Source organism: Argopecten irradians, chromosome 7 (assembly GCF_041381155.1).
Source record: "Argopecten irradians isolate NY chromosome 7, Ai_NY, whole genome shotgun sequence".
Taxonomy (NCBI): domain Eukaryota; kingdom Metazoa; phylum Mollusca; class Bivalvia; order Pectinida; family Pectinidae; genus Argopecten; species Argopecten irradians.
In genome coordinates, this window is record NC_091140.1 from 22,030,432 (window position 1) to 22,102,520 (window position 72,089).

Here is a 72,089-nt window from a genome sequence, read left to right on the forward strand (position 1 = left end):
GTATTCACTATTACCAGAAACATATCAAAATTATGTTAATCATGTTTCTGAAAATACCCTCGGCTAGCAAAGTTGATCAGTTATGTGGAGAATTCACACTTAGAAGATAAAAGGGTATAAATTCATTATTTTTTCCTTCTTTCTTTTTTCAAGTTTACTTTTTCTTTTCTTTTTTATCATACACAGCATCATCGTCAGCACAATTAAGCAGTTTTAAGACAATATTAGTTCTGAAATTCGACATCATCACTGAAGCAATTATTTTGTACTTGAATATTTATCTGAAACCAGGGATTTAGATATCTAAATATCTGCTGATTACAATTAACTGATTACAATACCCACGCCAGGTATGTGACATGAAATTATATATATATATATAAGTGCCATATGTGCTAGAGTATATATCTATAATTCGAAATTTCTTAAATAACTTTTAAAAATTAACGAAAAAATAAAAATAAAATGAAAATCATTTTAAAGGATTTCTATCTGCGCCGAGTAAGCTTCGAACCAGTGTAGGTTCAATATCTAAACGCCATCTAAACGACTCATAGGTTTACGCACTTCACTCTGCAAACTACGAGCTTGTTATTCAGGGTTGTTTTCCCAAATTGAAAGTAGAAGGCAGCCAGAGACAGGAGGCGGCGTTTGTAAGTATTTTTATTACGCTGTACAAATGGGGTAAGACATGGTGACAATGGTCGTGTCCACGTGTATACAGTAATATGAGTGATATATATCACAAAAACTGATGTAGGCCTATCCGATCTTTGTAATTACATTTTTTAACAAAAAAGAATTGTCCAATTTTTTTTTGCAAACTTCCTATAGGCTTACAGTATTTCTCGGAAAAGGAAAGCGTTTTAGACTGTTAGACGTCGCGTAACAATGTGAAAGGTACACTGTAGATCTTTATTATACACATTAGATTATGCAAATGTAATATTGTATTTATATGAACATACTTGTGCTTAATAAACACTTAGAATAGTGAATATTTTATGTTGTTGGCAATACTAAGCAGTATCATAACTTCCTGTTAAGCCAAGATAGATGAGCTCACATGATAAGCTAATCTCATTTGCATTTTTATATTGTCCTTAGCCTGTTAGAGGATAGAATATCCGGGATCATATAACACATTCATTTTATTGACTGGTTGTTTGATAGTACATGTATATAGGTAAATGTAGAAGCTTCATAGATATAGATCAAACAATACTGATCAATATTACCGCCAGTAAATGTAAAAAAAAAAAACAACAACTTTTATATTGACTTTCTTTAAACATGCTCCACCACCTACAGAGCATAAATAATACTCATCATTTGAACAATAATTGGAATTTAATTGTGTATATATATGTCTAATTAACACAAAAAATAATATGAAATAATTTATTTTGCTTTTGGTGCATGCTCAATCAGTACTTCATTCCATATAGGACATAGTGCCACGGATTTTTTTCGGGATACAATTAATCATTTTTAGCTCACCAGGCCTGAAGGGCCAGTGAGCTTATGTCATGGCGCGGCGTCCGTCCGTCCTTCTGTCCGTCCGTCCGTCCGTCTGTCCGTCAACATTTCCTTAAAATCTCTATCATAGAGTTCTGCATGGATTGTAACCAAATTTGGCCACAAACATCCTTGGGGGAAGAGGAAAAGAACTTGTATAAATTTTGGCTCTGAGCTCCCGGGCGCAGGAGGGGAGGGGTCCAATAGGGGAAATAGAGGTAAATCCTATAAAACGCTACTTGTCCTAGAGTTCTGCATGAATTGTGACCAAATTTGGCCACAAACATCCTTGGGAGAAGGGGAACAGAACTTGTATAACTTTTGGCTCTGAGCCCCCAGGGGCAGGAGGGGCAGGGCCGATTAGGGGAAATAGCGTTAAATCCTTTAAATCGCTACTTGTCATAGAGTTCTGCATGGATTGTAACCAAATTTGGCCAGAAACATCCTTGGGGGAAGGGGAACAGAACTTGTATAAATTTTGGCTCTGACCCCCCTAGGGGCAGGAGGGGTGGGGCCCAATAGGGGAATTAAAGGTAAATTCTATAAATCGCTTCTTATCCTAGAGTTCTGCATGGATTGTGACCAAATTGGGCCACAAACATCCTTTGGAGAAGGGGAACAGAACTGAATAGGGAAATTACAGGTAAATATTCAAATTCCTTCAGAAAAGAAACAATGAACCTGTATCCAGAACATTACTTGGCATAACAAACCAGGTGAGCGATACAGGCCCTCTGGGCCTCTTGTTAGTAATTTATCTAGATATAAAATTAGAAGCTCAAACTTTTCAATGGTGGAAATTGTGAAAAGTAAGTAACATTTGTAACTGAAAAAAATACTTATTCGTCTGCTCCTGTTTTTTTATAGAGAAAAACACCATTTGTTATTTCAAAGACACCGACTATGTGTTCTTGATGTGTGCCTTCGTCCATTAATTATCTATATACCTATGTCCCACTATTCCAGTATTGTTTTAATGACACAAATAGTATCATGATACAAAAAATAACAGCTGAGAAAATCTTAAATGCTTATCAAAAACTTGGTCTGGTGACAAAAGTGTTATATATTAATTAATTTATGTTGTATTTTTTGGTAGTTTGGCAATCAATCCAGTAAATCAATCATATGGTAGAAATGTATTATAAAACTGTCTTAATGTGAGTACTCACTACTCAAACATTACTCAACCAAAAACATAATCTGATACATTTGGTATTGATAGTAATTACATTTTCATTGGTAAATACAAATTTTGCAATGCAATGATGCACACAAAAAACTTTCTTCATTTAAGTGTTTTTTTTGTCTACTAAGATTTGATGATGCCAAAATTACAACCTGAGACAACAGGAATTTTTGTTTTACGCTTTGATGCCTGTGATTGTTTATGGACATGGTTCCTTGATAAGTAGGCCAGGAAATGATTTTGTATATGAATAATGTATGAGCTTCCTTATGAGTTTGGTTAGTGTTCTAGAAATGGGCTCACTTTGTATAATTAGAATGGACTTCTATTTTCTGTGTTTAAAAAGGATATAGAGATGGTGTAAACACAAATCTAGGGTATAAGGTGCATTGTAATACAGGGGTTTACAGACCACAAAAGGATGTGGAAAAAGTACAATTTACCGTTTATTACTCCCACCTCCCGGTCATTATGATCATTGATGTCACAAAACTCATGTCAAACAATGACATTACAATCACCAGATGGTTGAGCTAATCAACGTTAAATTGTACTTTAAATTACCCATGTTGTTTTGGGATCTCAAAAACCTGTATTGTATGTTTGGTTTGTTTGATATGGTGTTGGTGTAAACACAAACCCAGTGTATAAGGTACTGTTAGATATGGTGTTGATGTAAACACAAACCCAGTGTATAAGGCACTGTTTGATATGGTGTTGATGTAAACACAAACCCAGTGTATAAGGTACTGTTTGATATGGGGTTGGTGTAAACACAAACCCAGTGTATAAGGTACTGTTTGATATGGGGTTGGTGTAAACACAAACCCAGTGTATAAGGTACTGTTTGATATGGGGTTGGTGTAAACACAAACCCAGTGTATAAGGTAATGTTTGATATGGGGTTGATGTAAACACAAACCCAGTGTATAAGGTACTGTTTGATATGGTGTTGGTGTAAACACAAACCCAGTGTATAAGGTACTGTTTGATATGGGGTTGGTGTAAACACAAACCCAGTGTATAAGGTACTGTTTGATATGGGGTTGGTGTAAACACAAACCCAGTGTATAAGGTACTGTTTGATATGGTGTTGGTGTAAACACAAACCCAGTGTATAAGGTAATGTTTGATATGGTGTTGATGTAAACACAAACCCAGTGTATAAGGTACTGTTTGATATGGGGTTGGTGTAAACACAAACCCAGTGTATAGGTACTGTTTGATATGGGGTTGGTGTAAACACAAACCCAGTGTATAGGTACTGTTTGATATGGTGTTGATGTAAACACAAACCCAGTGTATAAGGTACTGTTTGATATGGGGTTGGTGTAAACAAAAACCCAGTGTATAAGGTACTGTTTGATATGGGGTTGATGTAAACACAAACCCAGTGTATAAGGTACTGTTTGATATGGGGTTGGTGTAAACAAAAACCCAGTGTATAAGGTACTGTTTGATATGGGGTTGGTGTAAACACAAACCCAGTGTATAAGGTACTGTTTGATATGGGGTTGATGTAAACACAAACCCAGTGTATAAGGTACTGTTTGATATGGTGTTGATGTAAACACAAACCCAGTGTATAAGGTACTGTTTGATATGGGGTTGGTGTAAACAAAAACCCAGTGTATAAGGTACTGTTTGATATGGGGTTGATGTAAACACAAACCAAGTGTATAAGGTACTGTTTGATATGGGGTTGGTGTAAACACAAACCCAGTGTATAAGGTACTGTTTGATATGGTGTTGATGTAAACACAAACCCAGTGTATAAGGTACTGTTTGATATGGTGTTGGTGTAAACACAAACCCAGTGTATAAGGTACTGTTTGATATGGGGTTGGTGTAAACACAAACCCAGTGTATAAGGTACTGTTTGATATGGTGTTGGTGTAAACACAAACCCAGTGTATAAGGTACTGTTTGATATGGGGTTGGTGTAAACACAAACCCAGTGTATAAGGTACTGTTTGATATGGGGTTGATGTAAACACAAACCCAGTGTATAAGGTACTGTTTGATATGGTGTTGGTGTAAACACAAACCCAGTGTATAAGGTACTGTTTGATATGGGGTTGGTGTAAACACAAACCCAGTGTATAAGGTACTGTTTGATATGGTGTTGATGTAAACACAAACCCAGTGTATAAGGTACTGTTTGATATGGGGTTGGTGTAAACACAAACCCAGTGTATAAGGTACTGTTTGATATGGGGTTGGTGTAAACACAAACCCAGTGTATAGGTACTGTTTGATATGGTGTTGATGTAAACACAAACCCAGTGTATAAGGTACTGTTTGATATGGGGTTGGTGTAAACAAAAACCCAGTGTATAAGGTACTGTTTGATATGGGGTTGATGTAAACACAAACCAAGTGTATAAGGTACTGTTTGATATGGGGTTGGTGTAAACACAAACCCAGTGTATAAGGTACTGTTTGATATGGGGTTGATGTAAAACACAAACCCAGTGTATAAGGTACTGTTTGATAGGTGTTGTAACAAACCCGTGTATAAGGTACTGTTTGATATGGGGTTGGTGTAAACACAAACCCAGTGTATAAGGTACTGTTTGATATGGGGTTGATGTAAACACAAACCAGTGTATAAGGTACTGTTTGATATGGGTTGGTGTAAACACAAACCCAGTGTATAAGGTACTGTTTGATATGGGGTGGTGTAAACACAAACCCAGTGTATAGGTACTGTTTGATATGGTGTTGATGTAAACAAAAACCCAGTGTATAAGGTACTGTTTGATATGGGGTTGATGTAAACACAAACCAAGTGTATAAGGTACTGTTTGATATGGGGTTGGTGTAAACACAAACCCAGTGTATAAGGTACTGTTTGATATGGGGTTGGTGTAAACACAAACCCAGTGTATAAGGTACTGTTTGAACTGCTGGTGTTGGGCCTACAGATGTATGATCCAGTGAGGTGTATTTGGTTGATATTAGGTAATACACTGTAACTTGTCTTCTGAACCAGTGTACCTTGACGGATATAGGCAGGTTTCTAGATGATAAAGGTTTTAATAACTCCAATTAAGACGGAAAATACCATACAATTAAGCTAGTGTGGGCAGGGATCTAGATTAGACAAGGACCAGTTTTAACAGGTTCCACAGACTGTATCTGGAGTATAATAGAAATATTTCATGTCCCTGCATGAATCATCATGCAATATGTCTGTGTATTGAGACTTTTAACAAATATGTTGTTGATGATATACATGTATTTACATTCAGAACATCCACTGTATATTGCTAGATGCAATCAGTGTTACCTGTATGTATATATCATCAAGGACACCTTACAATTTCCCATTAGTTTATATTTACTGCATGCTCTACTGATTGACATTCCGCTCCTGCATTGTTGACATTCCGCTCCTGCATTGTTGACTTATATTTCATTCTTCCTTGTAGAATCATGAAAATGGGAAGAGCTCTAATACTGATTGGAGTTTGTCTGGTGGTGTTATCCCCATCAGAATCGGGTAGGTTTTTTGTGGTTACATGTAGAAATATATAAATTCTTCAGAAGTTTCTGTTAAAAGTTTCCTTTTTCTGAATAAAAAATACTTCCCTATTTCTCAAGAAGTCCTGAAAGGATCTTTCGGAATATAAATGAATGTTTCCCTTTGTCCTTAGTTAAGCATTCTGTATTATCGAACCAAAGTAATTAATTACATGAATAACATGGATGACAGCCATCCTGGTTTGATATTGATGGTTGTCCATGGTATTTGGTGTAAGGTCCCCTTATAACAACAAGTGGGATCTTTCATGCAAAATCCCATATTTACTAAGTACATGTACAAAAATATATTAAAGCGAAAAAATCTGTACCAGTATTATAGTAAAAGTCTGGGGGTATAAAATTTCCCGATTTGCTGTTTGGAACTTGTTCAGGAAATGTGGGTGGGGGGGTGCATTTTTTTCGTCAATTACCCTTTAAAGCTTCTTATGACAGGCTATGATATGTGAAATCATGATTTTGATAATTTTTGTGAGGTATTCAATTTCATGAATTTGGATGTTTCCGTAAATTTAGCGAAATTAAAGCCCCCTCATATTAGCAATTATACAGTATACATCATTTTCTATATTTTTGTGTTGCCAGTGTTTTTGGACATCTGTGGAGGACAGTATAACACTACTGATGCCACACCAATCTCTGTGAACTTCTCTGACTACACCAATCAGACATGTGTGTGGTACATACAGAGAGATAACAGCACCAAAAATATTAACCTCAAACTTAGCTTTGGCCTGCTGACCGCCAACAGTTCCCTCACAGTCTACTCCGGCCACTACAAGGTCAATAGTACAGAGGCTACGGTCATCATGACTTACCAGGCAGGGGACACAGGTATACACTGTTACACAGCCAGTGTACTCTCTTATGAATTTTATATGGAAAAAGCATTCACATGAATTTTCATGTAAATTTTACATGAATTTCTAATTTCAGAATAACATTTTTGCTAAAAAAGGTAAAATGATTTACAGTAAGCAAAGTCTGATTTTCACTTGACAGTACAGTAAGACATGGCAATAACAAACTTCTGGACCAACAAATTCATGATCTTACATGAGTGGCTATGTGATATGAAATTCATCTAATTATTGGAACGAGTTTATATATAAGTAATTTTAATCACATAGTCAGTAGTGTAAGATTCTATTTATCACATAACTGTTATTACTAGAAATGTAAGTAAAACATTTAATTTCCTCTCTATACAAAACAGAAGAAATCCCGCTAGGATGTGATGTTTCCGTCTACAGAGACAATCAAGCGACGTCATCTATAGATTATGACATCAAAACTACCATATGATGTCAAAATTGTGTTATTATACGTCTATCTTACGATATTTATGACATGGTCATATGACATGGCCGGATGAGCCAGTAAAATTGCTTTGTTATAAGCAGCGTGTTTGCTACAAGCCATTTTCATATAATTCTCTATATTCTCTCAATATTTATCTTATCTCTACAGTTTCAGATCAACTGGTGATCTCTGCAGACAATGTCACCTCTGTGGTCTTAAACAACAAAAACACAACCCTTGGCTCACTATATATCACCTACGATGCTGATGGTAAGTGATTTGAATACAAAACAGTTTCTTCTCATATATTTCATGTTAATGTTTTGGTGTCTGTTGACCAAAAAGCATTTTATAATTCTTGTATGGCTTGATAGGGTGTGGTAATCTTGACCCTGATTTAAGTTGGAATCAAATTTTTGGTTAATTTTCATACTTGCTTCTTATAATTTTTAAGTCGCCTCTCTGAGAGAAGGGGCTTATGGAATAACCATGGCATTTAATTAAAATCACTAGGTTAAAGTTTTGGTGCAAACATTGAAATTTTTTTATCCCTAACAAATGACCCTGATTTCGGTATTAATATACATTTGTATATCAAGTGTGTTGTGATGGGTACAAACAATCATTTAAAGAAAGAACATGCTGGGTTTTATGAATTTCAGGAGGCCCGATGGGCGGAAATTACCAGGTTAAGGTTTTGGTGAAAGTGTTGAAATAGTGTTGTGTTTATACAATCAGTTTAAGGGAAGAAACACTGTTTTGAGATTTCAACATACCAAATGGCCGAAATTGCCAGTCTAAGGTTTGCAAGTTATTAAATGCTGTACTTTTCTAACAAATTTTATTGATTTCTGCATAAGTATTGGATTATAAGTCATAATAAGTTTTTATTATGGACAAATATTTTAAGAATGAAAAACTAAAAATTTTGATTTCAAGATGCCCAAGGGGCCAGTTTGTATTTTAATTTTCCTCTGCAATTGACATCCTATTAGGGATAAAACACAGGAATTTGAATATTTCAAGAGGCCTATTGTGCGAATGGGCTCAATGTGCAAAAATGTAATCTGGTGATTAAGGCCTTATCTTATCTTTTATTCATGTCGGCGCAACACTCATCGTTTCATCAACATTGTGTATGAATTTTCTCTTGTGTTTTAGCCAAAACTATTTTATCCTATGCAACTCCTTTCATTAAATCAACATTTACAATTTTGTTTTAGTTTTTACTTGCCTTTTTCTTATCCTGATCTTTTAGATACAGTCCTTGTTTATATCCTATTACTAATGCCTGCCTAGCTTGTAGTTTGGCCCTAAATGATCTTAGTTGTCGATGGGCCGTAAAACTCAAACAAACAAACAAAACAAACAAATCTTAGGGCTTTAAAGGCTGCCGGAGGTGAGCTTTACTGTTCTCAAACAGCTCTTGTTATACAATTCCTTTTTTTGTAAATCAGAAAAATTAAAAGGAACCTCTCTTTTGTTCGATTTAGTTTGATTACTTAAACGTATGAATAGTAAGCTAGAGGTCCTGAGTTTAATACCTTGCAAAGACAGTGACTGCTGGTATATTTCTGTAAAATTCTGCGCTCTGTACATATAAATCATATAGGTTTTATACATTACAGAATGTTCTAATGAGGTAGAATGGAACAGCCCGATCATCTCCCCTGTGTATCTCCCGGGGACTGGCCCAGTGACATGTGTATACAACATCGCCTTGCCAACAGACGACCAGACTCCAGTAATGTCTTTTACAGACTTCAGTATCGTAAAAGGTTCCCTCATTGTCAAGAATGGGAACACCAGTCACACCATTACAGGTAGTCACCGATGGAATAGTAAATACTGTTAACATGGAAAACACAGGGGGAAATTTTACGCTAATTACACAAATATCTCTTGATTGATAAATTTCCCCACTGGGCGTAATATTTTGTAGGTGTATGCACTTTGTTGTTAAAAGTCTTAAAGTATATCTTTTGCAAAAATAACAATACTGCGGAAAGGAGAAAGTACGTTAAAGCTGACAGTGCAAGTTAAAATTATTAAAATGATTTTTTTAAAAATAAGTATACTCGTTGTTCAAGAATCGTTTATGAGACGTTCCCCGGTTGAGGACAGCCATTTTTGTTTTACATTCCGACGACTCGCTGACCCCTATATAAAGCGCGTGAATCGACACACGTGCGCTCATTCATGTACCTATACACCTAGCATTCCACAGTATATATCACCTACAAATAGGTAAACAAAACCCTCACCTGTAAAACTATATGGGACCTTTTTTTAGCGATTAACATGTCAACTCCTCTAAGTTGTCATTTAGATGTTTCTCAAAATAAAATTTCAACGCAAGTGAATAGAAATCCAAACAATAATCCGTCCACATATCTCCACGTATGTCATCGTACCCGATGCACTCAACTGACCGTATACACGTGACTACGTACCTGACCCAAACGAGCGACAACTATCAAGGACACACACGTGTCGATGTACATGTACGTGTAAAACTTGGTGTATATTGAAGTGTTTTATTAGTTCGTATTGGACATATGTTGGGATATAGCTGACAACACATTCATCTATTACTTCAATGAAATATTGGCAGGTTAGTGCAATGTTTATTTTCAATTTGACATTGTTATTTCCAATATCGGGGCATGTGTATCTGAGACAAGACATGTTTAGAATGACACACACGTGTGTCAAGTGTCCCGTGCTTTATATAGGGGTTTGGCCAGTGAAGGTTACTAAGCAGAGCAAAAGAAAAATGGCTGCCACTTCCTTAGATACCACACTGTCATAACTAGGGGATGTCTCAGAAACAATTTTTGAAAAAAAAATATTTCGTTAATAATTTTTTTTTAAATTTCAAATGCATGTTTTTAACTTGCATTGTCAGCTTTAAGACTCGAATATGGCTGCAAAATTAATTCTCCAGTAAAGAACAACATATTTTGCCATATAGCATTTGAATACATTTGCTAACACATTACATCCTGAAAATATCCTGCATGTGCCAATTATGTTCACTATGACATCATCAACATGCAGTTTCCCGCCTTTTTTCACAAAAAATCCTTGATAAATCATACTTTTTAAGTGGTTTTCTCTAAAAATGAATGTGGCGCCTCGGTGGAGCAGAAAGAGATTTTCACACGTTGTGTATCGTGTATTTACGCATATCCATGCAAAATATAAAGTTGCTCCAAGGTGGCAGCCCAATCCATTTCAAGCCTTTTTTAACTTAAGATGATGAATTTCTAGCAAAATTTGGCGAGAAGAGGAAAATCATCATTTTGATGATATCATAGTTGGAGCACATCGTATACATGGTTATAAAAAGTTATGTTTTTATGAATGGCAAGTATGAGAGTATTTATTGATGTAAAATTGATGTGGATCAGAGTTAAAGGCCCACTACCTTTCCGAAACGGCTTATAATTATTAAAATGGGAATGTAAAACGAGACTGATAATTTTGAAGAGTCACAAAAGTTATTAACTTACCGTTAATACTGCACATTGCATCACCTTCTTAATAATTTTATTAAAATAAATGAAATGTTAATATTCATAATGCGGGTTGTTTCATGTTTCCCGTCGTCGTCCTAAATACTGCGCGGTAGTTGACTATCACTGGCCAGACGGCAAAACAACGAAATGACTCTCCTCTGTTTTCATATATTACGGGAGAAATCATGCATATGTTTGGTGTTGTTACCTCATCTTATGCCATCGATATATATTTTTTGATGTTATAAATGTTTTAACGAAACCTTATGTTTTACTGCGGAAAGGTAGTGGGCCTTTAATATTTTTTCGGCCTGAAAAATTAAGGCCAATTACTAGTCATATCATATTTACTCCTTTAATGCATCCAAATCGGTAAATTAAGCACTTTAGAATATCCACTAGTACCCTACCCCTAGTATGAAAAATTGACATAAGTTTTCTTCATATAAAGATATAAATTTGACGCTATATGCTATTTCATGTCATTTTTTAATGTACACTTCTTAAAACAGGTGACACTTTTTTTTTAATTTTTCAGAATAAAAAGAAATTATTTCAGATGTTACAGAAAGAATTCTAGTTCAGTTCAGTAACAGTTAAAAAAATTAGCTTTAGTTTTAGTTTGGGGAAGATTTTCTTTGGCATTACTTTTTCATAAAACAAAATTAATACATGTATACAGTTACAACTTTGTTAAAAAAAATTAATTCAGGGATATAGAAATTGGGAAATGACGTTTAAATTTCATATCAATGATGTGAAATATTGGAGGTAACTTGAACACACACACTAAGTTGTGATGGTGACATGTGCCTTTACTTTTCCAGGTACTTCTGTACCAGATGACCTGCTACTGGGGACCACTGGGAACCTTTCTGTTACTATAGCTCTGAACAACATCACAGCGCTCCAGCACTTCAAGGCTTTTCTGATGGAAGCAGATTCTGGTATGTAGCTACCTCTCTATACATGTACGGTATTAAACTATTGGATCTATGCTGTCTTCTTAACACAGTGCAATGACCCCTAGTTAGGGCAAGTGAGCTTATGCTATGGTGCAGCATGCGTCGTCCGGCTCTCCGGCGTCAACCTTTTCTTTAAAACTTGGAGACCTAGAGTCCTGAAATTTGACTTAAAGCATGCTGGGATGAAGGGCTACAAAGTTTGTTCAAATGAATTACCTTGACCTTCATTCAAGGTAACAGGAGTCAAATAGGGGAAAATCTTTACCAGACTTCTTCTAAATAACCAAGAGGCCTAGAGACCTGATATTGGGCCTGTGGCATGCTGGGATCAAGGGCTACCAAGTTTTTTCAAATGAATGACCTTGACCTTCATTCAATGTCACAGGGTCAAAGAGGCTAAAATCTTTAAACGACTTCTTCTTAATAACCAAGAGGCCTAGGGATCTGATATTGGGCCTTTGACATGTTGGGGTCAAGGGCTACCAAGTTTGTTCAAGTGCATGACCTTGACCTTCATTCAAGGTCACAGGGGTCAAATAGCCCAAGGGTCAGGATGACCTATAGTCGTCATGTTTCTTCTGTCTTTAAAACACATTTTGAACTTCTTCTCAAGTTCTACTGGTGCGATCTGGCTGAAACGTGCATGAAATGATCCTGTCATGGTCTGGACAAATTGTTGTTATTTTTCAGGTTGATCCGAAATCCAAGATGGCTGCAACAGCAGCCATCTTACAAAACACATTTTGAACTTCTTCTCAAGTTCTACTGGTGCGATTTTGCTGAAACTTGCATGAAATGATCCTGACATGGTCCCGACAAAGTGTTGCATCTCTGGTTGATCCCAAATCGAAGATGGCTACCATGACACTATATCTAATTAATTTCCTATATGATAATTGCCAAGATAGTTAGATGACCGTTAAGGCCCTTGGGCCTCTTGTTTGACTCCTCGTGCATTTTTACTATTCCGTCTTTGCATATTACAGAGTTAGCCCCCTTGTAGGTATTGATTGTTATGTCATTATTTTGTGAGCACAATTCAGGTTGATTTCAATGAAACGTATGAAGGTACGCTCACAAACTCATGACGTCACAATCAATACCTACAAGCAAATACGGAATAAAATGACACTATATATAACAACCACCCATCTAATGTGGTCAACGACCAGGTATTTTAACCCTGTAAAAGTTGTTTAATGACCGATCACTGAGATAGACTTTTTGTGAAGCAACACTATGACCCTGGTTCTTCCTGCAATTAACTTCCTTTAGTAAGCAATGGCAGCCATTTTTGAAACCTATGAATGACTCAACCTGTTTATAAAGGCAACCTGTCTATATTGACAGTTTTACTGCCTCCCCTTCAGTGGTCATTATAGGCAGGTTTGACTGTATAATCAGTCTGTGACAGTACTTTATTTTGCTGCTAGTCATTTGGACACTAGTCCAAATTAAACATACAGCTGTTTTGGCGTCTTTTGCTTCAGCCATGATAAGTTTAGGATTTTTGACCCAAATTACAGTCTTGATACATTTGTGAATACAAATTCTAATAAAATGATGCATCCGGACTGATATAATCGCATACAGAACACACTCAAAATATATTGCAATTGATCACCGCTCTTGTAAATAAAGTATTTACTGATTTTAATTGGGTGTGGAGCCACTAGTCCAATCGGACTAGTTCATTACAATTGGCATTAGTCCAGCTGTAAAATTACTAGTCGTGGGCATCAGACTAGTGCTTAAAGTCGCACACTGTTATTATGATGTATATTGTAATTATGCAAATTCAATTGTCATATCTATAAAAATACTGTCTTTGATTTTGCACAGTAATGGCATCAGACACTTAGTTTTAAAATGACAAAAGAAAAAATTAAGTTCAAGTTTATATTATCTTGTATACTAGAAAGTAGAATCAGCTGTAATGTTTATAGTTAATATTGTAACCACTAATTAAATTATAAGGCAATGCCTTGTTTATGATTGTGATATTCTAGAGATTGGTGACCAGTCTATAATAAGTACCATTTATTTATACATCATTGAATTATGTTTAATGAAAATATTATAGATGCCTGCTATTCTGAATATTATGCATGTTCATAACTTTCTCTGTTGTTCACATTAATCTTGTTGATATTTACAGCTTGTACTAGAAAGATAACCGTCAATGGCAGCCAAGCTGTCCTGTTCTCCATGCCGTCCAGTCCAAGCCTTCCTTTAGACTGCCTGGCCATTGTTACAGCACCAGCCAACACAACACTTGTGGCCATGGTGAAGGATCTCGTACTGCCAGGGGGAAGTAACTCTGTCATACTACGAGATGGTGGTAGCCAGTCCTCTACTGAAATAGCTACACTCCTGTCCAGTGACCAAAGTGGTGAGATACATATATAAATGATAAGAAAGAAATATGTTTATATGTAACCATACAAATCTCATTTCAGATTTTATAAAATTTGAAAATATATTCAGTTCAATATGTTTCAATTTTATCAATTTAATGTAAAATGAAAATAGCTTTCGGTCAGATATTATCTGTTGATGTTTAGGTACCCCCATACATTTTTCCATTCCATTTTTAGGTCATCTGACCCGAAGGGTCAGGATGACCTATAGTCATCATGTTTCGTCCGTCGTCGTGCGCCGTCCGCCGTCCACCATGCGTTAACTTTTCACATTTTGAACTTCTTCTCAAGTTTGACCAGTGGGATTGAGCTGAAACTTACCTGAAATGATCCTGAGATGGTCCCGACAAAGTGTTGTTATTTTTCGGGTCGATTCGAAATCCAAGATGGCCGCCACAGCCGCCATCTTGAAAACACATTTTGAACTTCTTCTCAAGTTCTACAGGTGCAATTTGGCTGAAACTTGCATGAAATGATCCTGAGATGGTCCCGACAAAGTGTTGTTATTTTTCATGTCAATCCAAAATCCTAGATGGCCGCCACAGCCGCCATCTTGAAAACACATTTTGAACTTCTTCTCAAGTTCTACAGGTGCAATTTGGCTGAAACTTGCATGAAATGATCCTGACATGGTCCCGATAAAGTATTGTTACATCTCTGGTTGATCCCAAATCGAAGATGACTACCATGACACTATGTCTAATTAATTTCCTATATTTAAAGGCCCTTGGGCCTCTTGTTTGAAATAAAATTTGTTGAAAGAAATTGAAAATGATCCTGACATGATCCTGACAAAGTGACACCATATATAATTAATTTTACTATTGTCAAGGTAGTCAGATGACCGTTAAGGCCCTTTGGGCCTCTTGTTCACTTGTAAGATCTGTGTATCTTCGAAAACAACCAGTTTGACCGTTTGTTAAAGTTACTATTTCAAGTATAAATCCTGATGGCCCTGCATTTTTAGGTCATCTGACCCGAAGGGTCCGGATGACCTATAGTCATCATGCTTCGTCTGTCGTCGTGCGCCGTGCGCCGTGCGCCGTGCGCCGTCCGTAAACTTTTCACATTTTGAACTTCTTCTGAAGTTCTACAGGTGCGATTTGGCTGAAACTTGCATGAAATGATCCTGACATGGTCCTGACAAAGTGTTGTTATTTTTCGGGTCGATCCGAAATCCAAGATGGCCACCACAGCCGCCATCTTGAAAACACATTTTGAACTTCTTCTCAAGTTCTACTGGTGCGATTTGACTGAGACTTGCATGAAATGATCCTGACATGGTCCCGACAAAGTGTTGTTATTTTTCGGGTTGATCCGAAATCCAAGATGGCCGCCACAGCCGCCATCATGAAAACACATTTTGAACTTCTTCTCAAGTTCTACCAGTGCGATTTGGCTGACACTTGCATGAAATGATCCTGACATGGTCCTGACAAAGTGTTGTTATTTTTCGGGTCGATCAGAAATCCAAGATGGCCGCCACAGCCGCCATCTTGAAAACACATTTTGAACTTCTTCTCAAGTTCTACTGGTGCGATTTGGCTGAGACTTGCATGAAATGATCCTGACATGGTCCCGACAAAGTGTTGTTATTTTTCGGGTTGATTCGAAATCCAAGATGGCCGCCACAGCCGCCATCTTGAAAACACATTTTGAACTTCTTCTCAAGTTCTACCGGTTCGATTTGGCTGAAACTTGCATGAAAGGAGCCTGACATGGTCCCAACAAAGTGTTGTTACATCTCTCGTTGATCCCCAATCGAAGATGGCAACCATGACACTATATCTAATTAATTTCCTATATGATTATTGCCAAGGTACTCAGATGACCGTTAAGACCCATGGGCCTCTTGTTTGATACAGGCCTATGAGGGCTTTGTCAAGGTTTGTCTGAAAACAGCATCGAATCACCAGATCCGCCTTTAATTCATAAATGAATAACTAGGTCCAACCAGTCAAACCATATAAGCATTACATGTACTTCACTTTGTAGCTAGTTTGTTGCTGATGTACCTACTTCATGATTCCAATTTTGGATATGTTTTACATCTTAATATGTCATGGTTTAATTGGCAATCAATAGAGTAGAAATTAGTGCTGTGTAACGTGAGGTATGTAATGATTTGATACGTATCACAATACAGGGTTCATCATATGATACGTATCGCGATATTTTGATAGATACTTCGAGTGTCGTGGAGTGTTATCAGGTTGGTTGTATTGCCAGAAAATTTTAGCTTTTGCTTGCACTCATTACAAAAGATGCGAGTTTCATTCATTCCGCATGTTCTGTTACTAGATTTAGTTGACAGAAAATTTGAAATAGCAGTAATCGGCCTGATAGGCAACAGGCGCTGACACAAGTTTAGTGTTTTGCTTCTCCTGTGATTCCACCATTTTTTTACTAACAAACGTTCGTCTGACGTTGACCAAGGGAGATAACCCAATAATCAAGCTTAGTGTTTTGCTTCTTTTGTGATTCAACCATTTTTTTACTAACAAACGTTCGTCTGACGTTGACCAAGGGAGATAACCCAATAATCAAGTTTAGTGTTTTGCTTCTCCTGTGATTCCACCATTTTTTTACTAACAAACGTTCGTCTGACGTTGACCAAGGGAGATAACCCAATAAGCAAGTTTAGTGTTTTGCTTCTCCTGTGATTCCACCATTTTTTTTACTAACAAACGTTCGTCTGACGTTGACCAAGGGAGATAACCCAATAATCAAGTTTAGTGTTTTGCTTCTCCTGTGATTCCACCATTTTTTTTACTAACAAACGTTCGTCTGACCTTGACCAAGGGAGATAACCCAATAATCAAGTTTAGTGTTTTGCTTCTCCTGTGATTCCACCATTTTTTTTACTAACAAACGTTCGTCTGACGTTGACCAAGGGAGATAACCCAATAAGCAAGTTTAGTGTTTTGCTTCTCCTGTGATTCCACCATTTTTTTTACTAACAAACGTTCGTCTGACGTTGACCAAGGGAGATTACCCAATAATCAATTTTATTTTTAGGTATCATGATACTAATAAATTGCACACGATACATCAATGCACCACCAAGCGATGCAATGTATCGATGCATCGGTGAATCGTTACACCTCTAGTAGAAATGTATTAAAGAATGGTTCTTAAGATACTATCATGATAATTTTTCTGATTAAATCTTGTTCAGGTCAGCTGGTTGTCTCCAGTGGAAACAAGCTGTTTATACAGATAAGATTGGAGAAAAGCCTGGATATGAGTGTTGTGAGTCTGGAGTTTAAACAACAGGGTAAGGGGAGATAATTTTGTATATTGAGTTAAAGGATATGTTCAGAGGTCAGCAGGTAAAAGGAGATAACTTTTGTATATCAATTTATAGGATATGTCAGAGGTTAGCAAGGTAAGGGGAGAAAACCTTTTGTATTGATTTAAAGGATGTGGTCAGAGGTCAGCAGGGTAAGGGGAGATAACTTTCTACATGTATATCAATGTACAGGATATGGTCAGAGGACAGCAGGGTAAGTGGAGATAACTTTGTATATCAAACAGGATATGGTCAAATGTCAACCATGACATCCAAAGCTCACATAACTAGATTTCCCCTCTGTCTTATTAAAGATGCTCCACCGCTGACAACTGGTATTTTTTCACTTTCAAAAACAGGAGCAGACGATTTCGTATCTTTCTTCAGTTACAAAAGTTACTTACTTCACACCATTACCACCACTGAAAAGTTTGAGCTTCTTTTTTTACTTCAAGTTAAAAATATGAAAAATAATTAATTGCATCCCGAAAAAATTCCGTGTCACTATATCATATATGGAAGGAAGTACTGATTGCGCACGCACCAAAGGCGAAATAGATTATTTTATATTATTTTTTGTGTTAATTAGACATATATATACATGATCAAACACCAATTTTTGTTCAACTGATGAATATCATTTATGCTTTGTCGGCGGTGGAGCATCTTTAAGAAAATGAAAATATTTTGACCAATTTGGAAAAAAAAATCAGTTGTTATTTAGCATTGACTAACTAGACTTTGTGTAGTTTTTGTTATTATTTATAAATTCAGTTATTTCCCCTTGATTTGAGCTTCATCGCCAAAATTATTTTATCAGTATTTATATTTGCCTTCAATATCACTACTAGAACTATTGATCACAGAATCTGTCAAATGTAGGTTTTAATGGATGTTTTTGTACTGTAAATATTCTTACTGATGGTCATGATTTGATAGTAGTACTCAGATGTGTCTATTAACAGTTAAGTTACGTGTATGTACCATATGAATAAATTAAGTAAGGGGAGATATTTCTAAATTTTAATGTGATAAGAGGTGAGAGTATCAAAAGGAAGTGGAGATAATGTATTAGATGAACAATGAAGCAAATAAGAGGGTGCTTAATAGAAACAAATTATGGACTAGTCTCTCTAAATTATTCTACAAAGTAAACCATAAATCATTTTGCAAAAGAAATCTATAAGGAAACCAACACAATTTTCATATTTTCAGTCTGCATTTAATTTTAAAAAGTTAGTGATTTTGAATCCTAAAAATGGGGGCGGGGCTCTTATAGGGATGGGGATGCTTATTGGGTTAAATACGGTAATTAAGATAAATTCAAGTAAATCAGGAGCCTCATAGCAATGACAAATTACTCATTTTTGAAGGAAAATCAGCATATGATGAGTATGATTCTTCTAGGTATGTTTTTATTCCATTTTTATTTTACATAACAGTTGGAAAAGTCTTGTCTTATTTAGGATTAGGTACAAATGAGTGATGTCAAAAGAGATTTTGTTTTAATATCTTTTTTATCCTTAGTCATATAATGTATTAAATACTACAAAAAAAGTTAACGTTTATTAGTCATATAATGTATTATATACTACAAAAAAAGTTAAATAAACGTTACCATATAAATAATTTGAATTCCCTGTTGATTAGGAGGAGGTGCAGGACTTTACCGGGGTAATGGTAAACTTAATCTGGACGCTGGACACTTCACTGGCAGTAACACTGTGTACTTTTTGGTTACAGTCCCAGATGGTAGGGTAAGTACTTAGGTCAATAGCTGTGGCATATCTTCATTTATGTATACTTATATGTGCCGTAATTTACATATACTCACAAACCAAGGACAGCTTGCAATGTTATTCATCACCAAAAAGTTACCAACATTTTGAGAATTACAATACTTGAAATCCATGTTTTTAATTTCACAAGTACAAATGAGAGGTGAAAATGAATTTTGTCAGTACAAGCATGATATCAAACCTTATGGATTTCAATAGATTTATTAAGGAAAAAGCCAGCATGTCAAAATGTTTACCCAGTTATGGCACATATAGCTTTAACATTTTCAGCCCTGTGTATAAAGATCACCTGGCTATAAAGACCAATTACCTAAGTCCCTTGACTGGTCTTTAGAGACAGATTTCACTGTTTTCTGCACCAACTCAGTTTTGTGATGACCAAATTTTGTATTCCCATGTCTCTGATTTTTACATCATTTAAATTTACAACCCAGACTTAATGCCTCTACACTTAACACATATTTTGTTTCTTGTCAATCATGAAATTTCGCAAAATTGAATTGTACACAAAAATAAGTTGGTTTATTGTAGATTTATGGAAAGGAAACATACAAACAATAATGTTATCTGAATTCATGGCTATATAATATATTTACATACTACAGAATTATCTGCCCTTATCTAAATATTGATTGTGACGCCATGTGCTTGCAAGCTTATTGTCATGTTTTTCAGAAGAAAAAAAAATTGCTTAAAAAATAATGACATCACAATAATATTGATATTGTAGGGCAGATAACTCTGTATTTTGAAATGATGGAATAACAAAGAATAAAATATAACACATTTGATAAAATAGTACTGATAATTTATTAGAAAAGCAGACAAAGCACTAAAACAAAATGTAGTCATCATAAACATGTTGAGAAGTTACAGTTATATTCATGGTAAAGTTAAGCGATTCACAAATTACGCACCAAGTACATTACACAAATTGTATTTGTACATTTATCCAGCACTAGTTATTTCATTAGTCAATCACCAATCATAAGTTAAACTATATATTACAAACATCTGAAAAGTATTAATTTAACACATTAAAAGATTCTTTTAGAATTGAAAATTACAATATTGAAAACATGAAGAAGATTATATGTCCTGCAGACACAGCTGGTGTTCTTTACACTTCAGTAAATATGTGACAGGGACATCATTCTATTTCAACCATATCATTATTATTAAAAGATTTTCCACATGTTTAAAACAGCATTGATATAAGTACAAATCGTCTGTAAATGTTAGTGTTGGGATGTTTGTGATAAATATCCTTGGAGTAGTAAAAGTCCTTATTTACGCTTGAGATCACTGTTGTCATCAAGTTTCAATACCTGCTACCAAACGAAATTTATAGTTTGTTACAAAATCATATGCACACCGAATCAACTAAGAAATGTCTTTACCACCACTCTGACACAATTATTGCACTAGAATAACCAACTGCCTGTCTATGAACTAGAATTGTCATGATTCTAATAAAGTCATAATGATGCACTAAAATTCCTGAGGTTAATTTTGACACATTCAAGATAAAATTCCTATGAATTGTTTAAAAATCACACAAATCTATCGCCCTGGAATGATACAAAGGAACTGTCCATAGATGGCAGCACTTCCATATCCTCATCTTCACTGTCATCGTCGCTATCCAACTCCATGCTGTCATTGGCTGTACCACTGTAGAGATGGTGCGTTGCTATGGAGATGATACTGTTGATGGTGGAGGGGACATAGTACCCATTAAACATGGTGAATATGACCTGCTGGATGGTGACCCACTTTACATGACGGTATTCCTCATAAGCATCACGAATCCACTCGTAGATACCGATACGCTCCTCCAGGCGCTTACGAAGATGAGAGGATACGGGAGAGGGAGTGATGCAGCGATGTCGCCGGACACTTTCTCTGATGCGTCCATCTGGAAAAAAAACATCATCGGTTAACTAGTCAAACAGATATTCATCAAATTATTATTGCAAAGTAAGAAGATCATATGTATTTATAGCCAAAAAATACACCTGTTCAGCAAATAAGAAGAGCAAAAAGATATAAGTTCAGAGTGGCTGGTATCAGACAAAAAAAATATTTCTAATTGAGCTATCATGGATTAATTTCATTTTTAGCTCACATGGCCACAAACATCCAAACAGAACTTGTATAGATTTTGGCTCTGACTCCCTTTGGGCAGGAGGGGCAGGGCCCAATAGGGGAATTTGAGGTAAATCCTATAAATCGCTACTAGTCATAGAGTTCTGCTTGGATTGTAACCAAATTTGGCCACAAACATCCTTGGGGGAAGGGGAACAGAACTTGTATAAATTTGGCCACAAACATCCTTTGGAGAAGGGGAACAGAACTTGTATAAATTTTGGCTCTGACCCCCTTGGGGCAGGAGGGATGGGGCCCAATAAAGGAATTAGAGGTAAATATTCAAATTCCTTCTGAAAAGAAACAATGAACCTGTATCCAGAACATTACTTGGCCTTACAAACCAGGTGAGCGATACAGGCCCTCTGGGCCTCTTGTTTTTAGTTCACCGGACCCTATTGTCTTTTGTCTGTTGTCGTGTGTCGCCGTCATGCGACGTTCATTAACATTTCCTTGTGAAAGCAATAACTTGAGTAAATATGAACTGAAGTTAATAAAACTTTGTACGCAGATTAATATAGGAAAGATCTCGCACGGATTTGAAAATCAGCTTGATTTCACAGCAATTAATAGAGTTATTTCCCTTTGCACTAGTAAATATTGTTGGACCTTGTGATTGTGATAACTTAAAAAAAGTCTTTAGTAAATATTAACTGAGCTTATCAAAACTTTACGTGTAGACTAACATTGGAAAGATCTCGGACGAGTTCGAAAATCAGGATGATTCAACAGTAACTTAAGGAGTTATTGCCCTTTGCGATAATATTTATTATTGAACCTTGTTAACGCAATAACTTGATATTAACCAAGCTTTATGAAACTTTGTTTGTAGTTTAACATTGAAAAGATCTTGGACAAGTTTAAAAATCAGGTTGATTCAACGGGAATTTAGGGGGTTATTGCCCATTGCACTAATAATTATTTTATGACCTTTGTGAATTCCATAGCTTGCATAAATATCCACTCAGCTTCAAGAAACTTTGTATGTAGACTAACATTGGAAAGATTTCAGACAAGCTTGAAATTCAACCTGATTTTATTGTAGCTTACAGAGTTATTTCCCTTCGCAATTATAAATATTGAATCTTGTTAATGTGATTACTTGAGTATAGGCATTGTCTAATTCTTTTAACAATACTTTGTAATTTTCTTTATATTTGTATTGTTTATAATAATATCTCTGAAATGAAATTACGGGTACTTGAGTAAATATGATCCAAGCTTAATGAAACTTTGCATATAGACTATAGCTAGGTATATAACTAACATTGGAAATATCTTTGTTTGAAAATAAGCTTGATTCGCCTGTAACTTATTTTTGGAGTTATTGCCCTTTCAATGATAATTATTGAACCTTGTGAACACGGTAATGTGAGTAAATATGCACGTTAGCTGAATGAAACTTGGTATGTAGACCTATAAGATGTATGCTCCTATTTTGTGAACAAATTACATCAGTTGGCTAGTGACTTTACATAACAATATTGTATCAAATATCATGTGACTGTTATGGCCTATAGGCCTCTTGTTTGGAGATAGAACAAAAACAGCAATTTGTTAAAACATATACGGAAAACATTGACCTCAGAAACAATTACCCAGTAATTTACTGTACAAAACATTGTGCTTCCCAAACCTGAGTTGGCTAAATCAAACTATTAAATTGAATGAATTTACTAGATCACAAATTAGATTATGAAATTACAAAATACAAAAACATATTAAAGAAATTACCATACCTACCCATCTAAAATATATAGATCCCCAAACCTAAAATATTTAGATCCCCAATTTGACCCAAAACCTATAACTATGAAATATCTAGATCACAAAACCTAAAATATATACTGTAGATCCCCAAACCTATAACTAATATATCTAGATCCCTTAATGTATAAATAAAATATATAGATCCCAAAACCTAAAATATCTAGATCCCAAAACCTAAATTATATACTGTAGAATCCCCAAACCTATAAACTAATATATCTAGATCCCTTAATGTATAACTATAATATATAGATCCCAAAACCTAAAATATCTGGATCCCCAAACCCATATACACTAAAATATCTAGATCCCCCAAACCCATAACTAAAATATCTAGATCCCCCAAACCTTCAAAATAATAATATTTAGAATCCCAAAAATTTAACATGATATAAATAGTTATAAATATCTTGATACCCAAACCTAAAACATCTAGATCTATAGATTATTAAATTAACTATCAAACTTATCTGTTGATAAAAAATAGTTCTTTATTTCAACGAGAAAAATTTTATTGCACATGAATACACATATTAAAATTGTTTGGAGCATCTTAAAAAAAAATATTAGAGAATATTATAAAATATTTATAGGCTTTCAGAGTTTCTTACTATAAAGATTAGGATGGATTGGGTAAAAACTTTTACAATTTACAGGCTTCAGTTTTGTGTAAAAATCATATATAGTGGTGGGTATGACTATTATTTCTATTTAAAAAGGTATGAAACAGGAAAAAAAGATATATATTACACCTTAATAATTTCCATTTAGGGTGGGTGGGTAAGGTGGAGACAACTTACCCAGAAGAACAATCTGATTTGTTGCTTTGTCATGACAGGACATCAACTCTCTCAGTCTCTGGGCGATAGCATACACTTCAGACTGGGACACAGACTTGGGAGGGATATACATAGTGTGAATGGTAATACTAGACACAGAATCTTACAGAACTTCAACAGTGATCACTTCAGTATCTCAGATAGAAATGTGCAGGTGTGTTACGAGGGACAGCTATGTAGTATACTAACTTTGAGCACCTCAAAAGGGTGGATATACCTACATTCTTAACTGGTGAAAAAACACCAGTGCATTTTCCAGATTAGAGTATACATTGATTCTCAGTGTTTAACAAAGAGCATGTATATACAACATTTCCACTGTCTTTCAGGTAATGATTATTGTACCAACACCTTCCACTTTCATATTCTTAATGCCATCAGGTGATCGTTAGCAGGCGTGGCACAGGTATTGTATCTGTAATCACAGCCCTGTAGGTATTCTGTCAGGTAATACAAAACAGTACAGGTAAAATAAACAAAAAAACATTCAACAGGTGTAAAACCCTAATTGGGTATTAATGACAGGATAGTGTGTGCAATCATACCTGTAAATACCTTTGATACAATTAATACCTGACCCATACCATATACAAACACTTTTAGTTATATATGTGTCAATCATTCTTACTTGTGTAAAATGCCAAAATTACACCATGAAAGGTTTTTAATTGGCCAATTAAATTTCACAGGTGTTACAATTTTGAAATTATGTAAAATTCATGGATAAAAAAGTCATCAGTCCTCTCAATTATATAATTAAACACGTATTTGCTTTTGAATGAATATTAATTAAGGTGTTATTAAATTAGTGACAATTGGCACGAAAAAAATTCATATACTTTGTGATGCATCAAATTAATTGGCTTAAATGAAAATTGTGAGTGTTGCAAAAAGTTTGCTCGATTAAAAATATTACAAATGAATATGTTTACCTTAGATACCATATTATATTATACAGATTCCTTCTAACATGTAAACTCACTACATTTCTGGAAAAAGCAGTTTCTTAAATATACAAAATGTAATACATGTTTACACATGATAATATTTTCTAGAAAGTTCTATAACCTAAATTAATGATATGAACTTTTATAGGATCTATTGATAATATAGCCATAGGAGTTGTCACCCTTATCTAATAACTACATGTATTTAGTGTCATACATAAATACCCTAAGAAAATTTATATTGATTGCCTAAGATGAGGTTTCAACAAGAAACCGATTTGAGAATCTTTGTGTAATATACGTAACGTTAACAATAAAGATTCATTTCACTGTTTTGCTGTCTGACACAGTGATCATGATAATCAAGTAATGCACATGCAGTAGTTCAAGGACGAAAGCAGGAAACAGAAAATGACCTACGTTATGAAAATTAACATTTATTTTCATTAAATTTTTCAGAAAGTGATGATAAGGATAATATTAATAATGCTTATATAAAATTAACGTTGATTTAATACCAGAAAATCTAGAACTTCTTCAACAAGATTTATATACGGTATTATATCTGCACAATGTTAAGGGGAGGTAATTTATAATTTTTTACCTGATATTCAGAAACTATCAGTCAATTCACATTTTCTTAGATAATCTGTTGAATTTTATTGTTTTAATTTTAGTACTGCCATTCAGAATTTGTGTGGAACAAAAACCTACCTGATGAAACTTTTTCTATAGGTAACAAACAACAATTTTCTAAAATTTCGATCATCTGTAGTGACATCCTCAATATTTCAGGGGTTTCTATAACTAACTTTCCACCCCTGGACTATCTGATAGCAAAACTGGAGGCAGCACAGAACAGACATATCTTAATTTCTAGCCAGATACTGACCATAGGTCAGTGGCTTTTCTCCAGGTATTCTGGCTTTCCTTTACCTAAAACCAAACCATCTCCTGTTGGTAATTACCTTTTGTCCTTAGTATGCATTTTGGAACTGAAAAGTTGAAAGACCGCCATGTAGCTTTTAAAATTGTTATCTCCATGTTTCATAACTTTCCAAATTTTGCATGTGAGTACCTCTTGATACCTTGTTATACATACCATATTTGACCCATTAAGTGCCCCCATCCCTATAAGCGACGGCCTCCCCTTTTTTAGCTTCAATTACACTTACTGTATTCACAGTAATTAGCGCCCAGGGCCCTTAATTGTTGTAAGAAAGGGGGGTGCTTTTTATTAATGAACTAAGATGTAAATTGTAGACAAAAAATATCAGTCATATATAAAATCTTTCTGTACTCTTGGCACATTAATATCTTACAGTAAACGTGTATATGTCTTTTATCCTTTAATTGACACACATTATAATGTTGTGATTCACATGAAAAAGAAGTTCATGCATGTACAATGGGATATAATGCTGTTGTTGAAGGCATCACATGTTGTAAACATTGTTAAATCCTTGGGATGGGGGTGTTTATACATAACTTAAATACATCCCTCAGAAATGGGGAGGGGGTGCTAATTACGGCGAAAATGGTACCTCAAATTAAATTTAGACTGAAAATATTAAAACTGTGTTGGTTTCCCTACTGATATCTTTCGCATATTGATTGATGGCTTACTTTGTAGAATAATTTTATGAAAGGTTAGTTCAAATTTGTTTCTATTAAGCGTACCTTTATTTGTTTTCATTTAGTGTCCCCTTATTTGCCTCTATTAAGCGTCCCCTTATTTGTTTCTATTTAGTGTCCCTTATTTGATTCCATTAAGCGTCCCCTTATTTGTTTCCATTTAGTGTCCCTTATTTGCTTCCATTAAGCGTCCCCTTATTTGTTTCCATTTAGTGTCCCTTATTTGCTTCCATTAAGCGTCCCCTTATTTGTTTCCATTTAGTGTCCCTCATTTGATTCCATTAAGCGTCCCCTTATTTGTTTCCATTTAGTGTCCCTCATTTGATTCCATTTAGTGTCCCCTTATTTGTTTCCATTAAGCGTCTCCTTATTTGTTTCCATTTAGTGTCCCTCATTTGATTCCATTTAGCATCCCCTTATTTGTTTCAATTTAGCGTCCCCTTCATTGTTTTCATTTTGAATACTGTATTACATGTTTGTACCAATCAGAAAACAAGTTGAGGATAAAGGGAAATGGAAACAAGTGTTGGAGGCACCTCTGTAAAACTATCACCTTAATGTTTGATACACAGTAAACTTAAGCAGGGATATTAAAAATGATTGTAAAAACAAAGTGTAGGGTAGAGAAATGTCTGGAAGGGAGGCATTAAATAGGGATTAAGGAAAAGGTAGAAGTGTGAATTCTGAATAGGAAGGAAAAGTAACGGGGTTTTAACATCCAACAGGTAAAATTCAACATAACAAAGGTTAAAAACCTAAATATTTAAAACGACATTTGTATCTAGGTAGGGAATGACAAGAAATCAAGATGACCCTATTTGCATGCGTAACATATTGTGTGTAGAGAAATATTGTATGGTAGTGAATGTATGAAGGGGTCAATTTGGCTTTTTCCCTATAAACGACTTCTCAGAAACTTTCCATGGGATAGCACTCATAATGCGATAATAGCATGGGGATTTAAAATTGTACAAATGATTGGGCTGACTTCCGGTGAACTGAGGGGCGGGTCAAAAGGGGTCTATTTGGCTATTTCCATATAAAGGACTTCTTCTCTGAAACTAAGCATGGCATAGCAATCATAATGCAATGGTAGTATCCTTATAGGGTGGGGATTCAAAATTGTACAATTGATGGGGCTGACCCCATGGGGCCTAAGGGGCAAAGTCAAAAGGGGTCAATTTGACTATTTCCATATAAACGACTTCTTCTCTGAAACTAAACATGGGATAGCACTCATAATGCAATGGTAGCATCCTTATAGGATGGGGATTCAAAATTGTACAAATGATAGGGCTGACTGCCGTGGACCTGAGGGGCGGGGTCAAAAGGGGTTGATTTGCCTATATCAATATAAACAACTTCTTTTTTGAAACTAAGCATGGGATAGCATAGGGTTGGATTAAAAACTGTGCAAATGGTCAAACGGACCCCCCAAGGGGCCTGAGGGGCAGGGCTTAAAGGGTCAATTTGGATATTTTCTTATAAACAACTTCTTCTCAGAAACTAAGCATGGGATAGCACTCATAATGCAATGGTAGCATCCTTATAGGGTGGGATTCAAAACTGTGGAAAATGTTGGGACTGACTCCCCAAGGGTCCTGAGGGGCAGGGCCTAAAGGGTCAATTTGGCTATTTTCATATAAACGACTTCTTCTCTAAAACTAAGCATGGGATAGCACTCATAATACAATGGTTAGCATCCTTATAGGGTGGGATTCAAAATTGTACAAATGATTGGGTCCTGAGGGGCAGAGCCAAAAAGAATCAATATGGCGACTTTCATATAAGCAACTTCTTCTCTGAAACTTAGCCATGATATGGTTGGGATTAAAAATTAAACTAATCGCTGGGTCAATTTAGCTATTTCTGATTGTAAGAGTTTTTGTGATAATTCGTTAAAAAACCAAAGAAACAGGTAAGCAAACACATGACATCACAATCAATACCCACCCACAAGGGCAGATAACTCTGTAATATGCAAAGACTGAATATAATATCATTGATTACTTGACTTAAACAAAATTAATTCAATGCCCTAGGCAGTAGGTATGATCTTGGTCTATATATAGATTTACTTGAAATACAGGTTGTAATATACTTTGGAAAGGGAGATAACTTGCATTTTTTTCAAAGTATCCTACAATTTATATTAGGAGTGTCACAGTTAACCGAAAATACGGTTAACTGAAATATCCAATCGTACAGTTCGGTTTGGTACGATGATTCTTAGCTTCAGTTTGGTTCATTAAAAGAAATAAATGTCCTATATTACCTGTAATTTATGTGTATAAACTGTATTGCTGATAATATTTCATTGAAATTACAGCGAAATTGTGTCAGAATCCCGAGAAAAACACCTGTTTACCAACATATGTGTGTAACATGTGTGCTAGTTCAGTCAGTCAGAAGATCGTTTTTTGCTGTTTAATGGGGATATTTTTTGCACATGCATAATACCTAAAGATATATTTCACTTACTTTTTGATATATTATAATTGTTGATGCTTTTATTATAATTTTTTGATAACAATCCGGCAGAATATCGGCAGCTAAAACAGACCACCATTGTGTTGCAATGGTAAACAATCCTGTTTCCTTCAGGCAAGAATCTGTGAATTTGACCGTTTTATGATTGAACATGCACCTGCTACGTAACAATCTTCAACTTTATTTTTGGTCCAATGCATATTACTTCTTTTAAACACTTTTTTCTGAGATAATAAAATCAATGTATTGAATTGCGGTATTGTCTCTTTGACTGATAAATGCGTCACGAGTACTGAGAGAGTTAAAAAGATAAGTAAATGTGCAATCAGGTTTGTTTAAAGATATTCCAGTGCCGACAGATCATAAATGATACTCAGCATTTGAATAAAAATTGGTATTTAATCATGTTATGTCTTATTAACATAAAAAATAACATGAAATAATTATTTTTTTTGTTGCATGCACAATCAGTACTTCATTCCATACAGGATATAGTGCGGTGGATTTTTTTTCAAGATGCAACTAATTATTATTAATGTTTTTAATTTTGATTAAAATTTTGATAGAGGAAAGAAATGTTTGTTTGAGTGATGTACCATCTTTTTAAATCTAAAGCAAAACTTGTTTTTGATAGTAAATAGACTTAAATAGAGTTTAAGTAAGATTTGTCTGAACCGAAGCAAATAAACCATAAACCGATCAACAAAAATTGAAACCGAACTGAGCTGAAAAAACATGAACAATGACATCCCTAATTTATATATATTATACCAGAAAGCTTTTATTGAACACAAACAACAATACAATGTATAATGATACAAAACAGACTTTATTTATAAAGCACTACAGCAGTTATCAACAGAATAATAAGTCACTTTTTGATTGAAATAAATTATTGGATCATAAGCACTAGTAACTGTTTTTCTGTCCATGCATATTGTCCAAACCTAATATATTGATCAAACATTGATTGACCATTAGGTAGAAAACTACACATTGGATTATAATAATATGGTTGTCCCCATTAAAACAATGACACATTTTGTTAATGGTCTGTATGGAAACTGTCAGATTAACAGTCATCGTTACCAAAGAAACACATCATCAAATCATTGCTATGGACACACTCATATAAGTCATGGTTGCCATGGAAACACTTATCTATCTTGGAGATATGGCTGCTTTGGATGCACTTATGAACATACCAATTAATCACAGTTTATTGTTGCTACGGATACACTAATTGTCTCTGTAGTAGTTGCTATGGATAACAGTGAGAGTATGTGAGATACCCTTATCCTGGTCGACCTCCAGATCTGAGAGACTCGTGAAGTCCGGCAGGTTTGGAATGGTGAGAGCCTCCTGTCCAAGAGTATGCATGATGTCTTTCACTATTTGCTGGACTTGCTGCCACTTGTATAGACGATAGACGCGATACTGGAACTTGATTCCGTTGGCAACTGATCGGTGCGTTAGGATCCTAAGGGCCTGGCCTTTCCGCCCCTGTCCTAGGTACACTAGGGCCTGTCTGGTCAGTCTGGCGATGTAGCTGTCTGTAAAACAAGAAAAAGATATTGGTTAAGATAGGCATTGAAAGCAAATTAACACAAGTGACACTTCATACAACTTGATTTAACTTCCAATCAAATTAGTATACCACTAAGCCATACATGTACACCAATGCAAATGTAATAAAAAAAATACTGGTGTACCTGGTAATTCAATTAAACACATTCAAATTGGAAAGTTTTAATTTCAAGGAATGAGACTGAAGAAATTTGATATGGTATTAGTATAATTACCTAAAAGGTTGATTTGTTGGAGGGACCGATCATGCTGGATCAACAACTTCCTCAGACTCAAGGCTGTGCCAAGCACATCAGGGGTGTGTAAATCATCAGTATCAGTTGTTGTATCATGGCTGTCTGTGAGGACAGAAGTTGGTAAATCATCAGTATCAATTGTCGTATCATGGCTGTCTGTGAGGATAGAAGTTGGTAAATCATCCATGTCGGTCATGACGTTCCTTGTGAAAGAGGCCATCTTAACTTATCGAAGATTGAGGAAATGTGTACTATAGGTTGATAACTCAAAGACAAATGTGTGGTCCCTAAGGATCTGAGGTCTATATATAAGGACTCCTCGCTCCATTGTTCTCCCTGGCTGGGGCCAACATCTCTACTCACTTTGGTCTAGGTAAATAAAAGATCAAAGTGAAAACCTATAATATTTCCAATCATGAAGTGAGGACCTTTGCCCTTTGATCCTCCTAATTAGATCACACCTGTATGACCTTTTGACCTCACTAATTAAACAGAAGGCTATAAAGGGTGAGTGGAGTGTGACCAGTAACATGAGGTACTAATGATCGTTATGTAACAAGGTGTTGTTACAGCTTACCTGTAAAGGTAATTATCCTTCTCACCTTTGTGATTAATTCACTTTACAATAACAACAATCAACAGCTTTGATAAACAACACACTACTGTTACAACCTTCTGGAATATTTCTGTACACTGTAGAAGTATAACTTAAGTATTCTTGAATAATTTCACAAAGTTATTTTATCATAAGTCAGTAAAAAATTATATCATGTTATTGATTATACACAAACAAACAAAAAATATTATCAGCTTATTGATAATCTTATCTACATGTTATTTCTCAAGAAGAAAATTTTACAAGTTGAGGTATAATGAAATACAATACTTATTATGCATCTAAAGTCATGATGTATTTAATATACAGATATTATATATATATACATATGTATATTGTTGCTTAATTCAACTATTTTTCATTAACACTTGTAATAATTCATATCTTTTTAAAAGGAGAAATAACCAAAGTTCGATCATATGTAATTATTACGCTGGGACTTAAAAATGACTTTTAAGGAGGATGATTATTTAGATAACAAACCAGTTCTGGAAAAAGATGAAGTAGAAGTATTTATGAAACCAACAGATGATGGAAAGACATTAGATCTTTGTTATTTCAACACATACTACAGCTAGGAAAGGATTTGTATAGGCTTTGCCTGTTGTCCGATCCATTTGATAATACTTTATCATTTATACTATATTTATTTTTATACATGTATTATCAATAAAATATTTTAAAATGAAAAACATACTACAATTTAAATTGACATGTGTACACTGGAGTCGCAATAATCCAGATATTGATATTCTGGAAAATTCACAATCAAGACAGTAATGTCACGGAAAATATTTGATTGTTGAGTATATGATTAGATGGAATCTGATCCCTGGACAATTCACAATCCACATGGATTGGGCAGGGGAGGCAAGTGTTCATCCATCTGAGGTTATCAACGATCCATCTGATCCCTGGACAATTCACAATCCACATGGATTGGGCAGGGGAGGCAAGTGTTCAGGTTATCAATGATCCATCTGATACCTGGACAATTCACAATCCACATGGATTGGGCAGGGGAGGCAAGTGTTCAGGTTATCAATGATCCATCTGATACCTGGACAATTCACAATCTACATGGATTGGGCAGGGGAGGCAAGTGTTCAGGTTATCAATGATCCATCTGATAACTGGACAATTCACAATCTACATGGTTTGGGCAGGGGAGGCAAGTGTTCAGGTTATCAATGATCCATCTGATACCTGGACAATTCACAATCCACATGGTTTGGGCAGGGGAGGCAAGTGTTCAGGTTATCAATGATCCATCTGATCCCTGGACAATTCACAATCCACATGGATTGGGCAGGGGAGGCAAGTGTTCAGGTTATCAATGATCCATCTGATACCTGGACAATTCACAATCTACATGGATTGGGCAGGGGAGGCAAGTGTTCAGGTTATCAATGATCCATCTGATACCTGGACAATTCACAATCTACATGGATTGGGCAGGGGAGGCAAGTGTTCAGGTTATCAATGATCCATCTGATACCTGGACAATTCACAATCCACATGGATTGGGCAGGGGAGGCAAGTGTTCAGGTTATCAATGATCCATCTGATACCTGGACAATTCACAATCCACATGGTTTGGGCAGGGGAGGCAAGTGTTCAGGTTATCAATGATCCATCTGATACCTGGACAATTCACAATCCAACATGGATTGGGCAGGGGAGGCAAGTGTTCAGGTTATCAATGATCCATCTGATACCTGGACAATTCACAATCCACATGGTTTGGGCAGGGGAGGCAAGTGTTCAGGTTTATCAATGATCCATCTGATACCTGGACAATTCACAATCCACATGGTTTGGGCAGGGGAGGCAAGTGTTCAGGTTATCAATGATCCATCTGATACCTGGACAATTCACAATCCACATGGTTTGGGCAGGGGAGGCAAGTGTTCAGGTTATCAATGATCCATCTGATACCTGGACAATTCACAATCCACATGGTTTTGGGCAGGGGAGGCAAGTGTTCAGGTTATCAACGATCCATCTGATACCTGGACAATTCACAATCCACATGGTTTGGGCAGGGGAGGCAAGTGTTCAGGTTATCAACGATCCATCTGATACCTGGACAATTCACAATCCACATGGTTTGGGCAGGGGAGGCAAGTGTTCAGGTTATCAACGATCCATCTGATACCTGGACAATTCACAATCCACATGGTTTGGGCAGGGGAGGCAAGTGTTCAGGTTATCAACGATCCATCTGATACCTGGATAATTCACAATCCACATGGTTTGGGCAGGGGAGGCAATTGTTCAGGTTATCAACGATCCATCTGATATCTGGACAATTCACAATCCACATGTTTTGGGCAGGGGAGGCAATTGTTCAGGTTATCAACGATCCATCTGATACCTGGACAATTCACAATCCACATGGTTTGGGCAGGGGAGGCAATTGTTCTGGTTATCAACGATCCATCTGATACCTGGACAATTCACAATCCACATGGTTTGGGCAGGGGAGGCAATTGTTCTGGTTATCAACGATCCATCTGATACCTGGACAATTCAAAATCCACATGGATTGGGCAGGGGAGGCAAGTGTTCAGGTTATCAACGATCCATCTGATACCTGGACAATTCACAATCCACATGGTTTGGGCAGGGGAGGCAAGTGTTCAGATTATCAACGATCCATCACTGATACCTGGACAATTCAAAATCCACATGGATTGGGCAGGGGAGGCAAGTTTTCAGGTTATCAACGATTCATCTGATCCCTGGACAATTCACAATCCACATGGTTTGGGCAGGGGAGGCAAGTGTTCAGGTTATCAATGATCCATCTGATACCTGGACAATTCACAATCCACATGGTTTGGGCAGGGGAGGCAAGTGTTCAGGTTATCAACGATCCATCTGATACCTGGACAATTCACAATCCACATGGTTTGGGCAGGGGAGGCAAGTGTTCAGGTTATCAACGATTCATCTGATCCCTGGACAATTCACAATCCACATGGTTTGGGCAGGGGAGGCAAGTGTTCAGGTTATCAATGATCCATCTGATACCTGGACAATTCACAATCCACATGGTTTGGGCAGGGGAGGCAAGTGTTCAGGTTATCAACGATTCATCTGATACCTGGACAATTCACAATCCACATGGTTTGGGCAGGGGAGGCAAGTGTTCAGGTTATCAATGATCCATCTGATACCTGGACAATTCACAATCCACATGGTTTGGGCCATGGTTTGGGCAGGGGAGGCAAGTGTTCAGATTATCAAGGTCCACTGTAATCCTGGGTCAGCGATCAAGTTTTGAAATCAATTTTAATTAATACCATCTTCATTACAAAACTTGAGTCCCTGCTGTGAAATCTAATTTAACCACAAAGAGGACTAGATCTTACATTACATGTATGTATTGCGTTATGTTTATGAGCTAAATATGATTCCTTGTTTGATTTTCAGGCCCAGGTAACATTTGTGAGCGGGAATATGAACAATGCCAGCCTCGAGGTGTATGACGATAACACACCATCTAAGGAAATAGCAGTGTTCAAGTAAGTGATTCATTAACCTCGTAAGATTTACCAAATTGTTGATCAAAAAGAGAAGGAACAAATCTCACCATATACTTCAAAGAATTTATCTGGTTGTGTATTTGTGTCATTATTTTTATGAACAGTTAACAGTTCTGGGTCACAAATTTTAAGATGGTCACTTGGATTCGAGAATGATATAACATTAGATTTTCATTTTTGATATTTTGTTTTGTAGAAAGGTGTCTGACTTCTATACCATTACCGGGAGTGGACAAAATATCCTCATCCAAGCCAACAACTTCTTTGGTGTTCAGACATTTACGGCCGATTACAAAACCGTCCAACCAGGTAATTATAGGTCATCAGGACCACAGTAAAGTTTCCAATGCTCACACAACAGTTACCGATACATCTGGTGTTAAAATAGTGTAACACCAGCTATATAGATAGCTTGTAATATGTGGCTAATATGTCCAAGCATACTTACCACTAGCCCTCCACCTCTGGGTAATGAGATCAAAACCCACCTATGACATTTTTTAGGTGCTATCCTCTTCTAAGTTCTGAGTTGTCTGCCCTTGGGAACAGATTTACCTTATGCATGTACAATGTGTATCATTATTTTTCAAAGAGAAAATTTATACATCCCTTTCACAAATACTGATTGTGTTACTGCCACGGACACAGTAACAATGAATATCTGTTGACAAGGGAAGATAATCTGCACAAATAATTAAGGCACAACATCATTTCAAACATGAACTCTTTTTTGTATTCCAGGTTGTGATCAGTTGTCTACTGAACCGTACGGGACTTACAGTATGGTCAGTAAAAGTGGCACACAGTGTACTTGGTCCATTAAACCTCAGAACGGTGCCTGTAAGTAACAGGATATAAGTCAATATGACCTTGAGTATCAAGCAGCGTGACATTGACCTCTGAGGTCACGCCCTTGTAAAATGACTCCACACAAATTTTCAGTGTATAATAAACCTTGATAGGATGAATTTGAAGTGCCTTGGTTGATGATCACCACAGCATCCACAGAATAATGGGGGACAAAATAAGTTACTAAGGAAACTGGCAACTTAAATCTCTGTTCTGAATTCAATTGACCTTAGGGTATCGGATGGTGTAGTGGTTTAAAGTCATCTAGCGACCTGGGTTTGATTCCTAGCACGGATGTGAAAAGGTCAGGGGTCACCTGCCCGATCATGTGGGTTTTCTCTGGGCACTCTGGTTTCCTCCCACTTTTAAGACCCCTGGCACGCTTTCATTCGGGCCATCGAAAGTAATTTGTATAAGTTGTAGTACTTTTTTTCGTAATCCATTGAAAATAGATAAAGTTTATATTTATACTTATAATAAGTAATGACCGTGAAGGTTTTCAAAATTCACCTAGAGTGCTTCAAACTTTATATATGTAGAATAAAAGTATTTTGTGGATTATTTCTGTCTTTATCACAGGGTTACTGGACCTTACCCTGGGTCATGTGATGCTGTGTAAGAACGACACTTTAGCTCTGTACCAAGGACTGACCAAGGCGGTCATCTCTCCACTGGTCACTCTCAATGCGAACACTCAGGGCTCTCTGGTACCAGCCATCTACTCCCAGAGTCAAACTGGATTCAGGTGGGTCATCTGGAATGCAAATCTAATTGGGGTAAAAAATGGAAAACAAATCAACCTAAGTATTCTTAAGGTTTAAAAGCTGGTAACTAAAAAAATGAAGTGAAATATTAATATGAATGAGTAAAAACAAATGTAGAAATGCTGAGAATGTACACCAATTAGCATTACCAGTGAGACTTAAGTCATCTGTGGTGTTATTGAGATATGTTATAAATATTTGATAAGAGCTGATGAAGAGTCTGGTTCCTGTATAGGTTGGTCCTCACCAGTCCCAATGGTAGCTGTACCCAGAACAGTTCAGCCTCCGTCACAGCTGCCTACCAGACTAGCATGGCTAGTAAGTACATGGGATGATGGTTAGAAATTGTTGTCATAGGACAAAAAGTATGAACAATAATTTGTAATATGGCCTTATTGACATTAAGACCTACTTTTTGTGTCACCTACAACGCAAGGGCGACACTAAGGTATCACTATGTCGGCGTCGGCGTCCAGGAAATGTTTTCAGTACGATAACTTTTGTATATATTGTCTGATTTCAACCAAGTGTGGTTATTGCTTTATATCAATGTGATCTAGGATGAGTTCGATAACTGTCAAAATCCGTAAATATTTGCAAGAGTTATGGGACTTTAAAATTGTCAAAACAGATAAATTCATGGTGTCCGCTCGATAACTTATATATTAATTGTCCTTTTTCAACAAATTTTGGTATATTAATGAGATCTTAGATGGGTTCCATACTGGTCAAAATCCATAATTATTTGCAAGAGTAATGGGACTTTGTCAAAAAAGATAAATCCATGGTTTCAGCTAGATAAATCCATGGTTTCAGCTAGATAAATCCATGGTTTCAGCTAGATAAATCCATGGTTTCAGCTCGATACCTTTAGTATTTATTAGCTCACTTGACCCTAGGGCCGGTGAGCTTATGTCATGGCGCGGCGTCCATCGTCTATCCGTCCATCCTTCCGTCAACATTTCCATTAAATCACTACTAGTCATAGAGTTCTTCATGGATTCTGACCAAAATTGGCCAGAAACATCCTTGGGGGAAGGGGAACAGAGTTTGTATAAATTTTGGCTCTGACCCCACGGAGGCAGGAGGGGCGGGGCCCAATAGGGGTAATAGAGGTAAATCCTTTAAGTCTCAATTAGACCTAGAGGTCCGCATGGATTTTAACCAAAGGACTAGGTATGGTAAGGGTCTTTTATGGCCCCCAAATCCGCTATTTTTTAAAGTCTGTTATTTTAAGATGTTAATCTTGCATTTCAAATATTAACTACGTACCTGACATATTTGATAGTGCTATTAGGTAATATAGCAGTTCTAGTTGCCATGGAAACCATTTTTTATACATACATTATGCAAAATGTGAAAATTTCATTAAAATTGGCCTTTTTTATGCAGTTTTTCATCTAGTTAACATAGAGCGCATTCTAGAACAAACTTTATATTTCTCAAAATGATGTATTCTTTGTGTCTGCTAATTCCCTTAAAATATAAAGTTTGTTCTAGGTTGCGCTATATTGCTTTTAAAAGAAAAACTATAAAAAAAAATATGCCGAAATTGATCAAATTTTCAAATTTGCATAATTTATGCAAAGTTACCATGGTTATATAGCAAAACAAACTTTCTGTCAACAAAAATATCATTAAGTTTTTATCAGGGGCATATTCAATATTTCAAACGCTGCAACGTAATTTCTAAATACTTAATTTGAAATTTGGTAGATTTAGGGGCCAAAAAGAGCCATTACCATATCTAGTCCTTTGACCAGAAACATCCTTTGGGGAAGGGGAATAGAGTTTGTATAAAATTTGGCTCTGACCCCCCCAGAGCAGGAGGGGTGGGGCCCAATAAGGGAAATAGAGGTAAATCCTTTAAGTCGCTACTTGTCATATAGTTCTGCATGGATTGATACCAAATTTGTCCAGAAACATCCTTGGGGAAAGGGGAACTGAGTTTGTATAAATTTTGGTCCTGACCCCCTGGGGGCTGGAGGGACGGGGCCCTATAGGGGAAATTGAGGTAAATTTTTAAACCGCAACTAGTCATAGAGTTCTACATGGATTGTAAACAAATTTGGCCAGAAACATCCTTGGAGGAAGGGGAACAGAGTTAGTATAAATTTTGGCCCTGACCCCACTTGGGGCAGGAGGGACAGGGCCATATAGGGGAAATTGAGGTAAATCTTTAAACCGCTAATACAGTTCTACATGGATTGTAAACAAATTTGGCCAGAAACATCTGTGGGGGAAGGTAATAGAGTTTGTATGAAATTTTCTAGCCTCCGGGGCCGGAGGGGTGGGGCCCAATAAGGAAAATAATGGTAAATCTTTAAATCGCTACTAGTCATAGAGGTCTGCATCGATTGAAACCAAATTTGTCCAGAAACATTCTTGGAGGAAGGGGAACAGAGTTTGTATAAATTTTGGGTTTGTACCCCCGGGGGCAAGAGGGGCGGGGCCCAATAGGGGTTATAGAGGTAAATCCTTTAAGTCTCTATAAGTCCTAGTGTTCTGCATGGATTGAAACCAAATTTTTCCAGAAACATCCTTGGGGGAAGGAAAACAGAGTTTGCATAATTTTTGGCTCTTACCTCCGGGGGCAGGAGGGGCGGGGCTACTAGTCATAGAGTTCTATATGGATTTGTAACCAAATTTTTCCAGAAACATCCTAGGGGGAAGGGGAATAGAGTTTGTATAAATTTTGGCTCTGACCCCCGGGGGGCAGGAGGGGTGGGCTCAATTGTGAAATAGAGGTAAATCCTGTAAATGCTACTAGTCATAGAGTTCTGCATGGATTGTAACAATGAGCCTGTATTCAGAACATAAGTTAGCATTACAAACCAGGTGGGCGATACAGGCCCTCTGGGCCTCTTGTTGTCTAATTTCAACATAATTTGGTATATTGCTTTATATTAATGAGATCTTGATGTGAGGTGATACTGGTTAAAATCCATCAACATTTGCAAGAGTTATGGGACTTGATAACTTCACCTTATTATTAACAATATTTTCAACTGTAAATTACTATTTTTTGTGATGCTGTGCAGACGACACATCCACTTCCATGTAATCTTGTCCTTGTATTATTCCAAAATTGTTTCGAATTGGTTTGTTTGGAGTTTAAGGTTAAAATGATGAGGTCCATGCTAGGCAAGAATCAGATATTGCAGAACACATTACTGTAACAATAAAACCTGCCTTAGCAACTGTCTCTGTATAGAGACAACCTGTCTCTGTATAGAGACCAACTGTCTCTGTATAGAGACAACCTGTCTCTGTATAGAGACCAACTGTCTCTGTATAGAGACCAACTGTCTCTGTATAGAGACAATCTGTCTCTGTATAGAGAACAACTGTCTCTGTATAGAGACCAACTGTCTCTGTATAGAAACAACCTGCTTATTAAGACCACTTTCTAATTAAGGTCTCAAATGACCAATTCCAACACAATTTGACATGTGTATAACGACCACTGGGTTTATAAAGACCATTTTCCTCTGTCCCTTGAGTTGTCTTTATAGACAGGTTTAATGGTATGTATTTTTCTTATGTATATTTGACACTTGTGTATATTCTCTGTATTTTCTGTTATGATATTTGTATTGTAGAGTGTGGAGAAGCCCTCACTTTCCCGACTGGAGTTGTAAACAGCCCCCTATACCCTAACCAGTACCCACTCAACGCTCACTGTAAATGGTCCTTCGTACCCAACAAGAAGCCATTGATCATGATATCGGTAAACAAGCTTGATCTAAACCCTAAACATAGCCTCACCGTGGATGATGGGAAGAAAAAAATGTCACTGGCTGGATACACAGATTTAGATCTTCTGATACCTACCACTAACAAGTCTAATCTAGTACTGGACTTCAACAGTGTTAGCTCTAATGTATCAGGTGCACCGACAACAGGGCGTGGCTTTGATGTCACCTATACTTATCTGGGTATGTACAAGCTATGTGACAAGTGCATAGAACTAGATTTATAGATTCATTTATTCCCTAGAAGTGTTTTGTAAATATGTAACTATACTGGTGAAATTGGTTAACTTAATTCAACATAAAACCTTTAAAGCAAGTTATGTTATGTTTTTATTTTTTTTTATTTTTTTATTTTTTTTATTTTCAAAAAGTTATGTTATGTGTATGTGAATGTTATGCTTATGTATCATTATTATGAAATCCCTTGAAAAATTACTGTAAAAAATTAACAAATTCAATGCTCTAATTTCTTGAATATATTTGATGTCATATTTTAATATGTTATGAGAGTAAAATTAGAGTGTCACATTGCCTTTTTAGGTCATCTGACCGAAGGTCAGGATGACCTATTGTCATCGTGTTTCGTCCGTCGTCGTGCGCCGTGCGCCGTGCGCCGTGCGCCGTGCGCCGTCCGCCGTGCGCCGTGCGCCGTGCGTCGTGCGTAAGACTATTTATACAAAAGCCTACTCCTCCTTAACCCTTGAGCGGATTACATCCATATTTGGTGTGAAACATCATTGGGGAAGGACAATTATATTTTATATAAATGAGCCTGGTCCGACCCCTTGGGGCTGAGGGGTGGGGCCCAAAAAGGGCAAATTTTCTTAATTTTAGCTTTAAAATCCTACTCCTCCTTCATCCTTGAATGGATTTCATCCATATTTGGTGTGAAACATCATTGGGGATGGACAATCATATTTTATATAAATGAGCCTTGTCCGACCCCTAGGGGCTGAGGGGTGGGGCCCCAAAAGAGCAAATTTTCTTAATTTAAGCTTTAAAATCCTACTCCTCTTTCATCCTTGGATGGATTTCATCCATATTTGGTGTGAAACATCATTGGGGAAGGACATTCATATTTTATATAAATGAGTCTGGTCCGACCCCTAGGGGCTGAGGGATGGGGCCCAAAAAAGGGCAAATTTTCTTAATTTAAGCTTTAAAATCCTACTCCTCCTTCATCCTTGAATGGATTTCATCTATATTTGGTGTAAAACATCGTTGGGGAAGGACAATCATATTTTATATAAATGAGCCTGGTCCGACCCCTAGGGGCAGAGGGGCGGGGCTCCAAAAGAGGAAATTTTCTTAATTTAAGCTTTAAAATCCTACTCCTCCTTCATCCTTGAATGGATTTCATCCATATTTGGTGTGAAACATCATTGGGGAAGGACAATCATATTTTGTATAAATGAGCCTTGTCCGACCCCTTGGGGCTGAGGGGTGGGGCCCCAAAAGGGCAAATTTTCTTAATTTTAGCTTTAAAATCCTACTCCTCCTTCATCCTTGGATGGATTTCATCCATATTTGGTGTGTAACATCATTGGGGATGGACAATCATATTTTATATAAATGAGCTTTGTCCGACCCCTAGAGGCTGAGGGATGGGGCCCCAAAAGGGCAAATTTTCTTAATTTAAGCTTTAAAATCCTACTCCTCTTTCATCCTTGAATGGATTTCATCTATATTTGGTGTAAAATATCATTGGGGGAAGGACAATCATATTTTATATAAATGAGCCTGGTTCGAACCCTAGGGGCTGAGGGGTGGGGCCCCGAAAGGGCAAATTTTCTTAATTTTAGCTTTAAAATCCTACTTCTCCTTCATCCTTGGATGGATTTCATCCATATTTGGTGTGAAACACTGTTGGGGAAGGACAATCATATTTTATATAAATGAGCCTGGTGACCCCTAGGGGCAGAGGGGCGGGGCTCCAAAAGGGGAAATTTTCTTAATTTAAGCTTTAAAATCCTACTCCTCCTTCATCCTTGAATGGATTTCATCCATATTTGGTGTGAAATATCAGTGGGGAAGGACAATCATATTTTATATAAATGAAATAGATCCGACCACTATGGGCAGAGGGGCGGGGCTCCAAAAGGTCAAATTTTCTTAATTTAAGCTAGATCCTACTCCTCCTTCATCCTTGGATGGATTTCATCCATATTTGGTGTGAAACATCATTGGGGAAGGACAATCATATTTTATATAAATGAGCCTGGTCCGACCCCTAGGGGCAGAGGGACGGGGCCTAAAAAGGGGAAATTTTCTTAATTTAAGCTTTAAAATCCTACTAGTCCTTCATCCTTGGATGGATTTCATCCATATTTGGTGTGAAACATCATTGGGGAAGGACAATCGTATTTTATATATATGAGTCTGGTCCGACCCCTAGGGGCTGAGGTGTGGGGCCCCAAAAGGGCAAATTTTCTTAAATTTAGCTGGCCCACTTCCTGTTTTCAGATTTCGGTCTCCAATCTCAAGGAAAATTGGTCTATAGGGGTTTTAATTGATTCTGAAGGGGAACTTTAGGTGAGGACAATCATATTTTGTAAAGGACCGAGCTAAGACCCATGGGGATAGTATGGCGGATGTCCAAAATGGAAGCTTTGCTGAAATTTGGCTTTAGAATCCGTAAATGGGTTACAACCATATATGGATGAAGGGCTACCAAGTTTGTTCAACGAATGACATTTACCTATTTCAGAAACTTACATATTCAACTAAGGAGTTCCTTGTATTGTTTATATTAATCGTTAAACAATACTTTATACTGTGACTTTGTTGTTTTGTGCAATGAGTCAGATGACCGTTAAGGCCCATGGGCCTCTTGTTGTTATTTAGTCATGTCTGCTTCTCTTTGTTTAATGTTATCATGAAGTGTCATTCTAGTTCTGAAATACTCCTCTCTCCTTTCTCTCAGTCTTCGTCCATGAAGATGCAATCATTCACACCCTAAGCTCTTATCTGGTTCTCCCCAATGCTTGATACAGGGGTTGGCAAGCTTGCATATATTGTAACAAGAGAGAATGAAATACATAAGGTGGTCTGGTGGTATAGTGGTTAAGCCACTCGACTTTCACCTAGCCGTCTGGGGTACGATCCCCGGCACAGACGTGAAAAGGTTAGGGGTCACCTGCTCGATCAGGTGGGTGTTCTCTGGGCACTCCAGTTTCCTCCCACACTAAGATCCCTTGTGCGCTTACATCCGGGCCATCGAAAGTGATTTGCATAAGTTGTATAACTTGTTTCGTAATCTATGTAAAATAAATAAAGTTTATAATTTTAATGAAATACAGGGGTTATAAGGGGTTTGATATCCAAACATTAGCTGAATGCTTCACCAACATAGCTATGTGGCTGCCGATGATGAACCATCCTATCATTTACTCTCTCTCTATTCTTAAGACATAACTTTGGTGACATAACTATTCAAAGTTTCAGTATCCACTGCTAAGCACATTCAAAATGCTTAAAGGGACAATTCAGTCTAAGAGAACATTAAAATTTGTACATATATAGAAAAAAAACCCAGTTCTAATGGAAATTAGATCAGTCGGTTTTACCTGAATATATGCCTGAAAAGCCGTTGGTTGTGACATGTGTGTAGATATTCAACCTCGCTTGCTGTCCGCCATTACACATTGTGGTCAAACTTCTTGTATGCCGAACCCTGTCCCTTGCTCTTAGAGAAATGCAACTTTTGTCTAGAACTGCTCAAATCGCTCTGACAGTAGTGTGTTTACCTTAATAGGTGAATTGTCTTGCCTAAAAATTATTTATCACCTTCTCAGTGGTTATGTAGTTTATTTGTTTAACGTGTGTGACTTTGGCTCTGGTATGGGTACAGCGTCCATGTTGTACCTGGTTAATCGTATTGATCAACGATTTGATATTTCAACGATATTGATTAAAATACTAACGTGGAATTTGTCAATATTTTATGTTATATGTTTCATAAGAAATGTAGAACTATACATTTATGACATATTTTGCTTCTTGGTTATGTAAAAGAATTAGCCTGAGTGAATTGTCCCTTTAAAAAATAGGTTTCCAAGCTTGCTGATTATGTAAATGGATCAAGAGAAGAAAACATAGCTGCCAGACTTTTGTTCAAACCTGGGACCTCTCTGGATACATTACTGATTGAGCCACCAGCAAGGTCATCAGCAAGGTCATCAGAGATGGACCCATTCCAGAACTGCTACATCTTGTATAAATATATTCCCTCTTTAATCACAGATTGTGGAGGGAAAATATCTGTTACCAAACCAGGAAAGCTTGATGTGAGTCCTAAAGCTTGGAATACCAGTCATTTGTGTGTTTGGCAAATACAAGCTCTCAGCAAGGCCAATAACTCGGACATCTTGTCCCTGAATATTTCAGTCAGTGGAAACACTACACAGTAAGTATTTAACATATTGAGGGTTGGTGTCAATGAGAGTAATGTAAAATGTTTCAAGGCAAAGGTATTTATGTATAATGATAAATTATTACCACTATATATTTGTTTGTTTGTTTGATTAATTAACGTCCTATTAACAGCTATGGTCATGTAAGTTCGGCCTCCCATATTAACATCCCATACCTTCTGTGTGATATATGTGATAGTCGGTAGTGAAGGCTCCTTGATTAATCAAACAAACAAATTCCTTGAAGCCTTCACCACAGACTACATCTAACCATTTTATCCTGTCTTTATCTTTCAGAATTCACCAAAAACTAACAAAAAATATATCACTGTATTTAACTGTTACATGTCACTGCACTCTTCCCCCGAAACAAATTTCCCCCGTAAAACCAAGAAGAAGAATAAAATGAATGTTTATTTATATTTATGTTTGTGGTTTAGAGCATTGAATTTCCCATGGAAACAACAAAAGTTTTTATACTCCACATAATTCATTTAACTGTTTATATGATATACTTTAGACATGATTTTCTAGACTTAATCCATGACTTATGTGTGCTGTTTCAGAGATACTGTCACTATATATGACGGAGGCTCCAGGAATGCTCCACTGCTTGACTTCACTGTCAAGAACAAGTCATTAAATGCCCTGACACGTGGTCAGTATGTACTGGTGGTATTCAAACACACCGCTCAGACTGCCAAGCTCGCTGCTAACTCGACCTTCAAACTACAGATCAACTATACTACTTATGGTAGATATACCTGGTTATACTCATATAGTGTTTGCTACTTAATGTTGAAACGTTCTCATGAAATCTAACAAAGAAAATAACCAAAATATGTATATTTCCTCTGAGCTTTTGATGGTATGCTTCAGAGAGATATACGCACTGTGAAATAGCCAAGAGTCCCAACACTGTGAAATAGCCAAGCCTCCCAAAACATACTATCACAAGGAGACACAACACAGATATACTTCAGCCTCCCAAAACATACTATCACAAGGAGACACAACACAGATATACTGCAGCCTCCCAAAACATACTATCACAAGGAGACACAACACAGATATACTGCAGCCTCCCAAAACATACTATCACAAGGAGACACAACACAGATATACTGCTATCACAAGGAGACACAACACAGATATACTGCAGCCTCCCAAAACATACTATCACAAGGAGACACAACACAGATATACTGCAGCCTCCCAAAACATACTATCACAAGGAGACACAACACAGATATACTGCACAACACAGATATACTTCAGCCTCCCAAAACATACCATCACAAGGAGACACAACACAGATATACTGCAGCCTCCCAAAACATACTATCACAAGGAGACACAACACAAATATACTGCAGCCTCCCAAAACATACAGATATTCACATGCACAACATTATTAAAGTGACCATAGCTGTTAATTGGACGTTTAGCTTAATCAACCAACTAACCAACAAATCTACTATACTGTTCAACAAATATCTGCTAATTAATTTTTACTTCTGATTTTGTAAGGAGAATACAGCCAGGCCGCGGTGGCCGAGTGGATAAGATATCCCAACACATTAGTACAAGTCCTCCACCTTTGGATAGCGAGATCGAATCCCATGTGGGTCAGATGCTTCAGGTTTCCTACACCAACTAAACCTGGCACATCCTTAAATAACTGACTGTTAATATGAGATAAAACTAATCAAACCAAATTCTAAATATTTACTTGTTACTGCTGTTCTAGCCTGTCCTTCCACACAGAAATGTCAGAATGGACTCTGTATCCACCCCGACTGGTACTGTAATGGGGTTAATGACTGTGGAGACAACACAGATGAACTCAACTGTACCTACCCTGTCCCTATACCATCAACAACAACACCTTACACTCCGTCCAAACCTGACAAAGCCACTGGCGGTAAGTATATGATCGTTTTACTGGTGTAAGGTCCCTGGACTTCTGAAAGTTTTCAATTGGAAAGCACTTGAAAAAAATTAAGTGGGAAAAGAATATGAAGTTATGTAATATTTTCTAAAGATGAGTTATCATTCAATGATGTACTTTTTCAAATACACAAATGCTTCATCTCAAAATATTTTGTGCGTGTTACCAATTTGTTGGGTTCAAAATCTTAATACAATGGTAATGCAACATTCTTATCTCTGTATTTCAGTGAAGTCCTATGTGGTGGTGCTTGTGGCTCTGGTTTGCCTTGCCCTTGGAGTCGTTTTGGCCATTTTTGTACCAGCCATGTACAGACGTATCAAGTACCCTAACTACAGACACCTCCAGGACCTGAGTGTGACTACGTAATCAGCCATACGTCAGAGACATGTATACCTAGGTGGCCTTGACATAGATCTTATATTGATAACTGATGACATAAGAACAGTTTTACCCTGACAATTACTGACCTGACTTTTTAGACCTAGGTAACTCTGGTGGCCACATAATTTAAGACATGACCCAAAGATCATGAAGCAGTCTTAGTTTTAGACTTAGCCAATCAAAGATGACATTATAAAAAGTTATGTTATATTTGATTGGCTAAGTCTAATCTGAAGTTTAAAATTGCTTGATGATCTTAGAGACTGTCTATTTATCATATAAAATATGGTAACTATGGCAATCTCAAGTTTTATTTCTACAAATATCAATTTGAACTTGAATTGACATTTGGTTCCTAATTAACTGTAGAACCCATTTGACCTCTTGAACACTATTATAACTTTTATAGCTCTATAAATTATCATTAGCTTCCTATAGATCTGACCTTTTAACATTTGAGTTGACCTTTTCCCACCTAGGTAACTATGACAACCTCCTTTCCGAACACTTGTACTTGGACATGCACTTCAAAGTTTTGGCTGATCTGACTTTTGACTTGAACTTTTATGCCATTGTAATTATGCAGCCATATAGATCTGATGAGTTTGACCTTTAGTCTGACTCTTACCTGATATCTACAAATACTTACAATACTGATTTCTGATATAAAAAGCATAATACATATTCCTTGTTATTCCTTAATCTTTAGATATTTAATGTAGAGTACATGTATATAAATTATAAGGCTCAAGTTAATGGCTATTTTGGAATGGTTCCTTCTGCAAACAATTTACTTTTGCTCGTCCTAAGAGAAACTATAATCTTAGTATGTGAGTGCCATAACTTATGTTATTATGACGGCAACCTGTTTTCAGTTTTTGTTTTTGCACCTGTTGATAATGAGTTCCAAACTCACATGATTTTGATGGAGTTTTTTTGACGTACTACAAAAGAGTTGTTATAGATATGCTGTACATATTATATTTTTGTATTTTGTTGAATGTTAAAGTATAGAGTACTATTATAGTGCTATGGTCTTCAGTTACTGCTCATAAGGGACAGACCATCAAGAGATTACTTTACTTATTATTAATTAGTGTGTTGCTTTATAGCTAACCTGGTCCATAGGATCAAGTTTGTATCCTACTATGGTGTCTGGTATCTGTCAACAATATTTATATGACTTCCATTATGACAGCTGATCTGAATTGAACTGAAGTTGACTTCGCTAGGGTAGGGGATTCAAAATTGTGTAAATGGTGAGGTGAATGCTCAATGGGCCTAAGGGAGAGGGATTTAAGGGTTGTATTTATTATATTTATATAAACAAATCTTTTTTAAATCAAAGCACTAGTTATTGCTCATTTTTTGTAGTTAAAATTTCTACTGAGTGATGATTATAAAACATTTGGGACGGCTGAATCACAGCTTAATCATAATTTAACATTGTTCTTATGGTGGGCTGACCTACGTCTCAAGGGTGTGAGACAGAAAAAAAAGCTACTGGACTTTATCGATGAAAATGGATTTTGTTTTATCCATTTCAGTTGAAAAAATTAATTCAACATCTTTTCAGGAGTTTAATACATACAAAAGTGCATGGCTGAATTGAGATAATTTTGTTATTTATCTTGCTGTTTTTGTCTTTTTTTGATGTAATACCTATAGAGGAGTGATTCGGGTCCTCTGGACCTCTTGTTTTACATAAAGCTCATGTTACACTAAACCTTATACCTTATATCTATATTAATATTTATACTCTAAAGCTAATGACTTACTATATAGCTCCACACTATGACCAAGTTTTTACATTCCTCTGAAAACTGGACCGGCTGGTCGAGTTACTCCAAGGATCTTTTATATACTATACATGTATATACATAACTATATCTAAGGTATATAAATTGTTTATTTGTTCTCAGCTATAATTCACACTAAGCCTGAGTCTTTTAGTTAGGCTGAGTCGCCCTAGTGGAGATGGTGCCTTGTAAAATGTCCAATGTAAAGTTTTCAGATCGGTGTGTATGCATTTCTATTTTAGGTTTTGGTATTTTCTTTTTGTGTTCATATGTTTACAGCTTGCCATTGTTTTCTCATTTCTATGTTTGATATCATGTTTTTATGTAATTATAGATACATTTCGTATAATCCTGATTGGATTTGTTTGGATTGTTAACAGATTGTATGATCAGAACACATTTGTGTCCAATATATGAAGAGTTTGTATTGAAAAAAAAAGTTAATTTGGTGAAATACTGATGATATTCATACAATAATAAGGCATTAAGGAGTTCTGGGACATTCATTTTGGCATGAATTAATGTTGTGATGAAGCATCATTAATTCATATAAGTAAAACCTTGTCAACTCAAAGATGGCAGGATCATGGTAAATAATTAAAATCGTCAGAGAATTTGAGATCATTTTACTTGAATATGTATAGTTTAAAAGTTTAGGAACAATTTGAAGTAATCAGGATCTTAGTGTTAAAAAAGTTTTCTAGGTTCAACTGTTACAGTCTGTAGTTGTAACTAGTTTACATATACAATGTATACTATGCACAGTGTTTGATCATTTGTCACATATGTATCATTCACTTTTAATTAGTTTGTAATTGTGAGATTTATATATTTCATCATATATCTACAAAATGGGATTTACTATACTGCTGTATAGCTGGTTATTTCATGGAGATGATATTTTTTCCGATTTTACAGGACATTATTATGATCATTAAGAATTGATCTGCGAAATGTTAAGAAGTGGTTGAATCATATATACCTTCTAAGCCAAATCGTGAAACCACCACAATTTAATTTTCTCATTTTTAAAATTTTGACCGGCTAAAATAATACCAAATAACCGACTACACAATATTTAATATCATAGACTTTTCCACAACACTAGTCTAGATCTACAATTGGAAAAGTTTGGCTTAGGCTATATTTCTCTAGACATTTTAGAGGAGGTAATTTTCTCAGAAGTTGTAGGGGAGGTAATTTTCGCTGACATTAAAAGGGAGGTAATTTTCTCTGACTTTGAAAGGGAGGTAATTTTCTCTGACATTGAAAGGGAGGTAATTTTATCTGACATTGAAAGGGAGGTAATTTTATCTGACATTGAACTGAAGGAGAGGTAATTTTCTCTGACATTGAAGGGGAGGTAATTTTCTCTGACATTGTCGGGGAGGTAATTTTCTCTGGCATTGCAGGGGAGGTAATTTTCTCTGACATTGCAGGGGAGGTAATTTTCTCAGAGATTGTAGATGAGGTAATTTTCTCGGACATTAGAGAGGAGGTAATTTTAGTAGGAATTCTAGGAAAGGTAATTTTCTCATGCAATGTAGGGGAGGTAATATATTTTTTTCTGACATTGAAGGGGAGGCAATTTTCTCTGGCATTGCAGGGGAGGTAATTTTCTCAGAGATTGTAGATGAGGTAATTTTTTCGAACATTAGAGGGGAGGTAATTTAGTAGGAATTGTAGGAGAGGTAATTTTCTCATGCAATGTAGGGGAGGTAATATAATTTTTTCTGACATTGAAGGGGAGGTAATTTTCTCTGGCATTGCAGGGGAGGTAATTTTCTCAGAGATTGTAGAGGAGGTAATTTTCTCTGGCATTACAGGGGAGGTAATTTTCTCTGACATTGTAGGGAAGGTAATTTCTCGGACGTTGCAGGGGAGGTAATTTTCTCAGAAATAGTAGGGAAGGTAATTTCTCAGACGTTGCAGGGGAGTTAATTTTTGAGGGTATTGCACGAGGAGGGGGTGTCATCTTTCAAAGGAAAGACAGAAAATAAATTACCATTGTAGTGGAAATAATTATACCCAAGTGTGTTTATACATAAACATATAGCATAATTATGTACCCCCAGCCTAGGGTATACCTGTTAAAATCATGCACTTATCCTTACAAAGATATACATAGCTTCAGTAATGTTTGTATATATATTTCCACCTTCACCCATATATACCCCTACACTTGTATGTCAGATAGAACAGCTGGTGTACTTTGTTAACCTATACAAACTCGAACAGGTGGTTAATGAGTATTTTTAACAATATAATTAATGGAGGAGACAGCATACATCCGCATTCTTAAAAAAAACAGCTGAGAAATTAGTAGGGTTTATTAAGTGAAGAATTAGTGGTATTTTTAACATAACTTTCCTTTTAGCATTTTTTACGGCCCATCAGAATTACACGGGGCATTAACACTGGTAAGTGATATAACAATGTTGTGTTTGTAATGTGAAAATACCCTTGTATTATCATATATTCTTTAAGATTTGATAGAGAAAGCAAAAGCTAAAGTGCAGTTATTAGGGGAAAAATACATTGAAATGAATCATATTGGAAGGGAAATCATGTTTGGAAAATAAATGTCAAAGGAATTCATGACTACGTTTCCATATCCTCATCAATGCACAGGTTATCTCCCTTTTGGCGTATTTTGAGATATATGTAGCTTAAAGGGACAATTCAGGCTAAAAGAACATTAAAATTTGTACATATATCCGAAAAAAAACCAGTTCTAATGGAAATTAGATCAGTTGGTTTTACTGTAATATGCCAGAAAAGCCCATGGTGGTGAAATGCGTGTGGAGTGTTCAAACTCGCTCGCTGTCCGCCATTACACATTGTCGTCGAACTTCTTGTATGCCGAACCCTGTCCCTTGCTCGTAGAGTAATGCTACTTTTGTCTAGAACTGCTCAAATCGCTCTGACAATAGTGTGTTTACCTTATTAGGTGATTGGTTCGTCTAAAAAATCATTTTATCACCTCCTCAGTGGTTATGCAGTTCATTTGTTAAACGTGCGTGACGTTGGCTCGGGTATAGATACAGCGAACATATTTTACCTGCTGAATCGTATTGATCAACGATTTATAATTACAACGGTATAGATTAAAATACTAAACAATGACGTGGAATTTGTCAATATTTTATGTTATATGTTTCATAAGAAATGTAGAACAATACATTTATGCCATATTTCGCTTCTTGGTTATGTAAAAGAATTAGCCTGAGTGAATTGTCCCTTTAATAATAATGCTTTACAATAGACTCGCATTTATTGAAGCTTGTATTTTATTTCATCACAATAAAGTTTGTGTATACAAACTATCGAAAGTGTTGTTTATTTACTTCTATACAGACACCATCACTTGATCTAGTATAGTGATGGTGAAGGCAATGGGGAAAACAGCGAGTGTCGGTTCTCCAAAAATGTTAGATAGAGGTATAGCACGACGAGACACTTTTGGTCATTATGTCGTGTCTAACTACATCGATATTGCTCATCAGAAGTTTCTGAATATCGACGTCTAATATTATTGGATTACGACTGTCTTTTGTTTGATTAATTAACGTCCTATTAACAGTTATGGTCATGTAAGGACGGCCTCCCATGTATGCGGTGTGTTGCGTGTATGTTGTGCGAGGTGCGTGTTTCGAGAGACTGCGGTATATTCATGTTGTGTCTTCTTGTATAGTGGAACTTTTGCCCTTTTTATAGTGCTATATCACTGAAGCATGCCGCCGAAGACACCAAGCAACACACCCCACCCGGTCACATTATACTGACAACGGGCGAACCAGTCGTCCCACTCCCTTTTCGCTGAGCGCTAAGCAGGAGCAGAAACTACCACTTTTACAGACTTTGGTGTGTCCCGGCCAGGGGACAGAACCCAGAGCCTTCCTCACAGGGGCGAACGCTCAACTCAAGGCCAAAAGTGAGGCGGTGCCAAGGGAGGCATTAGGAAGGATAAAGTCAGTTAGGAAGAATAGAAAAGATAAGGTCCTAAATTTAGTCGCCTTTTACGATCATGCAATAGAGGCAGCAGGTACAATTCTAACGCCCTACCTGCAGGGCTCTTGCGACTGTCGGTTGCTCGGGCCACTGCCTTACATAGGCGATGTATAGCCCTGTACTTAAAACATGTTATACATGTGTGTTCCAACTTTTAAAGATATTTTAAACAGTCGGTGTTTAGGAGCAGAATATCCCCATCTTTTTCATTGGCACTTTTATGACTTCAATACTGTTTTTCCCTGACAGATCACTGCAGATTTGTAAGTCGTCCTAATGAATATGTATAGCCTCGGCCAAATGTTCTTTTTCTGATGCATTAAAACTGGCTGAAGTGTTTCTATAAGGAGCCTAACACTGCTTCATCGTAAATGCCACCGCCCAAGATAGTTTGTTTTGTATGTACTGAACGTAAATAACAGCGATGCATGTTGACATTAGTCTACACTGTATAGAATATAGATAAAACGTAATCCTAATTTTACTGTTATTCAATATAAAAGCCTATTGATGTACAACATTATTCTTCACTCCGCCGTCAATTTGTTTCTTTCAACAACTTCTCAGACGGGAAACACCTTATTGGGATTGCAACACTCAGTATCGTACTACAATAGCTGTATAGCACAACATCCTTGGGGATAATGTAAATCATAAGTGATAGTGACGTCTTCCAAAATTGGTTTGGTCCAAAGTCACATCCTCAGAGAATAGAATTCAGGTGATTATTTCAGACACGCCGGTGCGATTTGGTCCAAGGTCAAGATCGTAATACAACATGTAACCTATTGTGAAATCGACTTTTTCTTTTAAAATCTTTCTCTTTTTTAAACGAATTTATACATGTATTATGTCAACGGAATCTGATTTAAAAATTAAAAGTTACCAAAGCATCTTTGACACCCTCGTGAGATTTTACTTTATACCAAAGCATCTTTGACACCCCTCGTGAGATTTTACTTTATATTTCTACGTGCAAGTAAGCTGCTCTTCTCACTTCCTAGCGTGTGTTTGTAAACATGCCTCTTCCATGTAAGTGATAGAGAAGACAACTCAGTCTCATTGATTGTTTATAACCAGGATGTCATAACACGAGCGTCTCACGTGTAGTGTTTTTACACAGCAGTGATAGAGACCGCACGTATGTACAGGAGCTAACAGATGGAACCAACGACCGTTTAAAGTTTCATCACAATTCATGGGTTTTATTCATGTTTATTTTCTTTAAATGAACCTTTTGCATTTGTTAGACATCACTCAATATGCGAAGTAAAAATGACTTTCTAGTGGTCATCAATTTCTACACAATTTGGCCAGTCTGTAAGCAGGTTTATTTTACAATATTTGAACCAGCAAGTTACATAGTTGTTTAAGTACATTAGTTAAGGATTGATCTATGAATGCAGATGACAACGATCTTCCCATGGAGCGCTAACGAGCAGACACAAGTACTTGTTTTGATTTGATCACGTGGCGTTTACCTACTGGTGCGTTAGTGTTTGCATCTCCGAAATGGTCTATTGGGTGTTCTACTAATCGCCCTCTCTCGGTCGCGAGTTCGAATCCCACATGGAGCAGTTGCCAGATACTGACCGCTGGTTTTTCTCCGCGTACTCCGGCTTTCCTCAAACAACAAACCTGGCACGTCCTTACATGACCCTGGCTATTAATTGGACGTGAAACCAATAAAAACAAAACAAAACAAAAAAACCTCTTCATCTGGATCGCAGGTTTGAAACCTTGCTTTGGGCATGTAGCTGTGCGGCACTGATACTCTGACTTTCCTCATACACCAAAACTGCACGTCCTAATTGAATCTGGCTACCAACAGAATGTATTTGACCAAAACCAAACCTTCCTCAATTTGTTCTTTATATAACAATCAGCATTGTTGTCACCAACACCAAGTCCACCAGAAGTCGATAGGAGTGAACTAAATCTGCCGTCATTTTCATACGAGTTCACCAATCAAGAAGAGCTTTTAATATTTTATTAAACATCAACAATTATCATTGTTTTGATAATTACAATACTAACGGTTCATACGTTTTAATTTTACAGGGACAGATAAGAGCTGATTAGAGCAGTACTGCCAAAAATCATTATATTTATGTCTATAGTGCAGTGAAATGAGAACATACGGTTAGACCATCAAGCAAGGATGTGGTCTACATATTAGTAATTGGTAAGTGATTTCCGCATGTATGTTTCCATCTAAACATACATAAGACATAAAACAAGATCTTTTACAGTACATAAATTCTATGTTGTAACTACTGCTTATAAGACATCCGACATGTTTATCCATTTGAATGGTTTTTACAGTTAAATTTATCATACCATAATGTTTTCAATATATTACAAAAGAAAAAATAACACGTCAGTTTTTCGCCCAGTTATAACAATTTAACTTTTAGATTTAAATGATTGAACCTTTTTTCTACATTTTTCTATCACATCGGTCTCAAGCACTTGTCCTTCTTATACGCTTTGGAGCCTTCTATAAGGAGATATTTGGTTTCTTTGGAGCGTGTCTACCTGTTGAACCTCGGAGACTCTCGTTCTCTTTGTAACCTACACGTACTTCGTCATCGTCAAATAGCAAGAAAACAACAATGTTCAACTATCTCGTAACCTGGACCGTTTTTATGAAGATCGATTAAATAATTGATCATTAGACTTAATCCTCTTTTATTGTTTTTGTTATACGATATATCTCCATGTTTAAACTACCCTATGACGTACTTCCAAGTTTGTGTTTGGCACGACCGTATATTTTTCTAGCATTTGTTCAAATTTTATGTACACAGATGCCACTTTAACAGGTCTGGTAGATCACATGCCAGATACTGGCCTACGCCTAGTAGGCCTGGCAATGAACAACTTAGGTCGGACAAAAGTGTTAACAAAAAACTCATAATTGACTTGGGTTCAGTAAAGGTACCCAAACCCCATAAAAAGTCCACCGAATCCCCAAATGGCAGACCATGTTATCGGGTTCTTGTCCAAGATGACCGTCATTTTTTTCCAACCTCAAAAGGAGTACAATCATTTTCTGGCCTATACATGCGAAGGTATGACGTCAAAGCATTGTAATACATGCGAAGGTATGACGTCAAAGCATTGTAATTTAATTAGGGATAGCATGGAAAATGCTAGAATTGATTTATTGTTTATGTAAAATAGGAAGATTGGATATCAGGTAAGGTGTGAAATTTATTTTGTTTTGTATTATGCCACCATCGGTATCCACAGCAACCCGAATCTCTTATTAAACCTATAACACATTGTAATATATATAATAATACGTGGACTGGAAATAGTAATCATGGGATAGTGGCAGCACTCGAGTTCAGAGATGTTGTTACAAGAGCTTTTGTTGTTGCCGTGTATTTTGTTTTGTTTAATATTTGTTTTCCGAAAGTATAATGTTTTTGTTTGTCTACCACTAATGAGGAAGAAAATGAAAATCTTTATATATCAACATTATTAAAATCTGTTTAGGTTTCGTTTTTAGTCTCATGTCGGTGAAACAAAATTATTGCGTGGGAACGAAATATTATTGTGTGGGAACGAGATATTATTGTGTGGGAACGAGATAATTATTGCGAAATGAAACGAAATGATTATTGCGCTCGAACGAAATAACGATGTTTGGCATTTGGCTATGGCATATGTTGCATTCTGCAATTATCTCATAATCAATTGCAATTTTGTTTGTAACTAGTCAATACCTTTGCGTTTATATTGTATTGCGTCGTGCAAAGTACAAATCATAGTGATCCATGTCCGTTTTTTGCGCGTTCCAACGTTCCCTATGAACACAATGGCATGTAACCTTACGCTTTTACAAGGTAGATATATGTTTCGTTGTTTGTCCGTAACTGTGCTGGTTAATAACTTTATTTTGGGGTATATATCTTGTAAATGTTTTAAATGATTTGCGATCGTTTTCATTTAATTTACCGTCTCGTCAGTATTTTCAAATGCTCATTTTGTGTAATACATATTTTGTCAACTTTATATTGCTATCAAAAAACACTTTCATAATAAATCCAAAATGCTGAAAGTTACGGTAATTAAAATGTCATTGACATGCATTGTTGGTCATAGGGAGACCGGACATTTTGACTGTCAACGATCGATCATGACCAACCTCGGATGAGTCGAATACCCTGTATTCCTCGAACTATTGACCTGGTCCCCTGCTGTTCGAGTTATAGGGGTTTTACTGTATATTCATAGTAATATAAACATTACAATGTATATTATTTGGATTTGTATTCCAAGTTGACTATTAATTATTGATCATATATATTTTTTGTTCTAATACACTTGCACACAATCAAATTGAAATATAAAATACCTTAAAGTATAAAGTTAATATAAATGTAACGAATAAGCTCATTACTACATGTATATATAACGTGTGATTCCCATGCAATAATGAATATTACTTAAAATATGAACTTTATCTATTTTACCTCAATTGTCAAAAAAGTAACATGACTTTTAGAGATTACTTTCGATGGCCTAAATGAAAGTGCTCGAGGTATCTTCCTTAGTGAGGAAGGGAGGAATGATATGGTTAAAATTCATACAATGTAACAAAGAGTGGGAGTGAGGTTGAGGCAAATAGCATAGTCGATCACATCCTGGGTGACCGCTTCGTTAGTTCGAATCCTACATTTGGTGGCAGCGAACAGGCCTGGAATCTTGTATAGGTCGATCTCGGACGACTACTCGAGGGAGTCTAATGCTGTGCCCGACGATGCCAGATTGAAAACATTTGAGCTTGAAGTATCGAGGAGGTAATGTGATTAAGTATTGAAATGCTTTCAGTTGGCAATTATCGAAGTATGAATGCCAACTGGACAGCAGCAAATTTATCGAAGCGCACTAGCGCTTCATGTTGAATTTGCCGCTTACTCCGATGATTGCCAAATGAATGAAGTTCAATGATTACATTTTAATTTGATAAGGTAACAATTTTAAGATAAAATCACAAAGGATTTTGCATCTATAATGAATAAACAATTCATTTTCGTCAAGGATGGAACATCCATTTGAACATGCGGATCGCATTTCAAGTACTGGTGTAGTGGGGTTGCGATGATATTATAAACATATATTTATGGATATGGACATGTCAGTCACAGATGCGATTGAGTGTCATGTCAATAATTTCATTTTATCAAGAAATTTAATATATTTTAAACAATGCTGAGTTTTGTAGTAGGGGACTATGTAATTTGTGCTGCATTTCTGTTAAATCATTACATGAGTTTTGTAGTAGGGGACATGTAATTTGTTCAGCATTACTTTGTAATAACAATTGTCCTGATTCTAAAAATGAAACCAATGAGATACATGTAAGCATTGGAAACCATGTGGGCATATACAGACATAAAGGCTAATGCCGAGAATACATTAAATGTCCGATGGAGAGCCCCCAATCTGTCCACCACTAATATCGAACACATGTAACACCAGTTTACATAACACGTTAGCGTCCCTTGTGTGTCTGTATAACTGCCATTACTATGTCTACATTGATATTGTCGTTTGGGTTTCTGGCAATTTCCATCACACCATGTTTTATTGAACAAACAACAGACGGCGACAGGGGAAACAAACCTAATGAAAACAAAACAGCGTTTGTCCTGTGTAAGAGAATCAACTTTCTCGGTCCCCACGTTGCATTTGGTCTCAGTTGCAATTTTAACATAGAGCAGTTCAGTAGACTAGTACTCCATAGAAACGTTCCTGGCTGGACTCCAGTTTATGATGAACGCATGTTAAAGCCTGTTAATGACCTTCATGAACATGAGTTCCATTGGCTCAATATGTATTACTAAAGATAATACTCAATAGGTCCTTATGTTGTATTTATTTGAGCGTATTAATAGCGGGTTTGAGTAGACGTTAAGTCAATTGAATGCAGCCTATCCTCAATAAAACTATATGCTGCCCTGAGAGACCAAATTATCTGGTATACTGTTTTTTGTCTCTTTGTGCCAAATATCAAGTTCGTAGTGTTACTGTTACGAACTGGGATTATACAACGAGACACCGAGTAATACACAGAAAATTGAACCCAAGGCTGTAAAGTACGGAAGCTGTGCAAGTGTTGTTGGACGTTGTAAATGACAGCACGCGATGTTGTTAGGTACTACTGGACGTTGTCACTGACAACACGTGGTGTTGCTAGGTACTACTGGACTTTGTCAATGACAGCACGTGATGTTGCTAGGTACTCCTGGACGTTGTAAATGACAACACGCGATATTGCTAGGTACTACTGGACGTTGTTAATGACATCACGTGATGTTGCTAGGTACTACTGGACGCTGTAAATGACAGCACGTGATGTTGCTAGATACTACTGGACGTTGTTAATGACAGCACGTGTTGTTGCTAGGTACTACTGGACGTTGTAAATGACAGCACGTGTTGTTGCTAGGTACTACTGGACGTTGTAAATGACAGCACGTGATGTTGCTAGGTACTTCTGGACGTTGTAAATGACAGCACGTGTTGTTGCTAGGTACCTGGACGTTGTAAATGACAGCACGTGTTGTTGCTAGGTGACGTTGTAATGACAGCACGTGTTTGCTAGTACTTCTGGACGTTGTAAATGACAGCACACGTGTTGTTGAATATGTACTACTGGACGTTGTAAATGACAGCACGTGTTGTTGCTAGGTACTACTGGACGTTGTAAATGACAGCACGTGATGTTGCTAGGTACTTCTGGACGTTGTAAATGACAGCACGTGTTGTTGATATGTACGTCTGGACGTTGTAAATGACAGCACGTGTTGTTGCTATGTACTACTGGACGTTGTAAATGACAGCACGTGATGTTGCTATGTACTTCTGGACGTTGTAAATGACAGCACGTGATGTTGATTTGTACGTCTGGACGTTGTAAATGACAGCACGTATTGTTGATAGGTACGTCTGGACGTTGTAAATGACAGCACGTGTTGTTGATAGGTACATCTGGACGTTGTAAATGACAGCACGTGTTGTTGATATGTACGTCTGGACGTTGTAAATGACAGCACGTGTTGTTGATAGGTACGTCTGGACGTTGTAAATGACAGCACGTGATGTTGATATGTACGTCTGGACGTTGTAAATGACAGCACGTGTTGTTGATAGGTACGTCTGGACGTTGTAAATGACAGCACGTGTTGTTGATAGGTACGTCTGGACGTTGTAAATGACAGCACGTGTTGTTGATAGGTACGTCTGGACGTTGTAAATGACAGCACGTGTTGTTGATAGGTACGTCTGGACGTTGTAAATGACAGCACGTGTTGTTGCTAGGTACTACTCGACGTTGTAAATGACAGCACGTGATGTTGCTAGGTACTACTGGACGTTGTGAATGACATCACACTTAATTATACCAGATACTACCGGTTTGTGTAAACTGTCGGAAATTGAAACGACAACAAACAATGTAAATGAAATGATAAATTAACTGTTACTACGTACATGATGAGGCTATTGGACACAAAATAGTGCTCGAAAGAAGTTGTTACGATACCAAGCAATGTAACTAGATATGTTTCTGGCGGAAGTTATTTGTAAAAAATGACATCACTTAGAAGAGGACAGTGCTTTTTATTGTTTTAATATTCATTCTGGAAAATGAAGCTTGTACACAAATTTTTAATTCATCTTGTAAGACCAAAGTAAACGTAGACATATTAATATCTGCTATATCCAATGACTGGTGGCTATCTTTATAGGAGCTGGTTTTCTGTCATCACCGTCTGTAGTAATCAATGGAAAGCATCCTACAGCAATCAACATGTCAAAAATGGGATGGCTATTTAAAGTAGCATGTTCTCCAATCGACAGTCAGAATCCTATGCGGATAAAGGAATGATATATGATTAACAACCATTGATGATCCTCTGGAGACAACCACATGATAAAAACTGAAGGAGATGAAAAATGGAGACGAAAACTTAGAGTTCCGTGAATTGACGACAATCATTTCGGTTTTCGGACTAATTACGTCCGGACCACGTGGTGATCTGTGTGGGCCTATACATTGATGTAGACTTCCGGTAATGCCTACGGTGGTTACGTTAAGTCCGACCTTTTCGCCTTTTCAGAATGAATGTCACTAACCTGCGAAAGGCGGTATTTTGGCGTTTAAATTGCTGACCTTCTGTTCCTGAGCACGACGGTTCTACTGCTTTACTGCACGCTTTTGAAATGAAAATTTCATTACGACATTCTTTCAGGCAATAATATTATCTCTCAACTTCTAAAGACGTTTTTGTTGTTGAGCATGACGTTCTCGAAAATAAATCATTGACACGATATTCTTAACGAGTTCATATATATAGCACTAACCCTCCATAAAATCGTCGCTGTTCGTTTCTATTTTGTTCTCTTCTATAATAATTGGTAAACCCTGTCTGACTATTGACTTGTTCCATCGACTAAGGCTTTTTGTCGGGATACTTTATGACCTGTTACGATTTCCACTAGCTAGTCACTGTTACTTCTGAAATACTACCATTGAATACAATTGTATTTTGTAAACAGACCATAACAATAGAATCAGAAACTATTTGTAAATTGCCATCTTAGATGATGTAGTATCAGGATGTATTAACCTAATTTCTGAAGCGGAAACGAAACCCGGACTCATCAAAGAGAGACTATACAATGGTGCCAAATGTCTACTATATTGTAATATAAAACAATGGATCACGGAAGGAAAACGTCATTGGTAATAAGTAGTTTTGTTAGCCGATTAAAGGAGGACGTTTGGGTGCGTGTGTACTGTTGTAGGGCAGGAGTGCACAATCCGTATTGTTATAAGTGTCGACATAAAAAAAAAATAATGTGATATGATGATAAGCCTATGCGTTACTTGATACCATGTTTCTTTGTTTGATTAATTAACGTCCTATTAACTGTCAGGGTCATGTAAGTACGGCCTCCCATGTATGCGATGTGTTGCGTGTATGAAGTGCGTGGTGCATGTTTTGGGAGACTGCGGTATATTCGTGTTGAGTCTTCTTGTATAGTGAAACTCTTGCTCTTTTTATAGTACTATATCACTGAAGCATGTCATTGAAGACACCAAGCAACACACACCCTGTCACATTATGCTGACAACGGGCGAACCAGTCGTCCCACTTCCTGTATGCTGAGCGCTAAGCAGGAGCAGAAACTACCACCTTTATAGACTTTGGTGTGCCTCAGCTAGGTATGAAGTTTATTTATGACAATAAGAACAAGTCTGCAGGTCTATGTCTAGTAAAAAACCTATATCTGGTGGAAACTTCTTGTATGGAACTATCTGTGTCATCAATCTTCCTTTACTTAAAATTTTCCATATGAAAGCATTATAGAAGCTAATACATTCTTAAAGAGAATTTCAATTTAATATAGAATTATCTCAAAAGCTAATATTGATGAAACTTGAGCCTGATAATAAAGCTCGTGTGTGAGAATTCTACGTCTAATGACTACTGTTGATTCATATACAATTATTAACTAAGGATTATTTAAAGATGCTCTACCACTGACAAACGGCATTTTTTTCACTATCAAAAACAGGAGCAGACGATTTAGTATTTTTCTTCAGTTACAAATGTTACTTACTTTACACCATTACCACCATCGAAAAGTTTGAGCTTCTCATTTTACTTCAAGTTAAGAATATAAAAAATAATTAATTGCATCCCGAAAAAATTCGGTGGCACTATATCCTATATGGAATGAAGTACTGATTGCGCACGCACCAAAGGCAAACTAAATTATTTCATATTATTTTTTGTGTTAATTAGACATATATATACACGATTAAACACCAATTATTGTTCAAATGATGAATATCATTTATGTTCTGTCGGCGGTGGAGCATCTTTAAATGTTATGGAGATATAAAGCAAAAATCTGAGTTTACTCTGAATAAATTGCAAAGGGTTTCATGATGAGATGATTACAATTCGTATTACAGCTCCATAACATAATACAATCTACTCAAATGAATCCTTATATTTACTAAAGATAATTTCTTCAAAATTTCAAATTAATTTTGATGCCAGTTTTTTTTCCTATGAAATCATTACGTACGCCGATCTCTCAGCCGTTCAGAAGCGACGCTACGCCAATGAATACACTTGTTACAACCAAAATTGAAAATTCAAAAGGATAATATAGCTAGGTATTACATAGCACTATACAAAGGCAAGAGTTCCACTATACAAAAAGACGCTACACGAATATACCGCAGTCTCCCAAAACACGCACACGTACGACACCACATACATGGGAGGCTGTCCTTAAATAACCATGGCTGTTAATAGGACGTAAATGTCATAAACCAACCATTAACATCATTTCACTTTTTTGCCTAAGCAGGAGCTGAAACTACCACTTATAGACTTTGGTGTGTATCGGCCAGAAGACAGAACCAAGATCCTTGCTAACCCGGGCGACGAGTGCTCTACTAAGGTCAAAAGTGAGCTGGAGCCAAAGGAGACGTTAGCAAGCATAATATAAGCTAGAAAGAAAAGATAAAGGTAAATCCAATGTAGTCGGCTCTTACATGATTCATGTATGTTTTCCCATGTAAAAGGGACAGCAGATACGTTTCTAACGTCCTTAAATAACTTTGGACGAATTTCAACCAGCTAACTCCTTATCGATGTAACAATGGCAGTTTTGGTTCGCGCACATCAATAGGATATTTTGGAAACTGCTTCGACTATTGTTGCTATGCTATCATATAGGGTGTGCTGCTCGGTGTTTTTGGTATAACGATTCAGTGAGATAGCATTATACTGTAGATAGTGTCCCTAGTTATTAATAACCCCCGTGACGTAATTTAAAGAGTACATGGCGACCCTAAACGAGTACAACGAGTATGGCGTCTGTATCAAATAAATACGTAGTGATAATATACGTGAATTGGTAATTCAGTTAAATAAGACGTCCGCGACAGTCGGCCTTCCTTTTACCGTAATTTCCTACAGGAATTCTCTGCCAAATTAAGTTGTTATCGCAGCTGTCTGTCCTGGAAATCCTTTAATATACACTCGGTAATAAAGCTGACAAGGTTACGGTATGTCTTCTCCCGTATTGGCCATTTAACTGAATCGTGGAGACGGAGAGACAGGAGGATAGGGACAAATAAGGCAGACAGAATGAATTAAATATGTGTTGCGCATGTCATGATCTACGACAGCAATATACTCGAGTACAGCTGGGTGATCCAGACCACTAGAGGGTGCTTTGTTAGGTACACGGTCTGTCTCCATTACCGATTTGATGATGATTATCCAATTTCAGTACCTTCTTTCGCAGATGACCTACATGTGTCGGACTCTATTCGGAAATTAATCAGGTTGTCTTGCCGTATTTTAATTGTCAGTGGAATTAGTTGTAAATCAACTTAGATGTAGAATCATGAATAGTATTTCGCGACGATGGGAGTACCGATATCGACCACTTGAAGTGATTTGGATAAAGATTAATTCTGTGCCTTCTCGGTGCAAGAGGTCTTTCAGATGGCCATTTTAAAACAATTCTCAGAAAGGAAAACTAATTTCACACCTAATTCTGTTATAAAACAGCTTGATTCACACGATATTCAAGTTTTTTTTATATAAATGGATTAACGTGTATATTCATTGATGCTACATTGATTACAGACCCAAACGTAAGAATAAATGAGACTTCAAATGCAATGAATAGTTCAGCAGCATATTCTACTAGTAAACAAGGCTCTTGATATTCTACTATTCGAGAAAATCAAACAGAATGTATTCCCTGTCTGTTTTCACTCATTTAGTTTCAACCTATACATAAATGACTGATTTTGTGTTCTAGTGTTTGATGTTTTCTTTTTGTCTTGGGTAGACACCACAACAAACCAGATAATATACCAATCCCTTGTCGCTTGGTATGTATGTTGTGTGTTGCGTGTATAAAGTACGTGGTGCGTCTTTTGGAAGACTGCGGTATTTTCATGTTGTGTCTTCTTGTATAGTGGAACACTCTTGCTCTTTTATAGTGCTGAAACATGTGGCAGAAGACACCAAGCAACACACCCCCACCGGTAACATGACATAGACTCCGTCCGACCCCCGGTATGTTGAACTCTAAGCAGGAGCTAAAACTACCACTTTTTAAACTTTAAAAAAGTTTGAAAACTGTTGTAACTATTGTTTATAAGCAAAATACATATTCGTCTGTCCATTTGAAAGATTTTCACAGCTTAATTCATCCAACCAGATTGTTTTAAATAGATTACTGAAGGAATGACCTTCACTATATATGATGTGTTGCAAATGCTATTGTCAATATTGAGAGGCTGCGGTTTATGGAAACTTTTGTCCTTTTTTCGTTCGTCCTATTCACAGCCAGGGTCATGTAAGGACGGCCTCCAATGTATGCGGTGTGTTGCGTGTACGAATTATGTGGCGCGTGTTTTGGGAGACTGCGGTACATTCGCGTTGTGTCTTCTTGTATAGTGGAACTGTTGCCCATTTCATAGTGCTATATATCACTGAAGCATGCCGCCTAAGACACCAAGCAACACGCCCCACCCGGCCACATGATACTGACAACGGCCGAACCAGTCGTCCCATTCCCGGTATGCTAAGCGCAAGGCAGGAGTAGAAACTGCCTTTTTTACATTCTTTGGTGCGTCTCTGCCAGGGGACAGAACCTACAGCCCACCTCACAGGGGCGAGCGCTCAACCGAAGGCCAAAGTGAGGTGCTATCAAGGGAGACATTAGGAAGAAAGAAAAAATAAGATCCTTGATTAAAGTCGCCTTTTACGATCATCCAATATCTCACCGAAGAAATGTCAAAGATATCGAACAAGCACACACCACCTGGTCACATTTACTGACAACGGCCAATCTAGTCGTCTCACTCTCTTTATGATGAGCGCAGAGCAGGAGCAATACTACTTTTATCGGCCAGGGGACAGAACTCAGAGCCTTCCTCACATGTGCGAGTGTTTCACTCACGACCAAGGGGAGTCAGTTTAGTAGAGACTATAAAAGAAAATATCGCAAATTTAGTCGCCTTTTACTATTCCTAATACCTAACCTGTATGACATTGAAGCGTGAGTTTTATGTTTATAGATTTTTTTTTATTATTTTGTGAGTATTGATGTTTGATTGATTTTTTTATAATATATGTTTTACACTCATGTCAAATGCTCCAATTCCGTCTCTGCATATCAGAGTTATGTGACCTTAATTGGGTGCAGGTAGACATTGAATGTTTAATAAGTTACTCGTTTGTGTCCAAAATTAGTCAACTTTCTCTGAAAATAGGACGTTATGCTCACAAACACATGGCGTCACAACCATCCGAAAGAGCGGATAACTCAAGTTGTGCTAAGCCGAAATTATGTGATGTACTGTTAGTGATAGTAAATAAACGTTTCATTGATAAACTCACAATTATCAGATCTGTGTGAGCGGATGAGTGTAGTTAATTATGTGTCCAATATGTCATATCCATAATTTAAAATCTCTTGTCATTGTAACAAAACTGGTCCGGTCACAGGTACCCTAGATGCTTCTCGGTTAACGGGTTCTCCAATTCTACTTCATGTCGACGGTTTCTGTCAACCAATCAGAGAACTCCTTGTTGACGGCTCTGGTAATGACAGAAGATGTTGGCTTTGACAGCTATGACGTAATCTCATAATTACTTCAAAGCACCATTGATTAATGAACTAGATGGGAATCCGTCTGATGTGCAGTTCAATCAATATGCTCCTTTAAGAAGCTGTTGTGGTTTTTTTATCCAATATCGGGAAAAGATTTGGGTTTTTTTGTCTGAAAGAACACTTTAACCACTTTTGTTTGAAAGTACGTTTTATTTATTATAGAAAATAGACGTCGACTAATCAGATACGCTGTATCAAATACAGGTATTCATAGAACTCAAACGAGACATCGGTAATCGATCTCTCTTTTCTGAGCCGACAAAGAACGAAAAAGCATAAAAATATGTAGATTATGTATATATGAGAGAGATAGCTTGTCCAGACCTTCATGGAACATTTTAAAATGTCGCTATCCAATTACTGTCCCAGGATTATTTTCCGATACGATAAAATGACAGTTAGGATTTTGAGTACTTTTGAGTTTTATAACCACTATATTTCTCGCAACTATTGCGGGTATTTTTGTTAGATTATTACGATGTCGGCATGGGCAAAATGCTTTATGGCCATCTTTGATCAGACAACTGTTCGAAGCTTAGTTTCTGTTATATAGACTCAACAATATATGTGTAATTTCTTCTTGATGTTTCGAAGAATGAAGACCAAAAAAAAAGGGTCTTCATGGTTTACAGCTACACGCTTTTACATTTCAATATAATCCTAGCCTATACATGTTACTCTTACCTTTGTTACTCGTTGTCCTGTTTATAATGGAATTTCATGTCAAGAACGACTGAGATGTCTGTTTTTGCACACTTATATCCTTATCCTGTCCTGATAGAACATATAATTTGCGAATCTATACAGCACATTAACATCGATAAGGCATTTCACAATCCAGGACATTTATCTAGTAAATATGTCGATATGTTATCCCAACCTGACCAGTTCTATCTAAACAAAATGTGCTTAATTTTTTTCTGTTTTGTTCTTAAGAGCCGTTTGACCGCCATCCTTTATCAAATCCAATTTTATCGACTTTCTGTTTCAACGGCGGTGTTTCATTTTGTGTTTTCTTAGATACCATTGTAAACAAAACTGAATTAAAAGACATTCACAACAGAAAGTTTTGCCATCTGGGCTATCCAGTGTACTCTTGTTTATGAGTATTATATTAGTCTTTCTTTGATAAATTTCACGAATGCTTATAGTTTTGTGTTTATAAAGCGTACACGTCATTATGTTCTAATATTTCTTCTAATATATCTTAATGAAACGATTGCCAAAAAAATATGAACATTTCTTCGTTATCACACACGCTACGTCATTGTGACGTAAGTATTCTAACATACACATGACATTTCTGCGATATTTAACATTTTATCATTTAGCTATAATTAAATGACTACAAGTTTGTTTACGTCACTATTTGAACTAGCCCGAAAGAAATATGACTTGCCACGGGTAAACTAAGCGTCATGTCTCCCTAAATACAGGACAATAAATTGTTTATTATACCGAAAAATAAAGTTTATCTCGCGCCAGAATACAAGTCAAACATAATGGCTAGAATTTAAACTGCTTGCTCAAACACTATTAGGCTAACGTTACAGTTATTGTTTTATAAGATAGACCTACCATATCTTTTAACCCAAACCAACTCTCTCTAGTATCTCACCAGTCCAACATCAAAATAAAGCCTATTGGCTTGTTATAGAATGTATGGTTATTGTTACCATCCCAGGATGGTAGCTATTGTAATCGGTCGCTTTGCCTGCCATGTTGTTTGGATTTCACATGGTTATAAATAGTCTGTTCACTTTGATTTGCTGGCCAAAACGATTTACGTGTGTTGATTGGTTACTTGTGTGTTGAATATTTCATGTGTGTAAATTGTACCAGTGGGGAAATTATTGCAAACAAATTATCATGAGAAAAATCCAGAGAAGTCCGAATGGGTTTTTTTCTGGTTGTCGGACATTATTCTCAGAAACAATCACTCAAGGCGGCGCTACACGTACTGAATAGAATATAAGTTCGCAATCGGATCCCCTCGGAGAAATTGACGGAAAAAATTGCCCAGTTTTGTTTACATTGTCGGGAACGCGTGGAACATCTATATATAGCCTAACTAGTACTGTTAACTAGATGATCATGACCTACTTGAAAAACTGTCCGTACATGAGAGACGCTGAAACAAAGTAAGGCTTTACTGGGGGATATTTGTGGAACTGTATGCGCCAAAATAAAGTACATTCAATGCGTATATTATGTAATGCACCAACTTGTCCAAGTACATGTAATTATATATCAGTACAGTGTATATCAGACGGAAAACTTGTTAGCATTAGGTAAAGGCCCCTGCACCTTCTGAACAACTTTATTAAAATAAACAAAACGCTAATTTTCATAACGCTGGTTGTATTATGTTTCCCGACGTCGTCTTAAATACAATGCGTTAGTTGACTATTTCTGCGCCAGACGGCAAAACTTCAACTTGTTTGGTGTTGTAACCTCATCTTTGGCCATATTGTGTTTTAATTGTTTTAAAGAAACCTTTATTTTTTGTATCGGAAAGGTAGCTTATAGGCCCTTTCATGAAGTTGATTATGTTTTACATTGAACGCGAAAGCATTCAAATTATCATTCTTACAAAATGAATTGTCATAAGAACTATGACAACTAACTGTGATTTGTTTGTTTGTTTGTTTGGTTAATTAACTTCCTACTAACAGCTATGGTCATGTAAGGACGGCTTCCCATGTATGCGGTGTGTTGCGGGTATGTTGTGCGAAGTGCGTATTTTGGGAGATTGCGGTATATTCATGTTGTGTCTTCTTGTTAGTAGAACTGTTGCCTACTGTGAACAGAACAAAGCGTCAAGCTTTCCTATCATTGCTTCCTAATAGATAATGCTGTAAGGTAGCATTATTAGCTTTTTGGGAAGCCAATACTTGTATTTACACTTATTGTTAAAATAAAAGAGTTAATGGTACTTCCTAGATCTCAGCATATATTTATGTCTATATACACTGTTTGGATACATAGTAATCCTAGTCTAGGTAGATGGTTGAAACTTCTTGACGTGGTTTTTCCAGTGATTATTTAGTTTATGCTTAAAAATGTTAACATTTCTTAAATTGACCACATGCTGCGGGAGGGCATTCCATACCTCTATTAATCTGTTCCTGAACACATTTTTGGTGATATTTTGACGGAATGTTTTTTTAACAGTTTTTTTCCATGTCCTCTGGTTTTGGTAGGCCCATTGGGGTACATATTGTGTCACTGTTGACAATGTCTATTTTGTTGATGATTTTGTAGGTCTCAGCGATATCCGCTCTTAATCTTCTGTATTCAAGAGTTGGAAATCCTAAGGCCCTGACTCTTTCTTGGTATGATAAGTTTTTGAGACTAATAGGCCTTTTTGTTCCTCTTCTTTGGACGTTTTCCAGTGCCTTTATGTCTTTGGACGTTTTCCAGTGCCTTTATGTCTTTGGACGTTTTCCAGTGCCTTTATGTCTTTGGACGTTTTCCAGTGCCTTTATGTCTTTGGACGTTTTCCAGTGCCTTTATGTCTTTGGACGTTTTCCATGCCTTTATGTCTTTGGACGTTTTCCAGTGCCTTTATGTCTTTGGACGTTTTCCATCCTTTATGTCTTTGGACGTTTTCCAGTGCCTTTATGTCTTTGGACGTTTTCCAGTGCCTCTGTGTCTGGACGTTTTCCAGTGCCTTTATGTCTTTGGACGTTTTCCGTGCCTTTTGTCTTTGGTTTCCAGTCTTTATGTCTTTGGACGTTTTCCAGTGCCTTTATGTCTTTGGACGTTTTCCAGTGCTTTATGTCTTTGGACGTTTTCCAGTGCCTTTATGTCTTTGGACGTTTTCCAGTGCCTTTATGTCTTTGGACGTTTTCCAGTGCCTTTATGTCTTTGGACGTTTTCCAGTGCCTTTATGTCTTTGGACGTTTTCCAGTGCCTTTATGTCTTTGGACGTTTTCCAGTGCCTTTATGTCTTTGGACGTTTTCCAGTGCCTTTATGTCTTTGGACGTTTTCCAGTGCCTTTATGTCTTTGGACGTTTTCCAGTGCCTTTATGTCTTTGGACGTTTTCCAGTGCCTTTATGTTTTTGGACGTTTTCCAGTGCCTTTATGTCTTTGGACGTTTTCCATCGCCTTTATGTCTTGGGACGTTTTCCAGTGCCTTTATGTCATTCTTAATCAACTTCAAGGGTGTCCAAACTACCGAGCAGTATTTCAATATGTGGTCTCAAGTATTCAAGATGTGGTCTTTGCACGCTATATCATATTAATATTACATCGAGTGTAATTGTGTTATATGTGTCTTTTATTATAAGAATAATACTAATTTCGTCGGTCAAAGGGAGACGGAAGTGTCGTCTGTCATCCATTTTGTTTGTTTGTTATCGGAATACCTCGGAGTGTTCCATTACACGAACGACAACTCTTGCTAAACGTAAGAGGGGCTCCACATGGGGAAAAATGATTTTTTTACTGAATTATCTGCCTTAGTATCAATTCTCTCCGCCAGGCTGCGCTCATAAATACTAAGACAGGTCAGAGCCGCCATTTTGATCAAGATTCTGACCAAAATGATTCTGATTGGTCAATTCAATCAACAAATCGTTGGGTTCATTTAGACCCGGGATTCCCTTCAGTTTACAATGGCAACGAGGTGGAAGCATTCAGCATGGAAAAGATATTTGAAATAGTTTAAAAAATAAATACTAAATGTTAGCCAATCAAATAGTGAAATTGCCAAAATTGATAGCCCTGACCTGTCGTTGTATTTTCGGAGCGAAGTCTAGCGGAGAGTAGAAAAATTACGGCAGGGAATCAAGTCTACATGATTTTTAAACATGAAGTTCAGAGGAATATACGATGATTTGTCGCCCTTACACGTGACGTCCTTCGACCAATCAGCGACTGTGAGTCATTGGAGAGGTATAATATTAAGCCATATTCCCAGGTTGTTTGTACATGTTTCGGAGGTCTGTAGTTTGGCTTCCTCATTCCTATTTGTCTCGATCCCTCTGACTTAAATACCTAACGATGTTGAAGCGGCTTAGTGAGAAATTAAATACGCAATAATAAACACA

The 72,089-nt window shown here is 36.8% G+C and overlaps 2 protein-coding genes across 4 annotated transcripts; one reads left to right on the top strand and one right to left on the bottom strand.

Moving 5' to 3' along the window:
* Positions 1-573: 573 nt before the first annotated feature.
* On the top strand, positions 574-52,611 carry LOC138327856 (cubilin-like). 3 transcript variants are annotated; one of them, XM_069274277.1, is made up of 19 exons: positions 574-653; positions 6,142-6,212; positions 6,839-7,087; positions 7,724-7,825; positions 9,184-9,378; positions 11,904-12,023; positions 14,200-14,433; positions 17,640-17,738; positions 19,404-19,510; positions 35,259-35,350; positions 35,568-35,680; positions 36,113-36,211; positions 36,800-36,965; positions 37,220-37,302; positions 40,587-40,922; positions 44,982-45,144; positions 45,718-45,905; positions 46,902-47,075; positions 47,332-52,611. In XM_069274277.1, the coding sequence occupies exons 2-19, from the start codon at positions 6,146-6,148 to the stop codon at positions 47,469-47,471; spliced, it is 2,727 nt and encodes a 908-aa protein (XP_069130378.1). In that variant the 5' UTR covers positions 574-653; positions 6,142-6,145; the 3' UTR covers positions 47,472-52,611. The 3 variants fall into 3 exon arrangements, with proteins under 3 accessions (XP_069130378.1, XP_069130380.1, XP_069130379.1); XM_069274279.1 differs by lacking the exon at positions 574-653 and adding an exon at positions 882-900; XM_069274278.1 differs by lacking the exon at positions 574-653 and adding an exon at positions 2,090-2,161.
* LOC138326863 (uncharacterized) lies at positions 30,621-31,424 on the bottom strand. The gene is made up of 2 exons (XM_069272851.1): positions 31,184-31,424; positions 30,621-30,934 (listed from the first exon to the last, which is right to left on the bottom strand). Exons 1-2 carry the CDS (start codon positions 31,422-31,424, stop codon positions 30,621-30,623), a joined length of 555 nt encoding a protein of 184 aa, XP_069128952.1.
* Positions 52,612-72,089: the final 19,478 nt, after the last annotated feature.

What these genes read in the sequence shown, in the direction of transcription:
- LOC138327856 (XM_069274277.1), top strand. Translation starts at nt 6,146, where the DNA reads ATGAAAATGGGAAGAGCTCTAATACTGATTGGAGTTTGTCTGGTGGTG. An exon ending in GTTATCCCCATCAGAATCGG is followed by an intron (nt 6,213 to 6,838) that starts GTAGGTTTTTTG and finishes TTGTGTTGCCAG; the next exon opens with TGTTTTTGGACATCTGTGGA. An exon ending in TTACCAGGCAGGGGACACAG is followed by an intron (nt 7,088 to 7,723) that starts GTATACACTGTT and finishes TTATCTCTACAG; the next exon opens with TTTCAGATCAACTGGTGATC.
- LOC138326863 (XM_069272851.1), bottom strand. Translation starts at nt 31,424, where the DNA reads ATGGCCTCTTTCACAAGGAACGTCATGACCGACATGGATGATTTACCA. An exon ending in CCAACAAATCAACCTTTTAG is followed by an intron (nt 30,935 to 31,183) that starts GTAATTATACTA and finishes CTTGTTTTACAG; the next exon opens with ACAGCTACATCGCCAGACTG.